The following is a 72,089-nucleotide window of genomic DNA, read 5'->3' on the forward strand; positions in this document are numbered from 1 at the left end:
TTGGACGTCTATCGGGTTCACTTTGGGGACCCATAGCTTTTGGGAGTTTAGTAGTAGTAGATCTCTCGCTCTTGACGAGACCTTGTATTTTGTTAGGCCGTGTGGAGCCTTTTCCCTTTTTTATGAATATGTTGGGATACTGTGTACCTCATATCCCAGTTTTCGCACTCTCTGAATATTTTTATATGTGGTGTTCTATTTAAATTGATTTTATCCATTTAATTGGGACGTTACAATGAGTACCACAAACTGCTTCAAGATATCTATTAGAGAACATAATTGTACCCGATGAGTTTGCTTCAAAACTTTTGATTGAGAAATTACCGTCGTCCTAGACCGACTATAAGCAACAATTGAAACACAAACACTTGATCAAAAGAGAAAAAAACATTTTTTGAAATTCCCATCCCACTAGAGGCAATATAGCCCAAGGGGAAGACACCATTGTTGTGGTCGCTTCACAAGTACACCTAATGACCAATGTGAGTAAATGGGTGATAGACTCTAGTGCAACATTTTTCGAAATTCCCATCCCACCAGAGGCAAATATAGCCAAAGGGGAAGACACCATTATTGTGGTCGCTTCACAAGTAAACCTAATAACCAATTTGAGTAAATGGGTGGTAACCTCTAGTGTTACCAGGCATATCTGTGCAAACATAAGTTCTTTTACCTTCTACACTAGTATAGAGGATGGAGAAAAACACGTTTATCTTGGTGATTCCAAGACAACTCCTGTCCTTGAAAAAGGAAAGGTTATTCTAAAACTCATATCTGAGAAGACTTTGACCTTGAGTGATGTGCTATATGTGCCATCGATCAGAGTGGATATAATCTCTCTAGCATTATTGGAAAAAGTGAGGGTTAAAGTGTCATTTGAATCTAAAAAAATTGTTATCGCAAAAAATAATGTTTTTGTGACTAAGAGATATTGTGATCAAGGTCTCTTTGTACTCAATATTTCTAAAATTATCAATGAATCAAATTCTTCTACTTATTTTGTTTGACTCATATATGTGGCATGCTAGACTAGGACATTTGAACTACTCATATATTTATATTATGAAATTATAACTATGATTAATTAATATGCATGATAATCAAAGTAGAAGATGAAATTAATGGATGTTAAGACCACTTTTTTAAATAATGAATTAAGAGAAGAAAAATTTATATGACTCAACATGAAGGGTGTGTTGTACTTGGTCACGAAAATAAAGTTTTCAAACTTTTAAAATTTATTTTATGGATTGAAACAAACACCAAAACAATGCTGTGAAAATTTGATAATATTTTGATTTTTTTTTATGAAAATTTGATAATATTTTAATTTGTGTTTGTTTTTCACCTAATAATACTGATAAATTTGTGTACTCTAAATTTTAAAATAAAGAATATGCCCTTGTATGTTTATACGTGGGTATGATATACTATTAAAATTAATAGATTTATTTATTAGTGAAATGATAAACTGCACTCTAAAACTTAAAATAAAATAAAAGATGTGAATGTTTACAAATGTATTATGTAAATTATTAAAATATCATATTACTCTATACGTTTGTTTATTTTCAATTGAAAATAATGTTGTATTTTTTTTAATTATTTCAGTTAGGGTCTAAATATAATAATAAAATCTTTGTATGACTTTGTAACGCACGGATAAAAGTTTTGGCATCATCTTTAACATTTTTCCATATCTATAAAAATAACAATTAAAAAAATAACTACTACAAAATTAAAATTAACCACGGTATATAATCGAGCCTCAACAAATTATTAAAATTATACGAACTAGGAAAAACACGGATGCTGACATTTTTTAATTTTTTAAATTAAGATTAATAAAAAATTATAATTAATTTTTAAAATAGTTATTAAATATAAAATTAGAAAATAAAATATGTACATAAAAAAGTTTTTAAAATAATTATTAAACACAAAAAAAGGTTTTTTAAAATAATAATTAAAGATAAAATATTTATAAATTAATTTATTTTTAAAATAATAATTAAAAATAAAATTAAAATAATAAAACATGGACACATAAAAAAATGCCTTTTTATATATTATTATATATATTTAGATTAAAAAATAAACAACCAAATTAAACTTGAGTGGACTAACCAATAAACGAAATCATAAAATACATATTCCGTACAAATTTAGATCAAAATCAAACAAAATCTGATGAAACAATTTGGCAATTATTTTTTCAGTTACTTCATATCATTCTCACTTGATATTTATCTTTGAATTAAAATATTGCAGTTTAAAAGAAATATAACTAATTAAAACAATATCCATTCATCATGTAACTTATTCAAAATAAACTCACATACTAAAAAAGTAATATTAAATGGAAATTAATGATCTAAATAAACATTTATCATTTTCAATAAAAAAACATTAAATACTATTTCTTACACATTTAATTTAGATCGAAATCGAACAAAATCTGATGAAACAATTTGGCAATTCTTTTTTCAGTTACTTCATATCATTCTCACTTTATATTTATCTTTGAATTAAAATATAGCAGTTTTAAAAAAATATAACTAATTAAAACAATATCCATTCATCATGTAACTTATTCAAAATAAACTTACATACTAAAAAAATAATATTAAATGGAAATTAATGATCTAAATAAACATTGATCATTTTCAATACAAAAAAAAGTATTAAATACTATTTCTTATACGTTTAACTTGAATTGAAGTATTAAAAATTGAATTTCATCAGTTTAATTATTGATTTCTAAACTAAACTCCTAGTTTTAGGAATTAACCAGAATTGAATAAACACTTTTGACGAAACTGATCTGAGTACACACCTGAGATAAGTTTCTTATCCATTCATCATTTTTGAACTAAACATGTTTTCAATTACACAACCCATTCATAACATAAACGGAGTTTTTTATTTTTTTATTTTCTGAGGGTGACAATTAGACAGTGTTACCCCACCTTACAAGAGCAAAACTCCAACATAGTAATTTCTTAGTATCATTGCACAGTACAAGGAAAAACAAGTAATAAAGAAAGCCGAACCTGGTCAAACACAAAACAGTGAGATTGTTATTACTCATTGGATTTAATTACATTCGAATACACTTATTATACAATTTATTACTTTATTAATGAATAAAAATTGTATGATGAAGACAAGGAGAGAGAGAACGCGTGTGTGCGTTTCCTGAGGAACTGTTTGCAATTAAACAAAAGCAGAACCAAAACAACTGTCGATGGCAGTGGCTTGCGAGTAACACATGATTTTGCCTATGGAAAAAGGTAATGCACAGCACAGCACAACACAGAGGGTAATACTAGTACCCAAAAAGTAAAAGGGTGGGTCATGAGATGAGGTAAATTTCACAGCAAAGAAAGGAAATCAAAACTCATTCCCACCCCATAGAGATCTATTCTGTGCAGCAAAAGTAAAAAGCTTTGCAAGCAACAAAACCACCCCAACTCCTAAATCCAGAAAAAGGCCATTTCTTTACATCTTCCATGACCTGGGTAAGGTTTGTCTCTGGGTGAACCAGACAAACATTTCCTCACTCTGCATACCCTTTAGCACTTCTCCCTTCACATACAAAATCTGACCCATTCTCTGTCTCTCTCCCTCTCTCTCTGATACATCTCTTTCTGCCAGCTCTTTGTACCAGCATGTCATTGCAAGTTAAGTGTTTTTGCTGGTCCCGGAGTGAAATCTTTGGGTTTTCATCCCTTCCCTAGAAATGAACTTGAGGGAAAGTGGTGAAAGAGGGTGAATAGCAGTGCTCTATACTTCTCTTTCTGGTTGGTGCTACCTACATTTGTGTGGCTTTTTGTACTTTGTGTACTTCCGCTTCAGAGTTTGTGTTTGCATTCATACTGAAAGATGAGGAAGAATGGATGGCAGCTACCTTATCATCCTCTCCAGGTAAAGTTTTAATTTTTATTATTTTTTACTGGATTTGTTACTTTTTTCTTTTCAGTGGGGCGGATTCTCATTTTGAAAATATTTTGTTTTTGTGAAGGTGGTGGCTATTGCTGTGTTTTTGGCTCTGGGATTTGCCTTCTATGTATTTTTTGCTCCTTTTGTTGGGAAGAAGATGTATCAGTATGTTGTCATGGGCCTCTACACACCCCTGGTAACCCAATCTTTAACCTTTATCTGCTTTTTCCTCATTTCACTGCATATGAGTGAGTTAGTGGAAGGTGTGATGAGATCTGTGATTGTTGCTTTCTGATTCAAGGTTTTGGTTTCATGTGTCTCTAATCTTAATCTCTAATCTGGTCTCCCTTTTCTTCCTTACTTTATATATGCAATTTTTTGTTAGCATTTCAACCGTGTTCAATTTAGTATAGTATGGAGCTGTCTCTGCATATATTATGAGAGGCTATTTGAACCCTTGTTGTATACCCGTAATTAAATTATCTTCCCAATTAATGAACTGATTCTTGACAATGTTTTGTGAGGTAGCCTTGTGAAGATATGTAATTAAGGAATCAAGGCTTTAAACTGTGCTATTTTTCATATTTGTTGTTGTTATTGATGTCAAACAAGGCACATGTATGTGTGTTAGGAAATTATTCTCCAAATTCAAACGTGTTTGATATTTTTAAATCCAAGATAGCACTGAATTTTTTTTTATCAGATTCCTTTTTTGGTCTTGTTCATAATTCTGGCAATCACCCTCCTCTTTGGAGGGATGTTGATACAAGTAAAGTTACTGAGCACTCCCTTGGTCAAAACTGGGACATATTCATGGAAGCTACCATGAACTTGCTACTTAAAGAGGGTGGCACTGAATTTTGCAATAGCGTCCACATTCTGGTTAAATGTACAAGCAGTCAGTATCTGAACATGGGTGACAATTTGCTAGAGTTGTCTTCCTGTCTCTTCAATGTGGAAATTGGAACTATTATGCATGATTTCTGATGACACATTGATCAATGACTGAGATAGTTCTGTTTGCTAGTCATTATGGCAATTGTTAAATCATTAGCATTGTCTTGACCTTTTCAGTTTAAGATTTTAAGAGAAAAACATGGGAGCAATGCGCAAACATTATGGTGTTAATACTGGTTTTTTTGAAATTTGAGAGCTATTCAAATTGTTAGTCTTCCAAAAGCTGTTGGAACATAGCATCACAATTGCAACTTGCAGGTGATTTCGTTTGGAGATTGCTGCTGATAATGATTTAGGTGCTCTCTTGAGAGTTTGGGATTTGCTATTGAGTAATAGCTGAGTTTGTTTAGAACTTTGATGAAAGCCGTTTCAAGATCATTATAGAACTTCTCAATAAATGAATTGTTGTGGTAAAAAATCCATGAACATAAGCTGCAATAAAATATTTGCATTTAGTTGAGTAATTTGCATCAAACACATAGTTAGCAAAATTGATTGGCAAACTTCTGGTTTCTGTGCGCTATTTGAATAATTATATGTAACATAATATTATATATGATATCATTTGATTTGATCAATGTAGCCTACCTCACCCATGGCCTTTTTAGGACTGCTAACTGCTACAAAGCTTGCATCATTCTATCCGTGGGTCAATATTTCTGGCTTTGAATGTGTTTGCAATATGCTTAACCAATATTGAGTGACAAATTGTTATTTTGATATTAATTATATCGACTTGTAAAAAATGGGAACTATCTATGTATTTATCTTAAACTGCACGCAGGACATTGTCATGTTTAATAACACCTCTCTTCTTGCCAGATTACATGTGTCTTTGCACTGTACATTTGGTGTGCAGCATCTGATCCTGCGGATCCTGGTGTTTTCAAGTCCAAAAAATATCTTAAAATTCCTGATAGCAAACAGCTTGATGGGCTCAAGAATTCTAAACTAGGAGGGGAATCAACTTCATCAATGCATGATGGGAATGCTTCAACTGTTGGTCCAAAATCGGTGGAAAAGGAAGAATTGGGAACTGAAGCTAGTTTTAAAGATGCTGCTATTTCTGCAGAGAAGAAAAGTTCATCATCTTCACCTTCTTCATCGTGTCTCCTGTTGGTTTGCTCTCCTTGTGCTTATATCTGTGGCTACTCAAGTTCAAGTAAGGAATCTTGTGATCAACAAGCTAGTGAAGATGGCATGTTCTATTGCAGTTTGTGTGAAGTTGAGGTGAGCAGAAGCATTTTGACTGAAAACCTTTGTTTGTTCCTCCATGTTTATTGTATTAGTTCTGTCCGAAATATGTTGCCACTAGGGGAGAACATAAAATTTCATGTTAACAATCCTGCAAGCTGAACTCAGATGTACCACACGTGTATTCCTTGATCTAATACTTAAGAATTTCATTTGTCTTACAAATTTGTGCTCATCTTGAAATGTGTATATTTTTAGCATTACATGAATGCTTGGAGGTTTCATTCTGTCAATTTTGGTAATGAAAGAAGCTAAACCATTGCGGAATACTTTTGTTACAGGTCTTCAAGTACAGCAAGCATTGTAGAGTCTGTGACAAGTGTGTTGATCGCTTCGATCATCATTGCAGAGTATGATAATCTAAATTCTATTTTCTTTGCTTATTATTTGATGTCTATCTCTGAAAGGACTGTTGCTTCTTGGATTTTGTAGTGGCTCAACAACTGTATTGGGAAAAGGAACTACAGAAAATTTTTCACCCTTATGGTTGCTGCACTCCTCTTGGTAAGAAAAATTCTGCCTATACCTTTCTTGCCATTCACATGTTTAAATGTTGCATTACATAAACTCTGCAACTATGTATAGAGTATAAACCATACCCTACCCTGGCCATACAAAGTATAATTCTGCACCAGATCACCAGCATTCCAAAATCCTTTATTTGCAAGATACTATCCCTTCATATTACTTTGTGACTGCCTTAGTACCCCTTCTTACTGGAACTGGACAAGGAGATGAGATCTTAGTCAGCAGCAAAACTTGGTATCTTTTGCATCATCTTGAAACCGAGAAACATGCTTATATATTTTGTTTCCCTAGTTTCCGTGTCAAACACCTGATATTCATACTATCAAGTGTCAAAAGTTGAACTGTCCTACTGTCCTAAAGCCCAACTAATTGGAAGCAACATGCCAAAACCTGAAGAAAACCCCAGAGTAAGCATTTTTAATTTCCTAGTCATTTTCATTTTGATTAACTATTGACAGGTATGTGCATGGTTTGTGCACCTTGGGCTTGGGATTGCAGCTTATACTTCAGTGGTTGACTGGGATACTTGTGCTTATCTGCTGTTTTGTTGAGAAGAAGAAATTTTCTGTGGATATCTCCTCCAAGTTAGGGAGCAGTTTCTCTCTTGTTCCCTTTGTCATTGTCGTGGTGAGCATTCTGCTTACATTCGTGGTGCATATTATGTGGTTACTATGCACACTAAATATCTATTCTTTGTTCTGTAGTTGGCTGTTCTTTAACTTCTTTCTCTTCGGTGTTCTTTTATTCTTATCCATGACAAACCCTCTTCTTTTCACAGGCAGTCTGCACCATCTTGGCTATGATTGCTACCTTACCCCTTGTGCAGCTGTTTTTCTTTCACATTCTTCTCATTAAAAAGGTAAGCAATTGTATAAATGGATGCATATTACGAATTCATCTCATTTTGAAACAACAAAGATTTTTAGTACTAAATATTATGATTATTGTCATTTGACTACTCAGGGAATCAGCACATATGATTACATCATAGCTTTGAGGGAGCAGGAGCAGGAGCAGCAAATTGGAGGTCAGCAGAGTCCCCAAATGTCACCTGTTAGCTCACTCACTGGATTGAGCAGTGCAAGTTCCTTTACTACTTTCCATCGCGGTGCATGGTGTACACCGCCACGTCTCTTCCTTGAAGATCAGGTAACATTTTCATTTCACTACTACTATTAGTCAAGGCTTATATTTCTGTATTTTACACTAGGACCTCTGCATGGAATTCCTTATGAGATTTTCCATTTACAGCACTGCTACATAATGCTTCAATTTTGTGTGTACCTGGCACCTATGATGCATGAATGCTATACGTCTATCACATATGATTTTATCTGATATGACCATATGCTTATTTTGAAAACAAGATACTGACGGATATACACTTAAAAACGTATAGAAATTCTTAAAACTGTGGATCCAAATTGTCACATTTCTTAGAGATTGTCAAAATAACAAAGTATAACTTATTGAAATGATAAAAGTATGTGTTTCATAGATTGAAGTATCAATAAAGTATCCTACTGATAGGTGCATCAAAGTCTGACATATCATTTGAATGAATGACTTATTGAAAATTGTTACTGAATAAAACGTAAAAGTTCAGTGATAGCAGAATTCCGTAGATATGATGGTTTGCATTATGCAGTTTGATGTAGTGCCCCCAGAAACGGCATCTGTAAGCTCTTTGGGGAAGAAGACAGCGAGGGATGAACCGGTCAAGAAAAAGAACCCTGGAGCAGTCAAAATCAGTCCATGGACGCTGGCACGGTTGAATGCAGAAGAGGTTTCCAAGGCTGCAGCAGAAGCAAGAAAAAAGTCGAAAATTCTTCAGCCTGTGACAAGACACAACAATGAGCCTTTCAGGCTGGAACCAGACCACAACTCCGGCAGCAGCGGCCGGCGTATGAGCCCTAGGGTTGAGACGAACAGACGACGGGCAGGCAAACGGATTCGTCTTCCGGCCGATCTGCCTATGGAGGCCATACCAAAATTTTCTTCCAGCAACATCATTGCCAAAGGATTCAGTGGACCATCTAGTTTGGCACCTCTGCAGCTGGAAGCACGTGGTGTGTTTCAAGCAAGTCAGGCAGTGTCAAGCTCAGGTGGGATTGTTGCTTCTTCGCCGGAAAGCAGTTTAGACTCGCCGGACATTCACCCGTTTCGAGTTTCTTCGACGGAAGCCGAAGAAGCAAGAAGACTTGCTAGTCTTTCTGCCATTGGTGCTGCAAACCTGAAGGGAATCCCTCTGTCAAGATCAACCAGTGATGGGTATGAGGCCTCTGGTGGGGAAGATAGTGACAGAGTTCCCAGCAGGGTTATTCAGAGGTCCACAAATTGGACTAATCTGCTGTTCAGTGGTGATCAAGAGGAGAGAGGTTTTGATCCAAAACCATCATCTAGCCTGGTTCATAGTAGAAATTTGTGACCAATTTGGGTGTTGATTAATTAGACAAAAGTGTTTTAAGATTATATTGATGGGAATTGTTGATTCTTTGATTTGTGAGCTCAAAGGTACTTCAACTTCAACATCCCTTAACCCTCACCTTCTTGAGGTTGAATTGATGCCCCTCAGAGTTTTGGTGGTAGGCTAAGTGGGAACTAAGTGGAAACCCATGTACAAAGTTTTAGGTCACAGTAACTCATCAGCTTCAGCTTTCCAATATATTGTTTTGTGATCCCTATTTTGATAAACTTTTTATCAACCAAGTCCTCTCATAAATTAAGTTGTCTTCATACATTTTTTTTTTTAACTTACAAGCTCAAATCAACTTATTTACTTGTGTTTTTATGGACCATACCACTAAACTTTTCTGAAAAATATAATTTGAAGACGTGATTAAAACAATTTTAATGCATGAGAATTGTTTTTAAAGTGTTTACTACAGAGTATATTCCTAATTCTCATGATTTATCCAATTTTAATGTTATAGAAAGCGGGCATAGAACATGAATAACTTGATTGTTAGGCTTGTGTTCTTTTGGGAGAAGAGATCGCAGAGATTAAAGTTAGTGTTTTTTTTTTCAAGGGGTTTAAATGTGATTTTAGAATAAATTAGGAAGTAAAGTTTGTGATTAAATTAATTTATGTGACATTAAATTTTTTTTAATAGATAAATAAGTTAGATTTTCAAAATGTCTAATATAATTTATATATAAATGATTTAGAATTTTTTTTATAAATTTTATAGAATGATCGAAAATATAAGAGTCATTTATAAAAAAAATGAATAATATAATATATTTTGTATGAAAATAAATTTAATATATAAGGTAAAAAATAATTTATTTACATAATTTTTTTTAATAATAATTTTAGAAGTAATAAATTTTTATTATAACCATAATAAATTATTTGTATTATTAATTTTTATTATGTTGTTTTTTCATAATAAGGACAATAAGTATAAATAAAAGAGTAATTTGGTAATTTAGTCTTGTCACTCTCTAATCTTATCCTAGGTAGTGAGATTGAATCTTCAATGAATTCTCTTAATCATCTTCTTCCACCATCTTGTATCATTTTAAAAAAAAACTATTCACTGACTAATAATCTCTTCCTCTTTCTTGAAAATATTTCTTGTGAATAGTACATTCATCCAATAAGAAAACAGTGTTTTCTTTTCACAGGTTCTGTTTGGCTAAACCTATGCACAAAAACTTATAATAAAAGGACTTCTCTGAATACTTTTAATGTGAAAAACTTCTTTTAGGTATTTTGTTTACATGATACCTATTTGTACTTATGTACAAGAGCTTATAGAACAAGTAGTGTGCGGATAGTGCTTTTTTATTATTAAAATAACTAAAATTATCATAACAAAATCTGAAAAGTAATTTTGCACTCCAAATTTAAAATCTGTGTTTTTTTAACCTCTTTGATTAATGATTTTTTCTTTTTCATTTTAACGTTTGCATTTAATTTAATTTTTATATTTTTGGAAAAAAAATACATCTACATTATTCTATTATAAAACATAATTTGCTTCCTTTCTATGAAAACTATACATACAAAATAAATAAACATTTTATCACTCACATGCTCATTAGTAATTTGATTGTGTTCTACACAACTATAGTTTGAAACATACACAATACAAACACGTCATCCAATATGAATTGTCCAAACATAATCCTCTCATGAATATCTAACCTTGTCCTCCAACTTTCAAACCCTGTGTTTACCAAAGGAAGCACATTTTAGTGATGGCATGCACACAGACACTCCATCAAAAACTGGTTAAGGTTCAAATTCAACAAAAGAACAAGCCAAGTAATTGCTGCTAGCAAAACTTGAGTAGCCTGGAAGAAATGACCTTCACATGAAATTTTGCAAAACTTTCTATCGCAGTTTATCTATTACAACAAATAAATATTTCACCTCATAGGAGGGAAGAAGAAGAAGTATGCAGTTTTCAGTGGGTGAATGATAAACATTATTGTGAGAGGCAAAGATTGAATGCAGTGTAAGTTTCCCCCATAAAAGTCACCAATCACCACCAGCACGCGCATTGAATCTCTCCATTGCCTCGGCTTTCTGTTGCTTCACAATTTCGAGCATCTTGGGATTGAAGAAACGATCACGAACATATTTCCTCTCCTCAGCTTGTATCTCCTTGATAGCACTAGGATATGGGTTTGGAGGAGGTCTCTTTCCTTGAATACGTGCAATTTCCTTCAAACGGCTATATGCTTTCTTCTTCGCCTTCTTCTCTGTCAGATATTCCATCTACAAAGATAGAATCAAAGAAAAACAATCAACTCATTGTCAGAGAAACAAATTGTAGAGACACCTTGTTCAGGAACCAAACTGGGTTACATACATCAGCTATAGCCATTGCTCGCTCCTCACTAACACCATGCTCTTTCAATTCAAGAACCCTCAAGGCAAAGATACGAGATGGAGGAGGGTCAAAAGCATGAAACCTGTCCAAACATTAATCATGTATCTGAATCAGTTATTAATTCATTTGATGCTTCAGCTGCTTTACCTCCATCAAAAGGTAGACATGGGTTAGAGCCTAATTAAAGTTTTCTTGATGCAAATGGAGGCAACATTGAAAAAAAAATTAATCTACAGCAATACAGAAACAAGAATAGGCTCGAACATAACAAATGGAACAGAAACTAGAGACAAGGAAAAAGGACAATACCTAATGGGGTCATGGCTTTTGGATTCCGGATACTTTTTATAGAACTTCTTCACGTAAGCATCCTCAGGAAGAGTGATGGTCGGAATTTTTTCTGCAACTCGAGGAAATGTTGCAGGTGGCGCCCTGGTAACACAGTCAAAAGCAAAACATTACAAAAATTTCAAACCTTTGGTAAAAATAAAAAGCCATCAAAGGATAATCGACATGCTCAAATAAAGCTTGGAAAGAAAAATTCATTGAATCCCAAAAATGATCAACAGTACAGTGCAGAGCGACAGTGAAGAATTGAGCATTCCGAGCATTATAATTAAGGAAAAAGAAAAACATTAATAAGATTTGGAAAGTAAAAAGGTAGGATTTTGGAGAAAAAGAGGGGTGGATGAGAAAAACCCAGAAGGGGATTCTGAAATGAAAAAGGGAAAATGAAAATGCAAAGGAAAAGATGGAAGAGAATGATGAATCTGAATTAGAAGACAAACTGTTCCATGGCTTTCAGCCATACGGGTTGTGCCTTGGCCAAACCCTTCACGAGCTTCCTTGTTTGAGAAAGTAAATCTCCGCGCATAAACGACATCGTTTGGGTTGGTTCTTGGTGTTGGGTGTTGCAGTGTGGAATATGAGAATAGTCTAAAGAAGAAGGGGTTTTAGCAATGCGTGGTCATGTGTAAGGTGGTCACTGAGTATTTGCTCCAGAAGTTAGACTGGAGTTGAATTATTTATTTATTTAACATTTAAATACTTTTTATTCTCAGAAAAATTATGGAATTTTCATTTAATTTGTAATAACTTTTCTCTTATTTTTTAGTCTTTGAAATATTTACAAATTTGGTATTTGGTCTTTAAAAAATATGTATTCATATTTATTATTATTATTTTTAATTTCGTTAGTAAGTTTTTGAAATATCATGTTAATAAATAAAATATACTTAAAAAATACTAAATAAAAAAATAAATAGAATAAAATTAGAGAAAAATATTTATTAGAGATTAAATCCAAAATTTTACCCAGTTATATTAATAAAGGTCATAAACTTATTTAACATGGTAGAAGTCTAACTTTAACATAATAATTAAACTTTTTGCAATTTCATATATATAACAATCTAACAATTTAGAATGGATATATACACCGTTTCCTTTTTCCTTCTGATGAATAAGTTTTTGATATTTTCTAATTTTATCGACGTAAGTATATCATCTGTATTTTCTTTTTTAAATTAGATCCTTTTATTGTTGAATTGTAATTTTTTTTGTTGCAAAATACTAAATTATCATTACGTTTTTTCCTTTTTAATTTTCCAGTCTTTTATTGTTGAAGTGTAATTTTTTTGTTGCAAAATGCTAAATTCTTTTCTGTTAAAATTCTAATTGTAGAGTAACAAATTCTTATCAACATTTTCTTAATAGTTTTATAGATTTGTATTGTAACATCCTGTTTTCATAGTTTTTAAACTATTAAACAAAATATTTAAATTTTTAATAATTGAGAAGCAGATGATGACGTGGGTCAGTATAAAATATGATACAGTCATCCTCAAAATAACCATACATACAACTTACACTAAACGAAGGGTTACAAAACACCCTAAGCATCTACTAGAGGAACATGTGACTAATACCGCTGAAAACATCCAGGAAACCCAATCAACGCCTGCCAAGAGAGGGTGTATCTTCGCCTGCACTTTTATCTGCTCACGCCATTCAATAAGGACGATCATTGCAAAAGTAAAAGACACACAGAACACAATAGAACTAGAAGGGTAAGCTAACTTGAACCAAGAGCACGTCATGCGATTTTCATACTGAAACAGAAAACAGACTTTCATTTCACAATCCAATAAATCATCCAATTTATCCTGACCATAACACCACACATCATTCTAGATTCGATATCCGGATTATGTAAGTGGCATTGGAGCTCTTGGTGACTTGCACTTGAGATGGTTCCTAAACTCTGCAGAGTTTTAGGCACAAGGGGTATTCACCTAACCACTCCCAAGGTAAATCCCATCACCTCTATGATGGATCGAATCATAGACCAGGACCTCCTGCTATTCCCCCCGACGTAATCCATCATACTCTACTTGAGTCTTAATGGTTACTATGAGCGTTAGGATGTCACCAATCTGAGTCTTCATGCCCTTACATTCACTAAAACCACATTCCTTAGGATTTCCCTTGAGATCCTAACTCCAGCATATTCCCATTCACATCAAATTCGCACTCAAATCCATCACACAGTCTATCATGCATAAAGATCACGTACAAGATCAACTATCATCATTTTAAAGCAATCAACATAGCATCATGTAAGCCAAATAGTGAGAAAAACTAACTTCTGCAGGGGATCTCGCTTAGGCTAGAGAGTCTCGCCTAAGCTAGAGAGTCTATCTCGCTTAGGCGAGTTGATCTCGCCTGGGCGAGACATCATACAGTGGCGAATTACAAATCCTGGGCGAACTCTCGCTCAGGCTAAACTGGCTTGCCTAGACGAGATGCTATCTCGCTCAGGCGACCCCAGCTCGCCTAGGCGAGATTTCGCACAATGACAGGGGTGAGTTTCTGGTATTTTCGCTCAGGCGAGACCAACTCGCCTAGGCGAAACTACCAGGAAATCCCCCCTGTTCTGCACATGCAAGCTCGCTCAAGAACATCCCCCACTCAAATTCACACACCAGCAGTCTCAAACATCAATTGAACAAGTAATCATGCAATTAAAACACTCACGAACACAATTCACATCAAAATGAGTTACAGAGTTAGCTTCTCTTACCTATTCTTGAGCTAAAGTTTGGGTGAAGACAACCTAGGAGAGGGGAGCAAAATTCCTCAGCCGAACCTAGAAGAATTTATCATCAAATCACACAGGAAGGGTGAGCACTGGATTAGACTCTGAATGGAAGCAGAATTTCGAGTTGAGTTTCGAGTTCAGAATTGAAGCTGCAAGGAAAACTTACCTAGGAGATGAGAGGTTATGAGTGGAGGCAGCAGAGGGCTCAGGCGTGGCTTCTTCTTCAGGACCTAATCAAGAAGCAAGGTTGGTGAGATGGAGGCAAGGGTCAGAGAGAGGGAGACAAAGGGGAGAGTTGAGTTTGCAGAGAAGAAGAAAATGAGAGTGGGTTTTATTGTGTTTCTGGAAAAAGATGAGTGTTACATGTATAATAAATATACTTTATTAAAAATTTATAATTTTTTATAAACTTATGTGAACATAAATTAAAAAAAAATATAATTTAGTATCCACAAATTAATTGAAAATAATGAATTTGAAAAGTAATTATAATAAATAAGATAATTTAAATATATTGTAATTATAATAATAGAAAATTTATCATAATAAATTATTATAACTATGTTTTTTCTTTTTTTTTTCAAAATTAATTTTAATAAATGTCTATTTATTTTGTTAAAATAATTTATGTAATAATTATTTTTTGTAGAATAAGTTAGAAAGTTTAAATTAAATAAAAATATGATTGTAGCTGGAAATAAATGCAAAATAGTTAATGGAAAGTTAAAAATTAGTAACATGAATTTAAAACATTTAGGTTTATTTCTAAAAAAACTTATTTAAAGAGAATATTAAAAAAGTATAGAATTTTCTTAAAAAACGTTTTAAAATAGCAAAAAAATAAATAAATTTGAATTTGAATAACTAAGAACTTCAGCAAATAATTTTTATTTAGAAAAAGTATATAAATATTAATTTAGATAATTTTTTTTATAAATAAACCTAAATGTTTTACATTCATATTTTATATCTTTTATCTTTAATTAAATTTCTTTTCAAATATTTCCACCTACAATCATATTATTATTTAATTTTATTTTTCTAACTTATTACACACAACAAAATATCATATAAACTATTTTAACTAAATAAATATATGTATATTTATCAAAATTAATTTTACAAAAAAAAACCATAATAACAAATTTTTCTATTACCATAATTATCTTATTTATTATAATCACTCTTCAAATTTTTTATTCTAAATTAATATATAAATATTAAATTAAACTTATCTTTTTAATTTATATTCACATAAATTAAAAAAATATATAAATTTGTAATAAAGTAATGAATTATAAATAAATATACAAATCTATAATACTAAAGAACAATGTTTTTAAGAATTCGTTCCTAAAAATATAAAATTTCCGCCACAAACAACCTCCAAAGTTAGAAAAAAACATATTGAAAATATAATCTCGTACAAAATTAAATTATATTTAAATAATAAACTGGTTTTGTTTGAGAGAAAAAAATTCTGATGGTCTATGAGGCCAATAAATTTAAAAAATAATATTTGAAATATGATTTTATATGAACAAAATTTAATTTAATAAAAAATTATCATTTAAATAATCATAAATCTATTATAGCAATTGCCATAATTATAAAAGAAAACATGTATAAACTCATAATAATTAGATAAAAAAGCGATTTGACCTTCTGGATAATACTCAATAATATTTCTTGATATAATCATTTAGTAATAATTTTGCTGATTAAAACAATAGTGGGATGTCAGAATAAAAAAAATAAGAACCTTGTATACTATAATATCTTAACCTATTCATAAATATAGATTATTTTAAAATATTTCAATCAACCTATTACAAAATAAAATTATTCTTTAATTATCACACATTTCTATAACTCTTCATATGCAAAATTGAAAAAAAAAAACTTTAATATCATTTGATATTTTTAAGTTGGGATCCTTAATGCGTAAATTATGACATTATAATTATATATTTTAACATATCTTCCTCTGTTATTTCATGGCTAAACCCATCAATAGTCATATAGGTTGTCACAAATGAATAGCATCAAGGATGATACCAATGTGTAACATGAAACGTTCATGTAACGTGATCTTAACATGTTTAATTCTATTATAACCTCATAAACTTTAATGAGATTGAATTACACTAAACTTAAAAGTTCTGATATACAAAAACTTTATTCATATATATATATATATTGTTTTTTTTTTCAATTCAAAATAGTATTTGATTTTTGTGTTTAAATGTTTGTTATGATTTGATCATTTGTATGTGGTTATTGAGGTGTTAAAATATGTCTTTTAAACTAAAATTAAAATTGAATATCTAATGGAACTTGTATCTAGATATAAAACATGTTTCCTTAATAATCTTAAGACTATTGAACTTGATGCATGGTTGCTTGTTTAGGATTCAAGAAATTAGAAATTGACGAGTTCAAAGTTATTAGGAATAAGATTTGAGTATTGGTGCGAGTTGATTTTAGCATGAAATTGGAATTAAGATATTTGTGAATGCATAAGAATGAAGTTGATGAAATCTAATTTTGACAACTGTAAATACTTTAGGTTAAATTTCTGTTGCACACCAATTGTTTGATAAAGTACTAAAAAGAGTTTTTTAGTGTTTTTGTGAACTGTGATGTCTAATTGAATTATAAATTGCGAGAATTGTCATATGTTGCACAAGTCCTTATGAAATGAACGATATTTATTATTTGTTACGTGTGATCGGTGCACTTGCCATCTTCTACTAACATCAAGTTCAGGATAGTGCCTACCCGCTACTCATATTTCTTTCTTGTCACTCATTTTTTATCAGTACAAAATACCATGGGTGGGGATCGATACCCTATATATTTTTATATTTTATTTTTTTAATTTGAGATAAAATTATTTGAAAATATAAACTAAGATAAAAAATTAATTTTTATGTACAATTTAAATCAAATTATTAAATAAAATATTAATGTAAATAAATTTAGTCTGTTTGAAAAGAAAATTTAAATGAATTGTACCAAAATATAATTTTTAAAAAATTATTGTTTTACAAAATCAATTTTATAAGTTTAAATAAATAAAAAGTAAAAATATATGAAGTTAAAGTCTAAAATAAATAAAAAGTAGAAATATTTGAAGTTAAATTTTAAATGATTATTGCATGACTAATATTTGTTTCACTAATAATTTTTTTTTGATGATTTGAATATAGAAAATATTCAAATAAAATTCACTAATAAAGGTATCTACAAGTTGAATACCATAATACTCATATACTCCTCATCTAACAAACGGATAATTACATATCATATTCATTATCTTTTTTAATTCATGCACTACCATTACCGAAAAGAAGTCTTGTATTATCACAGTACCCAGTTTCCCGTATTTGGGTTCCGAGTGTTCTAACGGACTATGGCGGAACAAATTTAAAACTTCTATTAATAATTTAGAAATATTCATGAATTTGATATATACGATAAAGAAAAAGAAAAGAGGTTAACATAATTAAAGAATCTAAGGTGTACTGTAGTGGGACCCCAAAGGGAGAGTGAAGTTGTATGTTGTAGGATCTTAGTAAGGGCATATTCATTTTTCACTCTTTCTGTCCCTTCCCTTCCCATGGGCCTGCATTTCTGAAAACCATCTCTTCCACATGCAAAACTAACACACAAAACAAAACCTCTTTGCTTTTAACCTTCAATTTTTAATTCACATCTTCCATATACTAAGTATCATTATTATTTTGTTTCTAATGATATAATCATAGTTGGAAATTCATTTTCCTAATAGATATGTCTGTCAATTATCTAAGAAAATTGTTACAGAAATATTGACTTTTATAAGGTAAAAATGGAGTGAGACTATGAATCCATGATGGTTGAAAACTGTGAAGTAATTTTTTATGAAAGTAAAATGAAAGAGAAAGTGAATGTTGAATATAATAAGCATATATCACAGAGCTTAAAGGGACAAAGGGGGAACTTCAAAACACTCACTTTACTTCCTTTTCAAACCCCTTCTTTTCTTGGCTTTTGTTTTGTTTCTTCATCTCTCTCTTTCTCTGTCTCTGCATCTCTAATAATGCAATTGGGCTGGCATTTGCCGTGCAGTGTGATTCTGTAACTGAGCTTCTGTACCATTCCCTGTGGGTCCAATAACAGTCTTTTACACCTCTGATTTTTAGTATACCCATAAACTTCATTGTCTTTTCCTTTCAAATTTGGATTCTTTACTCTGCCACATACACTCTCATGGTTGCATTGCATGCCAAAAAAATGCTCCAGTTCTTTCATTTATACCACTTTATGTGTTTTTTTTAACCCCTTTTTAACTACGTGTACAATTTTGTTTAGCAACTTTTTCAGTGTGTATTGTTGAAGAAGTGAAAGAGATGTACAAAGCTATGGTTGCATAAACTGCATGCCAAAACAATGGTCGAGTTCTTTTACTAATGCCACTTGTTGTATCTATATTTACAACCTTTCTTAATCACACCTATTATCTGTTTGTAATAATGTTTAACAGCTTTTTAAATGTATATACTGTGTGGAAGAAGTGAGAGATGAAAACGTTTATGTTCTACTTTTCTTTGACTTGACTTCATTTCTTTACTATTGTACCTAGATGAAGTCATGTTTACAGTTATATAAATAGGTGCTATTAGTCTAGTTTTTGTACCACCAGTAGTTCGCGTTTGTCAGGGTAACATGTTAAAGCTGCATGCACAGATTGGATGCACAACTACCTATACCTGAAAATTGAAGATTATAGATTGTGTGAGGAACCGAAGCATTTTGTCTTTTGGTTGAAGCTATTTTTTTCTCTCTGCCTAATCAGTTGTTTATTCACACCTGAATTTGTTAGCATTCATCTAAAACATGCATAGCATTTAAGTAGTATGTAGAATCCAAGGGCCATTCTAACTGAGCTGAACTTAAAACCTTCAGAAGTAACTAAACTTTTACAGGAATCATAAAATTATACTAATATATTTATGAATGTCTTAGTTTAACTAGAACAGAAAAATACAGTCACAATAGCCTGCATCACTGATATCCTGCACATGCTATATCAACTGATTACATTTCATTTAAATAAATGACATTAGCCAAGAGTTGTCACTAGCAGTAGAACATGAGCTTCTTGATGTTTTCACTAAGTTTTGGTAGAGGTGCTGTCTTGGGAGGAGCAGCTCTGGATAACGTAGATGTATTTCTGAACAAACCTAAGGACTCTGATCTCTGGAGGTAGAGTCTGCCTCTATATGCAGCTAAATGTGCATAATATGCTGGAGGCACCAAAGAAATTGGCTTGGTGCACCTGACAAAAGTGTAGCATAAGTTGTAAACCAGTTTCTGCAGTTCATCAGAAGTAAACTGGTTTTCATCCCATAAGACATGGTAGTGAGTTGGCCTACTTGTTCCTTTCACACCCCAATGGCTACAAAGGTAGAAATCAAATTCATTTGGATGAGTGATCACTGAATCAACCACAGTCCCTGGAGGAATGTTTTCATATAGAAAATGGTTTTGAGTTGAAGAGTGGTCAGTTTCAAGGGGAAACAACCTTGTGTGATGCCTCTTTTGCACAACTACAAAAGTAATGGAAGGTTTGTAACCAGGAAACCTTGTGCATGCACACCTGATTGACTGAAGTTCGTCTTCCAACACTTTGTAAAACTGAGTTTCACTGACTCCATCTCTGAAGAAAATAATTCTGCTGGGGAGTTTCTCTACCTCCTGGTAAAAATCATCGAGAAGTTCCCCCACCATTGCACCAAGATCGTGAATGATTTCTTGTCTGTGTGTTTGAGACCTTATTCTTGAAATGTATTTGTTTGCTGTCGGCCAATTCATGCTACCGACAACAGCAGCAACAGATGGACTAAAATCATCAAGAGGGTGAGGATGTGTCACATCTGCACCCATGAATATCACTGGCTCATCGATATGAAAGAGACGTGGTAACTGTGAAGGCAATGAGTTGTACAAAGCAACCGTGCATCCACCAACTTTGGCGTTGATTTTGAGGGCCAAATTAGCCAAAAATTGTGAACTCAACTTGCTGAGATTGGGGTAAAGGCAGCATTGGCTCACAACACCAACACTGGTCTCGGCAATTCGTTTCAAGTCTGCATACCCTTTGTGTTTTCTCTCCATTATGCAAATAAGAAGCTGGAGATTGTTTGAGGCAGTCCTCTGGATCCTCTTGAGCTTAGATTCTAAAAGGGTGACATTGTTAAGAATCTGGCTTGATTCAAACTGGGGAGTAATAACTGTGTTCTTGTTGAGAAAAATGCCCAATTGTTCACACCTTTGAGATAACTGGTTTATGAATCTGGGGACACTGGACTTCTGCTCAGGCGTGCCCCCAAAACTAATCAGTGCCCACCTTTCAATAGTAGTTCCTTCAGAGACATGGCCATCCAGAAGGTTCCATTGCCGGTCATGGCGCGAAGGAGTCAAGTTTCTCACATGACCTCCATCTCCAAGCTTTAGTTTGGGAGGGAAAAGAATTCTGCCAGTCAACTTTGTCATTTCTCTGGACACTTGGAGATTGAACTCTTTTTCCTGATCACCACTGCCAAAAAGATTACATTTTTATACATTAGAAACTAATTCAAAAAGCATTATGAATATTTCAAAATAAACAACCAAAGGATCCATAGAAAGTACATAAGAACCATAAATAATATCTATTCAACAAGAAAACATGGTACTATAGTAACATGAAATTAAACTACCTGGTAGGCCCAACATTTCCTCTCATGACTCCTTCAATAATGGTTTTTCGTTCTCCCGGTCTTTGGCAGCCCATCTTGAGTATTCGTGCTGTCTGATCATCACTGAGTTTTCCAAGGAACTTCTGGCCTTCACAGATCACACAAAGCTCCATAGGGAGATAACAAGGTTTACTCCTACTAATTTGCAAGCATGGCAATTTTCTGAATTGTATGTCATAGTTATAGTGATCTTTAAAGTAATTAACCAGCCTCAGATTCTTGCCATCTCTGTCAGCAAACCAAAGGTTTTCAGTAGCCTCCTCAGTCAAGCCATAGACACGGTATCTCTGAACAGTTTCCCTATGGCAAACAAAGACCCTGATGTTCTTCAATGACTTCTCAACTTCCTTCCTCTCTTCACCAGTTAATTGAGCTGTCTTCCTTTGAGAAAGGTCTCGAAGGAACTCAAGACGTTTCTGCAGGTATGCAATCACTCCGATGCTCTCATGGAAAGCAGTTACTGAGAAATCCACATTGAGAGCTAATCCTTGTTGTGTTGGCCTGAGACTCTGAAAGAAGCCTCTCAATCCAACAGCTCCTCCACCAATGTCTTTGCTTCTTCCCATTGAACTTGAATAGAATGACCTTCCAACAGGTATGCATTTCTCAGTAGGGCTCTCCCTAAGAACTACATCCAAAGCATGCAGATAATCCTGTGGAAGTGGAATCCAGTCATCACCCTCTTTGCTCAAGTAGTTAGTCAACTCCTTCCCATTGATTTTTGAGACCAACTTGATATTTATCCTGAAAAGTTTAAGCTTTTCATGCTTCTCTCTCAAGTCAGAGATTTCTCCATAAGGTGATGCAAGCTTGGCAGAGGGGATTGGGAGGCTTATGTAGAACTCCAGCTTATCATTTTGGAACTCAACTGGACTGAAAAGATTCTTTCTGCCATCATATGCTGGAGTAGCACCTGAGAGGACAGCAGAATTGTTATTAACCAACTTGTGCTTGATAGCTCTGGCGATATCCTTGGAGGGATGGGGAGTGATTTCAACATTGTAATGATATATGTTCTGTGATGGATCAAATTGTACCAAAAAGTGGTTGGCAAGAAGAGAGATGACAGAGCCTTCTTGGCCACCAGAGTCTGGCCTCTTTGCAACAAGCACTGACTGTGGCTTCCTTGCTGGAATGAGTTTCTTCCCATCATTTCCTTTGAGGGATCCCTTAGATTGCTGCTGAAGTTCCTTTGGAGCTGAGTCAGTGTAAGAAACAACATGGTTCATCATTTTTCCAATTTATTTTGCAGCCAATGGATTGGTTCAAAGGAGGGGAAGAGGTAAAGGAGAATTAAATCCTTCCATTTTTAGACAAAGACAAAAGTGTGGCCTTTTAAACTTTTGAACCAAAAAATATTTTTTTATCAGAATTCCTTCCTGGTGTCCAGTTCCTTTCCAACCACACAGTATGGTAAGCTCGAGTTACTAAGTCTTTAGGCTTGTTGGATATTTCTTTGTTTCCACATTAGAATTCAGTTTTTTTTTTTTTTTTTTTTTTTTTTTTTTTTTTTTTACATAAACACCATATATTTATTTTTCTTAAGTAAATGTTTATTATTTCAAAATATTAAATTGTTTGTTTCTTGTGTACTAAAAATATTTTTATTAAAAATCCTTAATTTGTATAGTATAAAAAGATTTAAAAATAGAAAGATTATCATGCACTCCTTTTAAAAGTAATTAATTAGAAACTAATGAAAACCTGTACAAGTGTTTTTTTTTTCTTATCAAAATTGTGTAATTTTACACTAATTTTTATCATAATCACCATATTTTGAAAGATTTACGACTGAGAAGTTTTAAATATCTAAAAATAATTAGTCACAGTAATAATTAATTTAAATACTAATTTATAAACTTAAAATTATTGATATTTAAAATAATTTCTATTATAAATAAAAAAATATAGTTTAGCAGTGAATTACACTCTAAATTAATTAAAATTTTTGACTACTTACAAATTTAATATCTATGGTCACTAAAATTCACATCCCAACCAAAATTAACTGAAACTGGAACAATCTTGCATTTTTTTTTTATATAGCCATACAGACTCAACAAAGAAAAAATGAAAAGGAAAAGAAGAAAAAAAAAAAAGTAAAAGAAGGGACAACATAGTGAATAGGAAAATCCACCATACCTCAGAATATGCTAATACCGCCTTCCAACAACTTACTGGCACCAAAAAAGGGTAAAAGAAGGAAGGCTTTCAACATCGTTAGCTTGCAGATAAGTCTTAACAAAGAAGATGTTGAGTGAATAAAATTCAATCGTGAAATACTATAGAGAGAAGAGACTTGAACATTTTCTCCCACAACTGTTCAACTGTTTGATAAAACAGAATACACCTGAGTACTACTTTTGACCAAATCAACATTGAAACATAACTCAAAGTCGCACACTGATATGGAGTTTGTTTTTCCCACCAAGACCGTATAACTTTCACATGAAAACCATCAAACGAATGCAAAACATGGACCAAACCCTTCTGATTGAACTCTAGAGATATACCAAAATGTTTCGAAAATATACGCATAACATAGAAAAGGACTAGGCAGAAATGTTTTCTTCATGGTATTGCCATGGTGGTTTTTTTCCTTTGTTAGAAGTTGAAGAAAAATTGTACTTTTTTTCCAAGAGAACAATGTTTTGGGTTGTGAATTAGCAAAACAAGAATGCAAACAAAAGGGTTAGTTTGGAAGGGAGGGAACAATGCTAGTGCTTACCAGGAGCAAGTGGTGGTGGAGCAAGGGAGGGGGAGCTACTGAGTTTGCATGGAGGTTTGTGAAAATGGGTTTTTGATTTGATGATGTGGTTTTGAGGGAAGGGTGGAGTGAAAGGAAGTTGTTGCAGTTGCAGATGATGATGGTGTTGAAAGTGATGATGATGGTGGTGGTGATATCGGTGATGCTCATGAGAGTTCACTCCATTTCTGAAGCTCATTCTTCTGGTGGTGAATTTTTGGTTAGCATTGGTGCACTCCTCTACCTCTTCCATGGTTTGGTTAAGAGAATAAAAGAAAGGAAATGAAGAGAGAAAGCTATCAGAGAGAGTTTATAAGAACATGGGTTTTGTTTTGTCTGGTTTTTGAGTTTTGAGTACAGGTTTGAACATAATAAGATCACAAAGAAGCAAGCAATGTTCTGTTTAGAACATCATGTGTTTAGATTCATTGTACAGCAAAGGAAAGAAGATTTAAGAGGCTGTTTCATTAGAACTATAAAAACTGTGAACAAAGATCATAGACTATTATTATGTCATGCTTATCTCTTCCTAATTTTGTTTAAGTTAATTTTAATCAAATTTAAAATCCTTTGATTTGCCTCATCTTTAGTGTACATGATCAGTGGTGGTGGGACGTAAAAGGGTCATTCATGCACTTCATAAGGTGGGTCTGTTGAGACAAACATAAGTTGAATGTGATGATGGGACAATGTTATGTATGTGGAGCATTAAGTTTATTTTGAATGCATACCACATAACTCCACTACTCTCTATTGGCTTTAATGCTGTTTACAGTATCTTTTTTCCCATAATTTTGTCCATACTTACTGATGTAACTCTCAATTTAATTATACCCTACTTTCATAATCATTCCTTCATTCTTTTATAGCTCCTTAGGCAATATTTGAGTTCAACTACTCACTCTTATTTTGTAAATGATCATATTCACACACACATATATACATATGGTTCTTGCTTATGGCATAAAAAGGTGATTATCCATATAACTATGTTTAATTTATCTCTCAAAATCATGCTAACAATAATTGACCACACACATTTATGGTTAGACTTTTTCCCTAACCCTCAGTTTTCTCATTGGGCAAAATCAACTTTACATTACATGAAACCTTGACATGTACGAAATGATTTCATATTAATATGGAGCTTAATTAGTTGTTATCAAGTGAAAACATTTATATAATATTGCATTAACTGTGTAGGGGACCAACGTGACTAAAACCTACATTCCACAGCCATTTTGTTAACTGGGTCCATTTGATTTTTTTATTCATGAATAACTAAAGGGGTAAAAAAATATAACTTAATGGCTGGGAACTGAGGAGTTGCAGAATGATAGTTACTAAATTGAGTGTGTGAGTTATCACAGACTTTAATCTGTAGCCAACCCTAAATTTGTGATGATTCCTATACCTTCACTTTGCTTTGTGTCCACTCTTCTGTTAGTACAATGTTAATTAATTTTATTACTCTGAATGTTTATAAGCATGTTTATTAATTCAAAAGTGATTTTGTATGGTGACTTTATTTTACAGATTCAACTGTGACAGTTATTACTACCTTCTTCTGTACATTGTATATGGAATATGGATATAAGATATGGTTGTGAAAAGTGGAATCAGACTACACTTGCTTTACCTAACAAATTTCAAAACTTTAATTTATTATTGATGTACTTGAGATATGCCTGCCATGAAAGATACAGCATGAGGAATCACACCCTTTTCATGGTTTTGTGTCTGCCATATTTCTGTGCTTATTATTGCCAATTCCCAGAATCACCACACCACATACAAGATTCCTTTCGTAGTTTGGAACTATGAACATTTTTCAGTAATAGGGATGCAATTTAATAACATTGCTGATAACAAAGGTCTTTCTTTCTATATAATTCTTTAATGCCACTAAGACTAGCTAACCACTGAAATCTGACATAAATTTCTTGATTTATGGTTTGAAATTTGTGGTAGTCTATGCAGACAAGTTTAATGATGTGGTAGAAAGCTAGGTTTTGATTAAGGTTGTCTAGGTATAAGATTCTGTGTGATGTTTTAAGAAGTATCATAGTTTTTTGTGTTTAAATTTCAGTTTCATTAGAAGGGTTAAATTGAAAATTTTATTTTGAAGTGTTTGTTAGAAGCAAAATGTTTAATGTATGAGAACTTGAAGTTGGAAAAAGTATGAAAATGGTTATATTTCTTTGATTAAATTTAACAGAAAAGATTTCTACAGAAGAAGTATAAGTCTGATTAATAACTTTCTCAAACTGATGTGAAAATTTTACAGGAAAAATTATCATTACCATTCTTATATACTAAATCATGTAACTTGATAATGAATACAAGGTTTTTAATAAAAAAAAACAATACTATTTGATTATATATTTTTTCCTACAATATATTTGTATTCACTGTTTTCGTTTGTCTCCTTTCATGTTTCTCTTTAAATAAAATCAATAAAGCAAGTAATTGATGGTAAGGGAGAAAGATAAGAGATATTAAAAATTATATATGATGTTAGTGGATGTCATGTGAGTTATATTATATGAGAAAAAACACTGCTCAATAAAAAATTTCTTCCAAGAAAACAAAAGAAAATGATTTGATCTTACTGTCCTGTTTTCTTTTCCTTAAAATACAACTAAGACGACATAGAAAAGGGTGTCTCCATCAAGGAAAACAAGTTTGATCTAAATACAAAGTAATTAAGATATTGATTTTGAGTTAGTGTTTTGCTGTTTTAGAATGAAGCATTGATAGATGAAGTGATTAATTTATATATCTAAAAAGGAAATATGAAGAGTGTATTTATGCATAGGACATTTGATGAGATTTTAGTGCAATGGAGAGATAAGAACAAATATTTCCAGATTGGCATCAAAGTGATTGAGAGGTCATTTTTGTTTTTACTTGTCACCTCTTGTTCATTGCTTATGACATGTTTGAATTCATTGCGCATAATTTTGCTTTGAAAAGGAGTGTAGGGAATTATAAACTTCTATTGTGTTTTTTGTCGGTAAATGGATTCCAAAGAGGGACAATTGTACAAACATCAATGTCAATAATTCATAGGAACAACTATGAGTTCAGTGTTTCACTGCTCTTCCAAATAACTATTTTATTAATATACTCCTATTTTGTTATCACACTTTTTTATTACTATCATTTAATATCATTCTTCATTATTATTCACTTTTTTTTTAGAAATATAAAAATTTATTTTTGTTAAGACTAATTTATCTTTGTAAAAATTATCAAATAATAGTCAAATTGTGTCACTCTATCTTTTGTTGTGCTTATGCTTTTCACAGGTAATTCATTTATCACATACGTATTTACATACCACACAAGGATCTATATAATAATAGATTTTTGTTAGAGAATATCTATTATTAATGCAATTTTTTTTTTATGATAGTTAAAATATTTTTTTTACATCAGTTTCAATACTAAGATTAGATACGTAGGATATACTGTAACGTCCCATTTAATTATTAATCGAAATTAAAGAAAACGTCACGCGATAATAGTACTGCAGAGTAGTCTTGGGGTCCCTAACACAACCCCTACAAAATTAGGCACACCACGATGCCAACAAAAGCAGGATAGTTGAATATGGATACAACGTAGAATGTAGCGTAGAAATACGGAAAGAAATACATGGGCCATGGCCCTAAATAAACACAAGGAAGACTCCAGCCCAGATGGCTAAGTAGCGGAATCACCATTCGCTTGTTGACTCTGAGAACCTCGCCCAACTGCTCCCATCAACCAAGTTGATGATCATCGCAAGGAAAAACGGCCACATACAACACAAACATACAACAAAACGGGTAAGCTAGAGCCAATCAACATATTCCACATGCAATCAAATATAATTTCACTATCTCATCCACATAGCATTCAAACATGTTATGACTCTTTATTCAATACACTACGACTCGACTCGACTCATCCGGATACGTATAACTTGGTCGGATTCAGCGGATGCTTGCACTTGTGTGGGTACCCCTGCTCGAACCTGAGCTGCTCGATCCTGAGCCATGTATTACCAGTGTTACAATGAAACAAATCTCTCCCACCACAAGGTTAGCCCTTAGTGAGTTTCAGGCCTCCTGCTACTCCCACCACAAGAGTCAGTCCGCTCTAAGTGAGACTAACTGACTCCTCGGAGCGTCAGGATGCAACCTTACCTTGAATCCTTACCTAGTTATACAGATGGGGCACCACCATGAACACCCACTAACAGGGGCCATGGAATTACGTCCCGACCACTGAAGCGCAACCCCGGAGGTCTCACCTAGAGACCCCAAGGAATTACACACTGACACGGACCAATATTTATAAAATAGCAATAAGGGAATAATAAATCATGTTTTTCCAATCCCATATCAACCCTTGAAATTAATTCCTCATCTCGATTACATCTCAAACCCATACCTCTAATCATCACCACCCCAATGAGTCTGGGGCCTAGTCTCATATCAATATCATGTTCCTTTAGTTTCAAACTGCATACTCATTTCACATGCTAAGTCTCATACCAACCCATTCATCCACAATTCATGAATCATGCCAAACATATACTTCATGCTCCATTACATACATGTTCATCATCATACAATCATACTCAACCAACATGGATCACTCGGGAAACATCAAACATCCAAAACACAGCACGGTCTCGCCCAGCATCTCGCTCAGGCTGAGGGGTCTCGCTCAGGCGAGACGTGCTCGCTCAGGCGAGCCTCCCCCTCGCCTAGGCGAGAGTACAAAAAAAACAAGGGCATGGCAACACGGGATCTCGCTTGGGCGAGTTGCTTGCTCGCTCAAAAATTGAGCGAGCCGCCCGGGCGAATTTTCGCGCAAAAAGCTTAGGTGAGCTCCCTGTTTCATCTCGCCTAGGCGAGATGGACTCGCTTGGGCGAGATTAGCAGGTCTCGCCACTGTTCTTCGCTGTACCGCCATGTTTTCTGGCCAAACCACACATGCAAAGCACTCTCACACATCCAAACGACAGATCCAACCGTACAAACAACAAATAACTCATAACAGTTCAAAAGGGACCCGAAACTAGAACCCTAACTTCCCGTACCTGGGATTCAAGCTAGCAAAACACTCCGACAAGCCCTCGCTACCGAACGTACGAGCATCGCAGCTTCAAGGAACGAACGGGAGAACTGGAGAGATGGCGAGACAGGAGCACAGTATGGGTTACTTGGAACCTTAGCTATGAAAGGAACGAAATGTACGATAGAGACAAGTATGGGCTAGCCACAGCACTTACCTGGAGTAGGGGAAACTTCGAACTGGCTCAACAACAGTGGGGCGGAACCCTAGCAGAGGTGTGTGGCGGCTGCAGCTCAAAGCAAGGACCAAGGTTCTGAAAGGTGTAGGGCACCCTAGGGTTTTAGGGCAGACTTAAGGACATATGTACCCTGGGCCAACCCTTAGGCCCACTTAGGGGCAGCCCACTAAACTTTTGGGCTGGAAAAAGAAAATGGGGCCTTACATATATAGTATGTTTTTTTCATTATTTTGTGTGATTGTTAAAATTAGATTGTCTGATTATAAGTTTAAATAGAATGTGATACTTTTTTATGATGGTTAATGATACACTTGTCATAAAAAGTAATATTTGTTTTTGTTACAAATTAATAGCCTTAATTGTCATAAAAGTGTGTTTTTTTTTTCTCTAAATTTCGTGACGTATTTATTTTTGTGCTTGAATAATAAATACTATGGTTAATAAACACAGAGATTTGCAAATAAAATCTTAATGATCCAGTAAATAAACAATTGTAACTTTTTTCCAAAAGTTATAATATGACATCTTATGTACAAAACCGTTAATTATACCTTCCATGCAGACAACTACATAATCAAGTATTTAAGATGAAATTAATATTTCGATATTTATCATATTTGAGTGAATTGTGAATAAACATTATAAGTTCAATACAAATAATATAATATAATTGATATATTAAAACTAAATAGCACTAATGTGGATTTATTTACTTTTTTCTTCTTTTAATATGTTCTTTGAGAAACTTGAAACATGCACAATTTTCTTTTGCTAATGAAAAGAGGGATTCCAAGTATGAAGAACCCTAGCTAGGGACATAATTCATGTACATAGAGAGTATTGACTATCACCATTGCAATGAGAAATATCAAATTTAATGATAAAGTTAATGTGGTAACTTTTTAGCACCATAGGTGATAAAGATTATAAGAATCTTGGGAGGCATATAGTAGATAATATATATATCATAGTGTTGACCCTAAAGACCTGCACTACGAATACCAAACATTTTGGTACTATATTTTATAAGCCTAGGAGACAGCCATTAATTATGGTTTGGACCAAGAAAATGTAAACAATAATTATTCCAATGAATGTGTATGTATGTGTCTCCCATGAGTAAAATAAAAGTGATAGTAGAATTTAATATTTTAGAAGAACCTTACATTGATATTGGTGCCTTAGTATTTGTTTAAGTGTTAATCAAGTTGATGGAATAGAAGCAGTTGGTTGGAATAAAATAAAATTTAATGATCGATGCAATAAACACACTTTAAATTCTAGTTGAATATTAGGTTGTTGATGTTATATCAAAACCATGGTGTACTCACGAGGAGGAAGAAGAAGAAACATATATTATGCAAGAATCAATATTCATTCTTCTTAAAAACACAAGACCTTTTTTTTTTTTTTTAAATATACTGTATTCAATATATTTGTATGTTTATAACTCAAAGCGCAAGTTATAAATTGGTGTAAAAACTAAGGTTTTAATTGTTATTGCAATATGAAAGTTGCAGGAGCATTTTTTTGGATTTGAACATCACTGCCATAACCTTTAATTTGGTCATTTACAATAAATTTGATTGTTGTTGTCATCTTAACTCCTCTCTTTACCTATAAATACTTGTCATATTCTCCCTCCAAAGATACCTTCATGCTCCTAATTATTTTTCTCTCTCCTTTTGTTTTCTCACTCCCTTTTGTTATTTTATGTACTCTTTATCTAAGATCTTAGATTTATTGATACTCTGTAAAGAGTTACCTTGCTAGATTCTAAGATCCTCAGAATATTCGAGATGTTTCTGTAATACCTTGGAAGATTTGACCGGATACAACAGATAAATTCTTAAGGACAATGACTTTTTCATGTCTCAAGAAATTCTTCTAATTTAGATTTTATACAGAATATCCAACATAAATTTCTTATTTAAATATATATATATATATATATATATATATATTATCACAAATAAATTGTTAATTAGCTACTAGTTTTTTGTATGGTGGTGATAGGTGGAGTAAGAAGTTGTCCTTGCAATTTTGCTTGAATATTCCATTTGAGCCTACTTTAATTTCATTTGTTGTCTTGTAGCATAATGACTTAAGTGTAATGTGGTGTTGTTTGTGCATTAATTATTGTCCTTGTGATTTTGAAGATGTTAGAAGAAAGAAGAGTGTATGGTACTACGTAGTGTGTCTTCAAGAAGCTCTACCCTATTCTTATGTTATCATGTTGCCTTTCATCAATGTCTACCCTACACCCTTCACTTTTTTATACTATTTTTTATTTTTATTACAACTTATCATTCCATATTAAATATATTTCGTTTATGAAAGTTTATTTTTACTTTTTATTTTGAAACTTTAGTGATGCAAATAAGATATTGTTACTCCACCATATACGGATATTTAAAAAAAATATTTTATAAACTTTTAAAATAAAACCTAAATAAAATTACAAAAAATAAAATAAAATTAAAATTAAATTAAATTAAAATTTAATTTTAATTAAATATAACCTAATAAAAATAAATTAAATATATATTAAATTTTAATTTTAATTTTTTGTGGATAACAGATACCACATGTACGGATAATATGATAGCTGCACTCGACCTTGTTTATAAACAGGCATTAAAATCCCTGATACATGTTATCCACAGTTAATAGATACTCGCGGATACCAAGTATCTGTTACGGATTTTATCTTTTAATTTCAAAAATATTACTTCATAATATGTCACTTTCAATTTGACCTTTGAATTCAATCTTTTCTTATTAGTTTGTTCCTTAAAATTATTTTGAAACCTAAGTCCTAAATTATTTCAATTTTTATTTTTAATATTTTTTTAACCCTATTTCATTTTCAAATAAGCTTTCATGCTAAGCATTATTATCATAAAAATAAAAAAAAATATCGTTGGCTAAAGCTTGACAAAAATACATTGTATACATGGACAAAAACACTTACTATAAAAAAAACTAAGTAACTACGTAGAGAAAAAATAGTAAATTAATGCAATACGAGTATGAATTTAAAGCTAAATAATCAAAATCCTCAACATATTAAGAGATACAATATGCAAAAGGCATTTAAAAATTAGTGCTTTTTAGAAATCTTTGCTTTGGAAGATTTAACATTAACTTTTTTTTACCTATCTCAACCAGATTTTCTTGTAGTTTGAACTGACTCATTATCCTCTTTAGAATTAAAATCCTCTCTCTACAAAATGAGCTTCCTCTTATCCCATACCTCCAACATGTTTTATTTCAAGATTTTTTAAGTGATAAGATTTGATGAATAATATTTCAATTAAGAAGATATTTAATAACATAATTAAGGTGAATAATATTAAAAAACATAATTAAAAGTGAAAATAATTAATTCCAATTTACAATATTGGAGGAATTTATTGGATCTAAGTAACATTGATTATGTTGATAAAAGAAAATGACAAGATACCATCCTTTCAATTTTTTTTTTTTGGAATGAAATACACCATCTTAAATTTAATAACTAATCTAAATTATTCTTATTTCTTTCAAGAAGAAAGTTCTAGATGTATAAATTGAGGAAGACTCTTCATGTCATGTTAGGGTATGATAAACCTCAAATTATTTGTGCTTAGCCATTTGAAAAGTTCATTGATTTATGTTCCTCTTGTGTGGCATGATGATTATGGGAAGATACATTTTCCTATCCAACCTTTAGCCGCAAACAAACACCCCAATTAGGGTGCAAAGTCAAGCTTCACAATAATTAGGGTTTTTCAATTGATGATGGTTCATCCTAATCATCATGTTCCTCTTCCTCCTTTGACCCCACCAATTCATCCCCTTTGGTATACATCAAATGAAGAAGTCAATGAGCCCACACCACACCCTTTAAACTCTCCTCTTCTTGCCATCATTTGGTCATTGTTACCATACTCATGCTTCAATCACAAATCCTCTTTAACACACTTTTGGCTAAATTCATTGAATTAATATATGGGTGGAGTGGTACAAATCTCATCTTGAGATAATATTAAACAATTATATACTAATTAGTGTAATTAACAATCATTTACTTTAAAGTACATTAGAGAACTATTCTAATGAGTTTTGATAAGACTTCTTAGCTTCACTTTTTATTTAGTAATAACTAACACCTTCACAGCATTTTGTAACTACCCCCATTTACACCATCTTTAGAGTTTTTCTTCAATGTAAAGTTTTTCTATTTGTTGAAATAAATTGGAATCATTTTCTTAGTCCGAAATTCTCATGGTGAAGCATCCAAGACATGAAAATCTATTTGAAAGAGTGACTTCCAATAAGTACTCTTTTTTAGTCTATAAAATTAAAATTTGAAATTTCTATCACACAATTATTTTATAATTATAAAATGTTAAAAATTTCATATCAATTAAAGATAAAATAAATTTATAATATATAAATAAATATAATACTATTTTACGGATTTTATAAGTTTAAATTAGACTTAATAAAATTTAATTAGACAAGACATGAAAGGGTGTACTAAGTTAATAACATAAGCATTAACAATGTACGTAGGTTTGAGAATTAGCACGAGGACTTTAATGTGAATAGTGACAGTGTTAGAAATTCAATGTTGTTTTCTTCTTCCCATGGCTAGTGCCATTAATTCAATGTTCCTCTCACTGTTGTTTTCCACATTTTTTTCACCTTTTCTTCTTTTTTCTTTCTTTGACCATTCCCTCATTCAAAAGGCTCAGTCTTGCTTTAAGGTTGAAGCATTGCAGTTCAGACTGTGATCTTTTGAGGACCCTTCAAATTTGGTACATCTACCTTTCTGTTCTTTGTCTAATTCAACTTTCTTTATTGCTTCAACATTTTTCCTTTTTTCTTTTTTCTTTTTTTTTCTATACAAGGCTTCAAGATAACTTTAATGCCGGCAAACTTTCATTATGCAATGATTCATATATACAGGAAAAAAAAGAGTTTATATTTAAATCAGATTGAACTTGATTTTAACTTTTGTACTTTCAAATTCACTGAAATCAGTTTTTAAACATTTAAAATTGTGTTTTTTTTTTTACAAACTATCTATTATTTTGTCAATAGCTCGAGAGTGGCAAAACATGTGTTTTCAAAAATTAAAGAATTAATTTTATTGATTTTCAACTATGATGTACCGATAATTCAATTTAGGTCACGTATTCGTGTTCAACACATATCCGTATTCGATATTTTAGGATATTTTATCGATTCTTATCAATTAAGTATCTAATTTACAAAGTCTTAGTATACTACAAGAAAATATTTGAATAATGACCAATTTTAGTGACAAAAAATAATTAGTCACTGTAGTGATCAATTTATATACCAATTTATAAACTAAACATTATTTGCAACTAAAATAGTTCAAAAAATAAGAATTGATCTCTAAATTGATAACTAAAATAGTTATATTATAAATTAGTTTCTAAATTGGTCACAAACATTAACTACCAAGTTTTTGACTACTAAAATAATTGATCTCTAATTAGAAATTTGGTCTCTAACATATTTTTTGTTATTAAAATTAGTTATTATTTAAAAGTTTTCTTGTAGTGGTATTTTTATAATAACAATAATTTATATCTTTTTATATTAAAGACTTTAGTACATATGGTTTTAATTTAAATTCACACAATAATAATCATATATTTATTATATTTTTAAGAATTATTATACATTTTTCAATACTCAAATATTACATATATATCATGTATCATATTTTATTATTTTCAAGATAAATGTATCGACATATCAGATACGTGTTGTATCCAATACACGTATCGTATCCATGTATCATAGATTTTCAAATTATAAAACCTATAAATTAAGTTTAAAAAATACAATACATTTTTTCTATTTATGAAATGACTAAATAATCCTTAAAACTCAAATGGTTGTACTTTACATGTTTATAAGCTCAAAATTACATACTCAAAGTTAAATAACTTAAACAAAATATAGTGTGTATTAAGAACTATTGAGGCCAGGCAGGTAGATTTTGTTGTTATTACATTTGAAGAATGAGCTTTGTTAATTGCTTATCTACTACTAGGAAGAATATATACCTGCTTGGAAATGCTGAATTAATTAAAAATACAAATTTGATTTAGAAAATGTCAATGGGAAATCATTTCTTGAAAATCCATGCAATGTATTTCTATAAATTTAAAATAGTATACCATCTATTGCCTAGAAAGTTAATGGGTTAATTAACCCAAAATTGTGTCCAATAAATTCAATCATATATAATCTCAGTAATTTAAATTTAGAAAGCATAAATTTGAAAGAGCACTAAATTCAAAGGGAATTTTGTTGATGTTAAAAGACAATAACATCTGAATGAGAATAAAGCAATTAAAAAAGAAAATTAACTCTTTTATTAATTCAATTCTTCATCATTTACCACATAATTATTATTCATTCACTTTTTAAATTGATTCGAATTATTCAAACAAGAGTCGATCAATTCCTTAAATATCTCATTCATCTTCAAACAAGAAATTAATAGCATTAAGCAAGCTAAAAAGAATTTCAATTAATAAATAAAATTGAATTATCAACAATCGTTTAAAAACAATCCTAATAGCATAAATCAAAACACATGAACATCCAAACAATATGTATGAATTCAAAAGCTTATATATTATCAAAAGTTAGCACTTAAATGGTCCATCAAACTGTCTAGTGGAATTCTATACATTTATAAATCGTCTAAAGTCTTATCAAACTGTTTAAAGCCTATCATACCATCTAGCAAGGTTAAAAAATAATTTTAATAAATAATTTCAATTGAGTCTCAAATAACGGCAATCGGGAAAAATTCAGTTATAACATTGGACTTAGTCTCAATTATAATCAAATAAAGTTAAGATCAAATATTCTAAATATAAGTGAGAAATACAATCATCATGTATACCCTCGTTGAAACAAAGAGAAATGTTTTATGCTTGTCCATTTTCTTAAAATATAAATATCATATCTTATTATAGTTATTAATAAATCAATTAATAAATACTTCAAAAGTAAAAATTTAACAACTTAATTTTATTTAGCTGCAATAATTTATTATTTAATATGATTATATAAGACAAAATCATCAAAGTTTGTACAAGAACAGATGTAAAATATGGAAATTCCCCTAAACTTATTTTCTCAAATGCTAACAATTATCCTTTTTTTTTTAATGCATTGACTTCAACATTATATCACTATTTGTATGTTAACATCAATTTAGGTTTGTGTTTAGTATTTATTGGTGTTGATCCCATTTCTTATTCATATCCATAATTCGACTCAAAGATTGAAGTTTCCATCTATCTAATATAGTTCAAAGAAAGATGCTCATTTTATGTTTTCGTAAGAACTCAAAATATTTCTAACTCATCAGCCACCAAGATGAACCTTTTTTTCAATCATTAATGACCTCAAATATGAAAAGATGTAGAAAGAGCATGGCGACCACATGTGTGAATGATAATAGTGCAATGAGACTTTGCAACCTCATAACAAGATGTTACAACTTAAAAAACATGAATGTCTTAAGAGGATGCAAAGATATGGAATGCCCAAAAATAAACATTAGGTCAATCATGACACATTACAAGTTTAGATCAAGTCACTAGCTAATAAATAATAATGGCGAGCAGAATTACAATCCTAAGCGCTTAGGACGTGAGGCTTAGACCTAATGAGACCAAATCAATCCTCAACCTAAAGCGTAAGCTTGGCTATAAACTCATGGTCTTCCTTCTCAACCCAAACATTATACTAAACTAGTATTAAGCTAAAGATAGCTCGCTTTGCCACTAGGGACAAAAGGTTTGATCAAAGACAACACATTTTTTCTTGTTCACATCAAGCAAACTAGGGATGGAAAAAATGAACTGCACTAATCTGAACTATTAAACACTACAATGAACCAAAAAGTAGTTTACCCGGATTGAAATGAAAATTAGTTTAGACCACTTAATTGAACTACTTTTTATTCTACAAAACTACACTACCCTAAATTTCATTGAATTACACTGAACTATACTATGAAATGAACTAAACTGCTATGGACCTTAACCTATTTTCGAACTGCACTATTTTTGAACCAAATTACACTATTTTTGAGAATTGCAATATTTTGAACCGAACTGTTTGTGAACTATTTTTGAATGTGTTGATTTATTTAAAAAAAACAATCTCGAAAAAAGGAGAAAAATTAAAAATCAATGGTCAAATTTAGTTGAGTCAACCGAATTTGGCCAAATTTTTATCGATTGACTGGGTCAAATTCAGACAAATTTCGACACGGCCGACTCTGTCAAATTGTGTTGAATTTCAGTCGTGGCTGACTAAGCTGAATTCGGCCAGGACCGCCTTAGCAAAATTTGGCTAGGGCCGACTAAGTCAAATTTCAATCAGGGCTAACTGGGTTGAATTTGACCAAATTTTGGTCGTGTCCAATACGGTTGAATTTGGTCAAATTTCAGTTGGGGTTGCCTTGGTCGACTTAGTTAAATTTGACCAAATTTTAGTAATGACTGACTCGACTAAATTCGACTAAATATCGGTCGAGGTCGACTCGATCAAATTCAATTAGGATGACTCAACCAAATTTAATAAAAGTCAACTCGACTAAATTCGACCTAATTGTGACTATTACCAACTCAATCGAATTCGGTAACATTTTGTTTAGGTCAAATTTCGTCAACCAACATCCTTTATTACGATCAACAACACAAAAAATGGCATCATCTCCTCATAGATGACATCATATGTGTACCTTTACATCTAATTTGAAAACCTCAAATCATACAATGACACCACCGATTATATGAGCATGTTAAAGTATATAAAACCCATGTATGATTGGTTTTAAACTTTAACACGGATGTTATAAGTGCACTTAAATGGTTTAATTAATGAAAATATATATACTGCACAACAACCAAAATTATTATATAAAGAATTTTTTTTACACATTTTTTGAACTTTTATTTTTCAAATAATATATTTTTAATCTTAAATAATTAATTTACTATTTTTATTTTTTTAAGTGACTATTTTTAAATTTTTTTACCTTATATTAATTAAATGTATTTTAAATTAAAATAACAATCTACAATATTGTAAAAAGTATTTAATTTAGTTTTTATAAATATAATAATAATAATTGCAATTTTAAAATGGGTATACTATTAATAAAATAACTTCTTTTCGAAGATTATTGATATATTGCTTTCAGAATTTCACTTTCGTCCTCCATAAAGTATTACTCCTTCATTTGAATTGAAAAAAACAGTTAAGGGTTCTCGTTAGCAGATATTTGAAGTGTTTCCATGTAAATTTTTTTCTCCATTCAGAAGTTAAAACCCATTTTAAGGATCTTTTTCCACTACAAGAGTTTCTATTCTTACATATGATGGAGAAACATTCAACATAGAGAATTAATCTCCCTAATCTCACAAACCAACAACTCCCTAATCTCTCAACCTACAAATTTCAGACTTTATTTTTAACCAAGAATTTTCCAACAGTTCCTAAATCTAAGATTTTGAGCATAAAAAAAAGGCATAAAAGATAAACAAAGAAGAGAGGAAAAAAATACAAAACCTAAGAAGTTTGACCAATGAAACATGTATTCGATAGTTATGACCTTTTCTTTACCCAGAGTGCTTTATTTTATTGATCATCATTTTCGTGCTTCAAATGTTTTTTAATTAATGAAATAGTTTTAGTTTAGAAAGTCTGTTGAAGCATAGAAATTTACCTTAATCAAGTTATATTTCAATGCATTGTGAAACGCTCAATACTTAGTTTAGTATCATGTATAGAATCATATTTTGAGCAGCATCGGTAAACCAAAGCTAATTAATTAATTAATTAAGACACAAAATCTTGTCAGTTATACAAGGTCTTGAGCCAAATTTACTTAAATCCTAAAACAGGTCTATTGTAGTCTATTCAGGAAATTATTTTAAGCCGGTTAAAAAAAGATTTTCTATGTTAAGACTTTCTATGTTAGTTCTAGAATTGGCATAGATATACAAGGTTTAGAAAGTTACTACTTTTTATGTTGATTCTAGAACAACCGGCATAAAAATTTTCTACCAAATTCTCAATCAAAACCTAAACAATGACGCAAGATCTCAAACCTTTCATCAACTACTTCTCGCTCCCTAACTACTTCATCATCCAAAACTGTTGAACTTCAATTCAGAGTTAAATGTGGAAAAAATACAAAATAAATTAAGTGAGCAAACACATTTGTTACAACGAAGAGAGCGGTAATATTACCACGAGTAGCGAATGCGAGAGTGCAGCAAAGAAAGACTTCGACAGTGCAGTGAAGAGCACAAAAAAGAAAAGAGCGAGAAAAGCACATACACATGTGGCGATGAGGAAAAAAAAAGTTACAAAGAGAAAATGGAGGAGTGATGGCGAGGGAGGACCAGGAGAGGGAGGACCAAGAAAGGGAGGAACGAATGCGAGAGTAATGCAAATGCGAATGAAGGGACGAGACTTCAACATGAGTGAGGCAAGTGAGAGTACAACGAAAAGGAGAGAAGAAGTACAAAGAAGATCAAATGGAGGAAAATGAAGTGATACGCAAAAAGGAAAATATGAAAATTTAAGATATTATGTCAATTATAGTAATGAAACAACATAGAAAATCTTCTAATTTATTACAAAATTATCAGTGTTTCACTTTTTATGTTGGTTTTAAGTATAATCGGTATAGAAAGTCTTATATTTCATTACAAAATTATTACTTCGTCAACTTTTTATATCATTTTCAATTATAACCGATATAAAAAGTATTGTCATATTTATAAAATTGTTATTTTTTGCATAGAAATTATTAACTGGGTAGAGTATAATTGACATAATACATCATCGTAAAAAATTATTTTTGCAATAATGAATTTTAATTTTTATTACATTATTATTCATAACATATCGTGTAATTAAATGACTTATATGGTTAATATATGTTTTATTAGTGTTGAATTTTCTAAATATACTTTCATAGAAAAAACTAAACAATAATCATATTTTTACTCATTATTGTCTTGAGCAAACATCGAAGTGTCATTTTGATTCGGTGTCGTGTTCTTTCTTCATTCTATTGAGCTCATTCAATATTATCATCTACAATTAACTAAACAAATCATGTTTAAAATACATTATTTTTTCTTGTTCTCTTCCATACTAAAGAAGTGTAAATAAATATATCTTCATTATTTTATCTTAATTCTTGTTAAGTTGCGAGAAAAAATGTTAATTCTTTCGTAGGACATTTTTTAATTCCTATAGTTTTTTTCTTATTAAATATTATGAGAATTTACGTGTGGTATAGATAAATAGTGAGAGGAGAAAATTAAGTTACGAAAAATGGAGGTTAATTTCGAGAATATTTTTTATTAGTGTGTCTAGTCATATTTGAGGACAAGAGAAACTACTATTAATGTTTTCAGGGAACCAAACATTTTATATTTTTCATATAATTTTTTTTTTTTCATTTCTCTACATATTTTGGCACTGGAGAGAAGGTTTTCCATTTCCTAACTTTCTACAACCATAGAACAGACATCTTCAATTTTTCTCATAACATTATTTTGGTTATGATTGGTTTCGCTGTGTAATCATACAATATTTTCAACATGTATGTTATGTTACACTTTTTTCTAACATCTATTTTAACCTTCAATTATTTATATTTATACTTTTCTCTTTCTTATCTCATATTTTTCCTTTTCTATCCATTTTTTCAACGGTTATAAAAAGAATGTAAAAATATCGTTTTTCCTACTTTTTCAACTATCTTTCAAAGTAGATTTAGTTTAGCTTTCGGCAACCTTCTGTCACCATCACTAATCCTTTTGAATTTACTCATCATCACTAATAATATATATATATATATATATATATATATATATATATATATATATATATATATATATATATATATATATATATATATTTTGCAACATCTAACTCCGAAGAACAAGGGCCTTATAATTCGGGTTTGGTAGGTATATACGTTAAACTGTTATGGGTTGAGTCAAACATGGATTTGGTGCATATGGTCCACCTATAATTTGGTTTATTTACTATGTAGAAGTTGAGTTATTTATATTATTAGAGTTTTTTTTAAATAATTTATATAACTAATATGTATAAGGAAATTTAAAATAACCAGTATTGAAATATCAAACTTAAAATAAATAATTTCTTGTTTAAAATTAAATTTAAGTAAGAAACTTCATAAGTATGTATAGTTATTAATTGTGATTAGAATTTGTGAGTTTGGAATGAGAAATAAATATGTGCTTGTGGCTATTGTCAAACTATTCTAATGTCAACATGAAATACTCAATTTGATAAAGTAAGTGTAAATAATATTTAGCGTTTTTTTAGATGGGTGCTGCAAATATATATATATATATATATATATATATATATATATATATATATATATATATATATATATATATATATATATATAATATCCCAATTTTAGCATCTTAAAACTAATAAAAATAGGAAATTTCATCATGGTTCCAAAACAGATAATCTAGTGTACACAATATATTAATACAGTCTTACAAAAATATGACTATAAAAATATATCACTTATACACTTAAACTAAACTAATAAACTCTATACTTAAACTGACCACTTAAACCGCCCACTGGAAACCTCCTCCTCAACACTTAAACGATGGTTCTTCATCCTCCAGAAGTGTCTTTGACACTGCAACCACATCTACTCCCACCGAATAGGTGATCATCGCAAAAGGAAACATACAACACGAGACAGACACACAGAAGCAAGGGTAAGCTAATCTGATTAAAGGCATCATACAGTTCAATTATAAACAGAAATCATGCAATCTTTCTCATTTTCACCAGAATCACATAGGCCACCACAAAGACAATGCATATATATTACTCTAGACTCGATATCCGGATTATGTAAGCGACATTGGATCTCTGGGTGGCTTGCACCTGTGAAGGTTCCCAAACTCTGTAGAGTTTGGACACAAGGGGTTATCACCCAACCACTCACAGAGTAAGTCCCCTTCGCGTCTAAGACTTATCAAGTCCAAAGACTAGGACCTCCTGCTACTCCTCACGACATAATCCATTCTGCTCTATCTAAGCGTGAATGATTATTGGAGTTTCAGGATACCAACCCATACGGAGTCCTCGTGTCCTTACACACACTAACATACTCTTTTGAATTTCCCTTGAAATTCTAATTCAACCACTTCTTCTCATATTCCAACTTCATGAAATTTCACCACACATATTACCAGTTATAACAATTCATGCATATCATAACTAAGTTCACATTTTAATATTTAAACATAGCTTCATCCATTAGAACAAGAAAGCAACACTCAACTGCAGAGGTTCTCGCCCAAGCTGGAAGGTCTCGCCTAGGCGAAAGGGGCTCTCTCGCTTAGGCGAGTCATTCTTGCCTGAACGAGGCTCGAAACAGAGAAAAACCCAAACGCTGGGCGAATTCTCTCTTAGGCTAAGTTGTCACGCTTAGACGAGAATGACTCTCGCTCAAGCGAGACTGGTTCGCCTAGGCGAGATCTCGCGCAGAGACAGGGGATGAGTTTTTGGTGTTTTTGCTCAAGCGAGAGCTACTCGCTTAGGCGAAAATACCAGATTCCCAATCTGTTCTCACATGCAACAGTCCAGAAATCTATCACAATCCAATCATACACTCAATTACACAGTTAAATCACTCATACAACACTCAATCATGCAATTCAAAGTCATCAAAATGATTTCTATACGAAATTCAAGCAAAATAGTTAGCTTCTCTTACCTGTTATCCTATTTAGACACGTCAACGCCTTAAAAACGTCAACACCTCTAACTCCACAAGATGCTCTATCTACACATAAAAACATCACAAGAACGATCAGGACATACCGTTATGGTCACTGATCAACAGAGACTCATACTGATGATTAAAACGTCGCATGCAAGCGGAAAAGAGCTTGCATGCAACAGAAAAAGACTAAAAAAGAGAGCGGAAAATCAACTTACACGAACGGAGAAACTGATCGGTCTAATTTGAAGAACTCGTCGAGAGGATCAATCCTATGGTCTTGATTCTTCAATCAGACGACCAGAGAGACAACATCTCTAGAGAGAAGTCAGAGAACTCTAAAAAAGTGGTTTATAGAGAGATGATGTGTTTTAAAATAATGAAACTCGTTTATAACAATTCTATTTATACTAAAACCTTTTAATATTAAAATAATCGAGTCTCACTATTTTTAAACCATTATCACTTTTAAAACGTCATTTCCTAGGGTCTTACAATATATATATATATATATATATATATATATATATATATATATATAATTTTTTATTTGTTTTAAATTATTAAAAATCTTTAATTTAGATTTTACTCTATTTTTATTTTTATATGATTATAATTTTTTGTCATTATCATTTAGAATTAAACAGAAAAAAAAAAACAGTTTTCATTGAATCTCTAATAATAATATTTTCTTTTCTTATAAAAATTTATTCAATAAATATTTGTATAAGTATAAAGATAAATACATTTATTACTTAAAAAAATAATGAAATTCTTTTAATATTTGTTGAATATACAAAATAAATAAGATTTCAATTTGATCAGCCAAACTAACTTATTTGTTAAGTCTTATCTCTTCATGATTTTACAAATCATATTAGAATGTCAGTTTCATTAATTGGAACAAGATATAGATTAGGTAAAGTCACTAATCCAAACAGCTCAGAAAAATTATGACTGATTAAAAAAGTTGATTTTAATTGATTTTTCTATTTTAATTTTTGAATAAATAAAAACTAATGAGATTACCGTTATGTTATCACCTGGCCGATAACAAAAAAAATGGTAAATATCATTATATAACTATTTATTTTGAATTCTTTCATTGTCTAACATGACCTGTTAATGTTAATTTAAGTTTTTCCTAACTTAAACTTAATTTCTTCCAATTTTATATTCATTTATGTTTGAACATATTTAAACCCTAAACTACAAATGAATGAATGGACTGGAATCCATTACTTTCTGTGATTAAGCGACCAGTTAGATTTTAAAGAATTAGTTATAATTTATTTTAAGAGTAAATTGTCAAATATATTATTTATTAAGGTATTCTTTAATCAAATATAAATTTATGTTTTAGGTAGAATATCCAACATAAATTTTATATATATATATATATATATATATATATATATATATATATATATATATATATATATATATATATATATATATATATATATATATATACTTTACTTATATATGAGTTTGAGATGAAAAATGTTTATAAATGACCTAATAAATAGTTGCGGACTTGACTATTAATTTTTGAATAACTAAAATAATATATTTAAAATTTATATATTTTATTATTATAACTAATATAACAAAAAAGAGTATGTAATTTAATGTAATGATAGCTATAAAAGAAATTATATATATATATCAAATAGATGGTTGTTTAGTTTTTTAAATTATTGAACCTATCAACAATTAAATTAAATCTAAAATTTTCATCATCTATCTTTTAATGTAAATAATTATATTGTGTGCAAAAAATTTATCTCCTATTTTATTCTTCAATTTTGTTTTCATAAATCATTACAAAAAAAATCTTCTATTAAAGTAAAATGTACATTGTATTCTTAACAAATATTGACATAATTCAAATATGATCGATAAATTTTTTAAATTTGGATGGTTAAGAGTATCTATAATAAAGTATATATATATATATATATATATATATATATATATATATATAGAATGTGCGTCGTTACAACATTGTTCAAAAAAAATCATTTGTAAAGATAAATAAAGAGTTAAGGAAAAAAGACTACATTCTTTTTATCCATGATTCAATTGTAGTATATATTATCATAAGACTTATGGTTTAGGAGTAGTTTTACCTAGGTTCCACGGGGCCAAATGTTCTTACTAGATTTTGTTGAGGAGTCTCTCAAACAGAGTAGAAACTCTTGAATGATGGGTTGATGTTTCTTGATGAGAAAGCTCTAAGTTTTGAGGAGAAACGGATGAAGATCCAATCTAAAATAATTTAGGATATGCACATTGAAATTAGACATTTTTCTCACTTTATGTCATTTGGTCATTTGCAAACAAAACGAAGAGATAAAAATTTGTGTTTGTGAGGCAAATTTGGTCCATGTGAAGGTGAATATTGATGTTGTGGAAAAATGGTTTTCTTTGTTTAGTTCGAATTATGTGTTTTGAGACAATGGTTTTAAATATGTAGATGGTTCAATTTATAGTTGATGAATAATGAAGTGAGAGATAAGTATAATCTATGTGCATTACTAAAGCAACAATATAAATAAGTACTATAACGGACACACAAAAGTGTAAGTAGAGAAAATAATGCATTGTAGTAAAAATATTGGTACGTATTATTGATCAGTGTACCTTGAAAGAAACTAAAGTATGGATAATTGTGACTATATTTTATTGATCATTGTATCTTGAAGAAAAATAAATTATATGGGTGAATGTGCACTAGTTAATATTATTGATTAGTGTGTCTTGAATAAAACAACAATGTATGAACGACTCCACAACTATACACTTTTTTGAACAATTTATGTATTATTATTAAAACTTATGTTAAATATAAATTAAAAAGGTGAAACTATAAATTAAAAATCTAAACCAAGGTTTATATGTAAAATTAATTACCAACTTTGTAATTGAAAATGCAATCTTTCATTTTTTTTTCTTGGGTTAAATATTAATATGTTATTAGTCCCTACAATTTGATGCAAAATTGGAATTCGTTCTTTCTCAGAACTTTGATATATTTTGATCCTCAAACTTTAAAAATGAATGAATATAGTTCTTTTAACCCAATTACATTATTTTTTTCTTGACATGTGAAATATGTTTCATGACAACATTTAAGTTGTTTACACCGTTCGACAACATTTAAGTTGTTTAGCTACTCCTATACATTTAGAGCACATATGGAGTTGAAATGGTGGAATGGAAGGAGAGAGATGAATCCTTTGAGCCCCAGAAGTGCCTCGGCCTCTCTCTTGAGTTTCAGCCGATTCAAGTCTCACACTTTTAATGTTTATGCAAAAAGTGATATTCACTGGGCCAGAAGACATTCTCGGTGGGCAAATAAGCCTTCCTCGCTGGGCTAGCAAGTCTTGGTAGCTGGGCGAGCACGTCTACGTTGCTGGGCGAGTGACTCTAGGCAGCTACTAGAGATTCTTCTTCAATCTTCCATTTTCTCTACAAAAGTTCACAAACAACAAAGTAACATGTTTTTGAAATTTAAATACAAATTCCTAAATTTCTTCATGGGTTTAACACAAAACACATGAATAAAAGACAATTAAGAGGTTGTAATAAGTATAAATAATAGGTAATTATCACACTTATCAAAACTATCCATGAAAAGGATGGGTTATGTGGGGTTGTACTTCAGTGTACATAAACTGGTGATCCTAGTTTAGGAACATCTAAGAATGACTTTTCTCAATTAGTCATATTTGAATTGGTTAGTATCATTATACATAGTTGTCCACTCCACATTGAATTGTCTTCAACCACATAAGTATCATTACACATGTGCATATATTTAATCTTCATATATGTGTATATTTACAACAATCCTTGGGGATTATTACAATAAAGAATCACGAGAAAGAGAGAGAGAGAGAGAGAGAGAGAGAGAGAGAAATGAGAAATAAAAAATGTAGAGTGTGTTTGGTTTCACGTCTCATTGACGTGTAATTGTTGTTTCAATATAAAGTCATGTTTTGTTTGGTTTTAAAATTAATTTTGAACTACAAAATTCTCATACAAAGAGAAGTTAATATTATAAGCTTCTGCGTCCAATAATCGATTCTTCACAAATCAATTTTTCAATGCACTCTCAAACACATTAGTAATCATTAAACATAAATAGTTATAAAAAAAGTAGTGAAAAAGATTTGATAGGTGATTGAAAATGAAATAGTTATGAGATAGAAGTGAGAGGAATTAAAAAGAAAAAAAAAACATAAATATAATTTATATAACTTTAGAAGTAAAAGGTAAAAAAAGGTTAAAACCCATCATATTGTGTATAGATTATAATAAATAGCGTAGCAAAAAGTATAATAATAAATATAAGGAGAAGAAAGTAAAATAGCAAATAGTTATTCTACTAGCTAAAAAAAATATTTTTTCATTTATAATATTTAAATATGATAAAGATATTATATATCTCCTGCTTTTATTTATATTAATAGAGATATCATATATTTGATTTTCTTTTATTATTATCAAATATTCTATTTTATTTTGTTTTTACTTTTCCCTCTATATGATGGGACATTGTACTCTATATATTGAATAGAGGTTCTAATAAATAAAATAGAAAACTCTCTTGAGTTGGTTTTTACCTAAACTTTTCTTGTGCCTTTTTTGTACGCATCATTTCTTCTTTCTCTCGTAGCTTATACATTTCTAACATGGTATCAGATTTAACCACATTTTTTTTCCTTTGTTGTTGATTTCCTGCCATGGCCAATACTCATGGTAAAAATTTTCGCGGTGGCTTCTCTAGCAATCATGGACGAGACCGCTTTCCTCGGTCTGGTGGCCGCAATCCTAGATATTGTGACCATTGTCACCGAACCAATCATACCTCTGATTCTTGTTGGATTAAGCATGGTGTGCCTCAAGGCTCTAACCTCCACACTAAAGTCCAACCTCCTCCTTCGAAGCCCTCTGCTCATGCTAGTATGGTTGATATTGTCTCATCTACTGCCAATCTTCGTGTCAGGAAGGATGACAAAGCTGAAGCTCAGTTTGGTTTCTCTAGATAGCAGTATGAAGCTCTTCTCGCCTTGATTCAGCAGTCTCCCAATGATTCTTCTTCCACAACTACTGTTGTTCATCAATGTACTACCAAACCCACAGGTTTTGTTTTTCCCTTTTCTTCTTAGATTTTAGATAGTAGTGCTATTGACCATATTTGTCCTTTTAAATCTTTATTTCAAAATCTCAAACCTATTTCTCCTATTTCTATACAATTACCCAACCAAAATTCTGTCATTGCTAAATTCTCGGGTACCATTGTCTTGGGCAATCTTATCCTTCACAACACTCTTTTTGTCCCTGAATTTTCTGTTCAACTCATCTCTATTCCAAAATTGCTTAATTCTACTAATTGTCTTATGTTTTTCTCCTAAAATACTTGTCTTATTGTGGAGACAGATACCTTCCAAACAATTGGAGCAGCTATGAAACATCAAGGCCTGTTTTATCTCTTAGATAGTTCTCAAGACAGACGTAACTTGAGTATATCTAACACAAATATTTCTTTACCACATTCTACTTTCATTAATAATGTTAGTCCTTGTAACTTGTGGCATATGAAACTTGGTCATCCATCTGATAAAATTTTACAGCTTCTTCTTTCTGATCATTCTGATATTTTTTCTCCTTCTATTATTCCTTGTGATGCCTGTGCTTTTGCGAAACAAAAACGTCTGAAATATTCTTCCAGCACGAGTAAATCTCTTCAATTTTTTGAACTTATCCATGTTGATATTTGGGGCCCGATTTCTGTCTCTTCCATTGATGGATACAAGTTTTTTTTACTATAGTTGATGATTATAGCATATTTACTTGGATTCTTTTTCTTAAAAATAAAATAGAAGTCAGATCTCTTCTTCAAGACTTTATTATTTTGACAGAAAATCAGTTTTCTTGCAAGCTTAAGAAAATACATTCCGATAATGGCAAAGAGTTTCTTCTTAATGATTTTTATAATAGCAAGGGTATTTTTCATGAAACTTCTTGTGTTGCAACTCCTCAACAAAACAGGATTGTTGAGAGGAAGCATCAACATCTTTTTAATGTGTGTCGTGCTCTTCTTTTTCAAGCAAAAATACCCAACATTTTTTGGTCCTATTCCCTTAAATTGGTTGTTCATCTAATTAATAGGTTACCCACTCCTTTTCTCAGTAATCAATCTCCTTATGAATTGGTCTATTCTACTAAATCCAATTTTTCTAATCTAAAAGTTTTTGGTTGTTTGGGTTACGCTAGTTCTGTCAATACTGGAAGAACTAAATTGGATTCTTGAAGCTTAAAATGTGTTTTCCTTGGTTATAAATATGGAACAAAGAGATATGTTTTGTATGATCTTCACTCCAAGTCTATTTTTGTGACTAGAAATGTTATCTTTCATGAAAATATTTTTCCTTACTCATTCTCTTTGTCTTCTGATAACTCTATTTCTTCAATTGATGATTCTCATAATTATGATATTAGCATGTATGATTTTCCAGCTTCACCTGTTTCACATGCCACTGACCTTACTACGGACCCTGTTACTAGTATTGTTTCTGATACTGCTGAAGTTATTGATCTTGATCTTAGAACATCTCATAGAGTGAAAAACAGGCCTCGATACTTAGATCAATATTATTGTGGTGTTGCTTCCACTTCATGCTCTACTTTTTCTACACCTTATCCAATGCATTCTTTTGTTTCTTATGATAATTGTTCTTCTGACCATACTGCTTTTTGTCATAATATTTCTGCCCAAGCTGAACCTTTCTCCTTTAAAGAAGCTGCTCAACACAATTGTTGAAAATAGGCTATGGATGCCGAGTTACATGCTCTTGACTGAAACCAGACTTGGACTTTAGTTCCTCCTTCTTTTGGCATCAAGCCAATTGGTTGTCGTTGGGTTTACAAACTCAAACATAAACCAGATGGCACAGTCGATAGGTTTAAAGAACGATTGGTGGCTAAGGGTTTTACTTAAACCGAGGGAATTGATTATTTTAAAACTTTCTCTCCTGTTGTTGAACTTACTACTGTCTGCATCCGTTTAGCCTTGGCCTCTACTAGTGATTAGTTTATTCATCAATTGGATGTTGACAATGCTTTCCTCCATGGAGACTTACATGAAGAGATCTATATGAAGCCTCCACCTGGTCTTTCACTTCCCCGGCCAAATCTTGTTTGTAAGCTTAACAAGTCTCTATATGGTTTGAAACAAGCCAGTCGTAATTGGAATCAAAAATTAACTTCAGAGATACTTCTTCTTGGTTACACACAAAGCTCTACTGATCACTCTCTCTTTGTGAAGAAATATGCCTCTGATATTACTGCTTTATTAGTTTATGTCGGTGATGTGGTTCTCACTAGCAATAGCATTGCTGAAATTAATACTGTAAAAGCTCATCTTCATTCTAAATTTCATATTAAAGATCTTGGCCCTATCAAGTATTTTTTGGGCCTTGAAGTTTCTCGTTCTCTTAATGGATTAGTTTTGAATCAAAGGAAATATTGTTTGGACCTCATTTCAGAGACATGATGCTTGGATGTAAACCTGCACCAACACCATCTGATCCTTCTATCAAACTTCATGCCGACGAGGGAGCTCTTCTACCAGATCCTTCTTCCTTTCGGCGTCTGATTGGACGATTACTTTACTTGACTAACACCAGGATATTAGTTTTGCTATCCAAAAACTCAGCCAGCTTGTTTCTTCTCCGCGTGAACCACATATGCAGCAGGCTTTACAGATCATTCGGTACTTGAAAAATGCTCCTGGATATGGCCTTTTGTATAAATCCAACACCTCTTTTAAAATTCATGTGTTTTCTGATTCTAATTGGGCAACATGTGCCACTACCCGACGCTCTGTTTCTGGATATTGTGTTTTCTTAGGCACCTCTTTGGTTACTTGGAAGTCTAAGAAACAAACCACTGTTTCATGGTCTTCTTCTAAGGCTGAGTATCGCGCCTTGGCATCCCTGGCATGTGAACTACAATGGATTTAATACCTTTTTCAGGATTTACATTTTTCTGTACTCACTCCCTACACTGCCTTTTGTGACAACAATTATGCTATTCACATTGCCAAAAATCTCACTTTTCATGAGAGAACCAAGCACATAGAACTTGATTGCCACATTATTCGACAAAAGCTTGTTGATGGTCTTATTCACCTTCTCCATGTTTCCTTCTAGAAGTCAACTTGCTAATATGTGTACTAAGTCCTTACATCCTTATACTTTTCGGGTTGCTACTTCCAAGTTGGGTCTTTACAATCTTCATGCCCACCTTGAGAATGGGTGATAAAGATATTATATATCTCATGCTTTTATTTATATTAATAGAGATATCATATATTTGATTCTCTTTTATTATTATCAAATATTCTATTTTATTTTGTTTTTACTTTTCCCTCTATATAATGGGACATTGTACTCTATATATTGAACAGAGGTTCTAATAAATAAAATAGAAAACTCTCTTGAGTTAGTTTTTACCCAAACATTTCTTGTACGTTTTTTGTACGCATCCTTTCTTCTTTCTCTCATGACTTATACATTTCTAACAAAATAGTTTATCATATTTCTTGATTTATTGATATTTGTAAACTTTTGAAGTACATAAGATAATGAGTGATTAAGAAGATGAAAAGGTTAGCAAGAGGATACGAGAAATCTTTCCAAGAGAAATTGAGAGAAAATTTTCAGCATTGGTTTGCTTTTAGGATAACTTTAATTCATATAATTAAATTAAGTTGTATATTTATAAATTTTAATAGTTGTAATTGAATTTTTATTGAAATTTTTTATCTACTAAATAATCAATTTTTTTATATTTATAATTAACTTTTTGGGATTTAATTTTTCGTTAACTAGAAATCGTGATGTTATATTATTTTTTTTATTTTTATTACTTGTTTTCACGTTTTGAAAATATGATATTTTATAACTAATATAAATGATATTACAATTAATATAAAATGATAAAAGGTATTTATTATTTTTATTAAAGAGTTAGAAAAGAAAATTATAAATGATATTAGAGATGTCAAAGTGAGCTCGAACCCGTGAGCCAACCCGACTCACCACAGGTTCGAGCCGGGCCGGGTTGAAAAAACAAAAATTTTTGTGATTATGGATCAAAACGGATTAAGCTCACTTAACCCACGGACTATGCGGGTTCGAGCCGAGTTTGAGTGAGCTAACCCACCAACCCACCTAACTTAATAAAATTAATTATTTTAATATTAGGTTACAGAACTGGAATCCCTAAATTGAATTGGAATTCAAAATCCCTAATTGCAATCCTCTTCTTCGATACACTTCCACGACAGACGAATCAAAATCACTGAGCTCCTTTCCCTTCCCTCTGAATCACGATCACGGTAATGGTGGTGCCTCCATTTGGTGGTGGTCGTCTGGTCTGAGGCGTGGTGGTCGTTCGTCGTGTGTCTACGGCGTGGTGGTCGTTCATCGTGTGTCTACGACGTGGTGGTCGTTCGTCGTCTGCGGCAAAACGGTGTATTCACACCCCATAGGTTTGAGCGATCTGCACCTGTATTCACACGTCCTCTGCAGATTCTGAGTTTCCAACCCTAAGGTGCATTTCTATCTCTTGTCGCTTGTCGCTCATCTATGAGGTTCTTATTCTCATGCTATCTTCAAACGTTTGTTTGACTGTCGTCTGGTCTGTGCGTGCTCATTGGTGGTCTGAGTGGTCTACGACGATGCTAGAGTCGACGTTGGTGGCCATTTGTTAGTGTTGTGCACTGGTCTGCGACGACGTTTGGCCTCTCTGCGTTAATTGGAGTTTCTGTGGTGAGAATTTTGGTGTTTCTCAATTTCCTTTTTCTTGTTAAATGTTTGAGTCGATTGTAAATTAGTTTTAGCAAGGTGCAATACAGCGTCTGGTATTTGTTCTTCAATGGTGGAAATTGTTGTTAAGGTCCTTGAATATACAGTTATTCGAAACTCTAATCAGTCCTTGAGTGTGTTTTCCATTTGTTAAATTAGTTATCGAGATTTGTGAGGCGAGTACTAATTTGACTTGAGCAATGCATATTCAGGGAATCTAAGTGCAATTTTCATCATTGAATCACTAGCATGACCAGCTGTAACGGTCTTTTCGGATTTTTTTTCTCATAGGCACTTGTAAGAAAAAAATGAAATAAACTTTTGCAGAAAAAATTTAAAAAAAATAAAAAATTTAATTTTGTATGCGGGTTGGTGAGCCAACCCACTTAACCCACCAACCCGTGGTGGGTTGAGCCGGGTTGTAAAAAATCTGGCTCACCTTAAAGTGAGCCGGATTGGACTCACTCGTTTTCTAACCCGGCCCGTGCCGGGTTGGCTCACTTTGACATGTCTAAATGATATAATATAAACAGTCTCTTATTATCCGATGTGATAAGATAGAAAAAAAATTAGAAGAAAAACAAAGATTTATTATTATTATTATTATTATTATTATTATTATTAAATGAGAACAATGAGTAATTCTTTATAAAGTTTTTATTTTCTAGAATATCCTTTTAGGAATTCTCCTATTTTTCTGTTAAATTCTAATTTGGTTTCTATTTTTTTAAGATTCGATTTGTGATTTTAGCAGCAAAGACAATCATTCGAACCAATTAATTTTAATTATAGAATAAGTTCAAATTTTAATCTTATTTTTTGAGTCAATTTGTGTTTAACATGCATGTGATCCTAGGAGTGTTGCATGTGGTTGTAATGAATTCTTAAGAATTTCTTGATCTTCTATGATTTCAATGATATGTTTGGATCATTAAACCAATAATCTCTGCGTTTTTTGAGTTGTTGGAAGAACGTAAAAGGTAAAGGTTGAGTTTTTTGTTGAGAGTGAAGTTAGTTTTGAGTTAGTATAGTTCATTTATTTGAATTTTGAATTTTTTTTTTGTTTTATTTGGTTCTGTCTCTATATTTAATTTTACAATTTTGATGAAGTCAAATGTGAATTGATCGCTTGGAATTTTAGAATTTTGATGTAATTGTTTTTATAATATATATATGATGAATTGAAGTTTTCGATATATTTTATTCGCTGAGAATTGTGTTTAATTTATTAGCAGTGGATTTATACGAATAATAGATTATTGTATCAATAGATTGTGAAGTTAGTTATTCTTAAGGAACTTTTAAGAAACACGATACTATTACGTTTGGTTTGTATGAGATGTTAAACGATAGAAACTGAAATAAAATTATTCTGATTCTACTAATATTAAAGAAAAAGAAAAAAAAGTTTAGAAGTAAGAGTCGATGGAAGTTTTACTTTTTATTTCAGTTAATTTATTTTTAAAATACTATTGTAATTTTTATACATCACCTTATAAACTTTGTTTCCATACATTTCGTGATATAATTAGGTAATCTGATTATCAATATTTGGTAAAAAAATGTTATATTGGAATTGTTCCATCCAATATATATTTAATAAAAATAACAAAATTTATTTGTAATTTTATAATAACCAAATTAAAAAAACAACAACAAATTTTTAATCCATGCAATAAATAAAATAATTTGATAGAAATTTAATAAAGTACTCAAATTTAGAAAAATAATTAAAATTTATTTAAACTTTAAAATAATTAGTATTTAAAAAAAAGAATAGAAGAATAACATAATGATATTAAAACTGATATTAATAATAATGTCAGGAGGGACAGTAAATTAAATATCATTTATTAGAAAATAATAAGGTATAAATACATATTTGGTACTCAAACTTTTTCGAAAAGTTCAATTTGATACCAAAATTTTTGGTTTGTTCAATTTAGTACTCCAATTTTCTAAAGAGATTCAATTTGATCCTCTCCGTTAAGTTGGAGTTAATACCGTGTCCTACGGACACGTGTCAAGCCATGAAATTTTTTATTTTTTTTATTTTTCTTTTCAAAAAAAATTAATTTTTTTTCAAAAAAAATTATTTTTTTTCAAAAAATTTTATAAACTGTCACGTGTCAGTTTATCATCGTGCCACGTGTCAGCTTACAATCATGACACGTGGCAGTGTAATAGTTGTTTTCAATTTAGTACCCCAATTTAAATTTTTGGTTCAATTTAGTACCCAATTTTTTAAAATCATCCAATTTCGTTATCTTCCATTTGAGACCAAATTAGTAAATAAGCTTAATTACAACCAATATATACATGTTACAATAACTTTTTCTAATATATACATCAAATCATTCCACCTAAATACTTAAATTATTTTATTTTTTACATTTTAACCTTTGTAATTTTTTATACATGAAATTTTTTACACTTGTAAAATATAAAATAATTTGAATATTTAGGTGTAGTGATTTGATGTATAAATTCAAAACAATTATTTTAACATGTTTATATAAGTTATAATTAAGCTTATTTACTAATTTGGTCTCAAATAGGAAAGGACGAGATTGGATCATTTTAAAAAATTTGGGTACTAAATTGAACCAAAAATTTAAATTAGGGTACGAAATTGAAAACAACTATTACACTGTCACATGTCATGATTGTAAGCTGTCACGTGGCACGATGATAAACTGACACGTGGCAGTTTATAAAATTATTTGAAAAAAAATATTTTTTTTTGAAAAAAAATTAATTTTTTTTGAAAAGAAAAATAAAAAAAATAAAAAATTTCATGGCTTGACACGTGTCCGTAGGACACGGTATTAACTCTAACTTAACAAAGATGAACAAATTGAATCTCTTTAAAAAATTGAGATACTAAATTAAACATTTCTAAAATTTAGATAACAAATTGAGCTTTCCAAAAAAATTTGGATACTACCAAATAAGAATAAGTGTAACACTCATTACATGAACTAAAGTTTCTGAAAAAGTTGTAGAAGCCCCAAAATCTATACAATACTTGGATAAGACGTAAGAATCATAAATATGCATGTATCTATTTGGATTGTATTAATCAATTTGTTGAGAAAAAGAAAATAAGCAGAAGCTTTTCTCATAGAAAGTTCATGTCAAAGATCGATTCATTGATTCTCTTCGATGCACACATTAATTATATACAGTGGCACTGTGCAGCAATCATCACAGCTATAGTAGGAAACAAGGTGACCACAAATCTTAGATGCATGTGATTTACCAGTATTTGAAAATCACCATCATGCTACTTTTATTTATAATTTAAAACATTAACAAATACTTTTTTCAAATTAAAATTAAAATTTGATTTAAACTTACATACAGTTTATTTCAACTTAATTTTTAGTAATCACATTTATTTTAATTTTATTTTATCAAATAAAACCTCTTTATTTTAAGTAACAACTCACAATTTCTTTTGACATAATTAAACTCATTATATTTCATTTTAAATGTAAAAGTAAAATTGTAATTTTATTAATGAAAATATTTTTCTTTTACTCTACCACACTCTCATGACATCACTTTTTTCTCCCATTTTCTACATTTTTCATCATCTTATTTGTAATACAAATCCTCTCGTAAAAAAAAAGAAGAAAAACTCAAATAAAATTTGAAAACTTAATTTAAATTTCTAGCATTTAGTAAAAATTATGCATGAGTTTTATATATGATGAATAAAAATGTAAGTTGCAGTATAGGTGGGACCCTAAAGAAAGAGTGAAGGTACCATGTGGTAGGATCTTAGTAAGGACAGGTCCCTATCAGTGGCAGAAGCCATATTCATTTATCACTCCTTCTGTCCCTTCCCTTGGCATGGACGTGCAGTTCTGAAAAGCATCTCACCCACATCAAAAAGTAAGAGAGAATATCTCATCTTTTTTCTTCTCTCACTCTTCTTATAATTTATTCATATCAAACATTTTACCTAAATTTTCCATTCATTTAGAGAATACTTATGTAATTTATTTAGAGTCAACAGCAATCTTCTGCCTTCATTCTTATAGTTTAAATTTTTTATCAAAGTCAAAGTATATCAATAAACATAGTTTTACATTTGTTACATGTGCTTATTGGTTGTTATTTATTTTTTTATATTTATGAAGAAGTGGAAACACTTGAAAGATGGATAAACACTTGTTATAAAAGAGGACCATTAAATGTACAACATTTAATGTTCTTCACCAATATTCAAGTAAGCATTCAATGCTTGCAATCAAATGCCTCTGATATTGATTTTGTGACAAACGAAGAGTTAAACAAAAAACAAAAAAACAAGGAAAGAAAACCTCAAATTACTAAAACCAATTTTGTAAGCTACAATGTGTCTCCAAATCTTGATGAACAAATGTTTGGCTTCTTTTTTCTTTTACAACTCTACTATTGTATTGTATATATATAGAGAGTATATAGATTTTTTATGTCTATCTATGTATAATCTAGTGTGAGATGATTAGATTATAGCTATTAAGGCGACAAGTGGATAATTTTCATCCACGAAATGTATTTTCTAACAATGAAACTTGAAAGTTGGTGAAGTTGATTGAAGGCAAGAATGCTTTTAGTTGCAAGAAAATTATCAAGGAAAAATATCACTTCTATAACATATGATGAAACTACTATGTAATAATCTTTAAGATTTAACTAGTAATGAAAGGCTATATCTTGAAAGAAGAGGTGAACTACAATTTTATGATTTTGGATTATTACTATTTCAAACTATAGGTATAAAAAAAATCCCAATAAAATCACCAACCTACAAAATGGATGACATTTCAAATTATAGTGAATGGTATTTTCTCAAAGAACAATACCTTTGATAACAAGACATGCAATTGAATTTTTGTTTTGATAAATTAAAAATCTTGGCCCTGTACATATTAAGTAAATGTTGACTGAAATTCTCAATCCACGATGGTTTCATGGCTATGTAATATTTTTCTATGAATGTACAATGAAAGAGAAAGTAAACGTGGAAATAATAATAAGCATAAATTATACAGTTTAAAGGGACAAAAGGGAAACTTTAAGCACCCACTTTACTTCTTTTTGAAAGCCATTTTTTCTTTTCTTGGCTTTTGTTTTGTTTCTTCACATATCTCTCTCTGCATCTCTGATAATACAATTGGCTGGCATTTGCCGTGCAATGTGGTTCTGTAACTGAGCTTCTGTACCATTGTGGGTCCAACAACAGTCTTTTACACCTTTGATTTTTAGTATACCCATAAACTTGTCTTTTGCTTTCAGATTTCGATTCTTTACCCTGCCACATACACCCTCATGGTTGCATTGCATTGCATGCAAAAACAAAATGCTCCAGTTCTTTCTTTTACGCCACTTTCTGTGTTTTTTTTTCCTCTTGATAACTACGTGTACAAATGAGGTTTAGCAACATTTATTTTCAGTATATATTGTTGAAGAAATGAGAGGTGTAATAGATAAAGAGAGATATATACAAATCTATGGTTGCATAAATTGCATGCCAAAACAATGGTCCAGTTGTTTTATTAATGACACTTATTGTGATTGTCTTCTAGTTTCCTTGGACTTGGCTTCATTTCTTTAGTATTGTGCTTGAATGAAGTCATGTTTATAGTTATATAAAATAGGTGCTGTTAGTCTGGCTTTTGTACCACAAGTAGTTCACGTTTGCTAGGGTAACAAGCTAGTTGCACATACTGGATGCACAACTACCTAAACCTGAAAATTGAAGATTATGATTACACGAGGAACTGACAACTATTTTGTCCTTCGGTTGAAGCTATATACTTTTTGTCTCTGCCAAATCAGATGTTTATTATCATATGAATTTGTTAGCATTCATCTAAAGAATACATAAAATTTTAACATTGAAATGAGATATTAAACGGAAAGAGTGAATTAAAGTAAGAGGAAAGGTGGGAGAAATGGATTGTGGATTTGGGTCTCTGGTTACAAATACTACAGTATTAACATCTAACATTTGTCTGTAAAAATAATATTACATGTGATGCTCCGACACGCCTCATAAATGGTGTATCCCGTGTCCGACACGTATCGGACACCGACACTCGTACGATACTTGTAGGACACACTATGTTCAATCTAAAAAATATTTTTTTATCTTTGACATGATTTTGATGATTAAAATAAGGAACAAATCTTATTTTATCACTACTTTTCGCATATTGAATATTAGATAGATTGATTGAATTCATTTTTGTGTTAATTGACAATGTGTTAGTTGACAGTTTTAAATTTAACATGTATATACACAACGTGTCTCATGTCTTATGATTTTTCAATTTAACCGTATCTTCGCATCCGTGTCGGTGTCATATCCGAGCAACATAACATGGAATGGAACCAATACATTGAAATAAGCATGCTGGTGTCACAATCATTTGCTCACAAGTGAATAAAATGGTTTTACTTGTCAGTAGTTTAATAGCAAACGTCCTTAAAACCTTCAGAAGTAACTCAGTTTGTATAAGAATCATGAAATCATACTAAAATTCTCATGAATGTCTAAGCTAAACTAGAAAAACACAGTTCGAACAGCCTTCTAATCAGCCTACACTTTTTGCCTTATAATAAAATGCAAATCCTACAGGTCTTCAATTTTTTTCTGCAGCAATGATATTTATGCTGCACATGCTATATCAACCGATTACATGTCATTTAAATAAAACTATCTAGAAATCGAATGGCATTCCCGAAGAGTTATCATTAGCAGTAGAACATGAGCTTCTTGATGTTTTCACTAAGTTTAGGTAGAGGTGCTGTCTTTGGAGGAGCAGCTCTGGATAGTGTAGATGTGTTTCTGAACAAACCTAAGGACTCTGATCTCTGGAGGTAGAGTCTGCCTCTGTATGCAGCTAAATGGGCATAATATGCTGGAGGCACCAAAGAAATTGGCTTGGTGCACCTGACAAAAGTGTAGCATAAGTTGTAAACCAGTTTCTGCAGTTCATCAGAAGTAAACTGGTTTTCATCCCACAAGACATGGTAGTGAGTTGGCCTACTTGTTCCTTTCACACCCCAATGGCTACAAAGGTAGAAATCAAATTCATTTGGATGAGTGATCACTGAATCAACCACAGTCCCTGGAGGAATGTTTTCATATAGAAAATGGTTTTGGGTTGAAGAGTGGTCAGTTTCAAGGGGAAACAACCTTGTGTGATGCCTCTTTTGCACAACTACAAAAGTAATGGAAGGTTTGTAACCAGGAAACCTTGTGCATGCACACCTGATTGACTGAAGTTCGTCTTCCAACACTTTGTAAAACTGAGTTTCACTGACTCCATCTCTGAAGAAAATAATTCTGCTGGGGAGTTTCTCTACCTCCTGGTAAAAATCATCGAGAAGTTCCCCCACCATTGCACCAAGATCCTGAATGATTTCTTGTCTGTGTGTTTGAGACCTTATTCTTGAAATGTATTTGTTTGCTGTCGGCCAATTCATGCTACCGACAACAGCAGCAACGGATGGACTGAAATCATCAAGAGGGTGAGGATGTGTCACATCTGCACCCATGAATATCACTGGCTCATCGATATGAAAGAGACGTGGTAACTGTGAAGGCAATGAGTTGTACAAAGCAACCGTGCATCCACCAACTTTGGCATTGATTTTGAGGGCCAAATTAGCCAAAAATTGTGAGCTCAACTTGCTGAGATTGGGGTACAGGCAGCATTGGCTCACAACACCAACACTGGTCTCGGCAATTCGTTTCAAGTCTGCATACCCTTTGTGTTTTCTCTCCATTATGCAAATAAGAAGCTGGAGTTTGTTTGAGGCAGTCCTCTGGATCCTCTTGAGCTTAGATTCCAAAAGGGTGACATTGTTAAGAATCTGGTTTGATTCAAACTGGGGAGCAATAACTGTGTTCTTGTTGAGAAAAATGCCCAATTGTTCACACCTTTGAGATAACTGGTTTACGAATCTGGGGACATTGGACTTCTGCTCAGGCGTGCCCCCAAAACTAATCAGTGCCCACCTTTCAATAGTAGTTCCTTCAGAGACATGGCCATCAAGAAGGTTCCATTGCCGGTCATGACGCGAAGGAGTCAAGTTTCTCACATGACCTCCATCTCCAAGCTTAAGTTTGGGAGGGAAAAGAATTCTGCCAGTCAACTTTGTCATTTCTCTCGAGACATGGAGCTTGAATTCTTTTTCCTGATCACCACTGCCAAAAAGATTAAATTTGTAGACATTAGAAACTAATACATAAAGCAATATGAATATTTCGAAATAAACAACCAAAGGATCCATAGAAAGTGCATAAGAACCATTAATAATATCTATTCAACAAGAAAACTGTTAGGTAAACTTGTTGTCAACAAAAACATGGTACTATAGTAACATAACATGTAATTAAACTACCTGGTAGGCCCAACATTTCCTCTCATGACTCCTTCAATAATGGTTTTTCGTTCTCCCGGTCTTTGGCAGCCCATCTTGAGTATTCGTGCTGTCTGATCATCACTGAGTTTTCCAAGGAACTTCTGGCCTTCACAGATCACACAAAGCTCCATAGGGAGATAACAAGGTTTACTCCTACTAATTTGCAAGCATGGCAATTTTCTGAATTGTATGTCATAGTTATAGTGATCTTTAAAGTAATTAACCAGCCTCAGATTCTTGCCATCTCTGTCAGCAAACCAAAGGTTTTCAGTAGCCTCCTCAGTCAAGCCATAGACACGGTATCTCTGAACAGTTTCCCTATGGCAAACAAAGACCCTGATGTTCTTCAATGACTTCTCAACTTCCTTCCTCTCTTCACCAGTTAATTGAGCTGTCTTCCTTTGAGAAAGGTCTCGAAGGAACTCAAGACGTTTCTGCAGGTATGCAATCACTCCGATGCTCTCATGGAAAGCAGTTACTGAGAAATCCACATTGAGAGCTAATCCTTGTTGTGTTGGCCTGAGACTCTGAAAGAAGCCTCTCAATCCAACAGCTCCTCCACCAATGTCTTTGCTTCTTCCCATTGAACTTGAATAGAATGACCTTCCAACAGGTATGCATTTCTCAGTAGGGCTCTCCCTAAGAACTACATCCAAAGCATGCAGATAATCCTGTGGAAGTGGAATCCAGTCATCACCCTCTTTGCTCAAGTAGTTAGTCAACTCCTTCCCATTGATTTTTGAGACCAACTTGATATTTATCCTGAAAAGTTTAAGCTTTTCATGCTTCTCTCTCAAGTCAGAGATTTCTCCATAAGGTGATGCAAGCTTGGCAGAGGGGATTGGGAGGCTTATGTAGAACTCCAGCTTATCATTTTGGAACTCAACTGGACTGAAAAGATTCTTTCTGCCATCATATGCTGGAGTAGCACCTGAGAGGACAGCAGAATTGTTATTAACCAACTTGTGCTTGATAGCTCTGGCGATATCCTTGGAGGGATGGGGTGTGATTTCAACATTGTAATGATATATGTTCTGTGATGGATCAAATTGTACCAAAAAGTGGTTGGCAAGAAGAGAGATGACAGAGCCTTCTTGGCCACCAGAGTCTGGTCTCTTTGCAACAATCACTGACTGTGGCTTCCTCGCCGGAATGAGTTTCTTCCCATCATTTCCTTTGAGGGATGCCTTAGATTGCTGCTGGAGTTCCTTCGGAGCGGAGTCGGTGTAAGAAACAACATGGTTCATCATATTTTTTTTCCAATTTATGCAGTGAATGAGTGTGGAAAATTACACAGCAGAGTGTGAACATGGAAGCAACTGGAAAAACGTGTGGATTGAAAAATGTGAAGATTTACATAAAGAGGCGAAAGTAGAGGAGAAAAGTGAAAGGTGCAGAGGGATGAAAATGGTGGAAGTGAGTAAAGGAAGTGACAGAGATAGTGGAAAGAATGGAAAATTATATGAGATTTGGATTGAAGAAGAAGAAGAAGAAGAGAGGTATGAAAGAGAAGAAGAAGAAGGGGAAAGAAAGAGGGAGGGAAAAAGGTTTTAATGAGTGGTCAAGTCAAGAAGGTTGTACAGGTGTATCTTACGTGAGTGATTCAGAGAGGAGTGCAGTTACTTTTGGACCCAACAAAAAAGCAAGTAAATCATCTCCCCACTTCATTATGCTCTTGCTTCCTGCAATCTCATCCAAATATTTTCTATATTTAATTCAAAAACCTCAAATGTAAAATTTTAGAAACCAAAACCCTAAAATGTAAACTTTTTTATTTTAAAATATGTTTTTTTTTATTTGGCTTAAATACCTTTTTGTCTTCATTTTCGTAGTGTTTGTTGCGGATGGTTCTCATTTTGACAGAATGTTTAAAATGGTCCCCAATCTTACCGAATGTTTAAAATAGTCCTCATTTTCGCAATTCGTGTTTCATTTGGTCCTTTACTGTAATGTTGTTTAAATCATTAACGGAGCATTGTACAAGTAGCACGGTTTGTATGTACAGTACACATAACACACCCTAATACAAATCGTGTCACATGTACAATGCTTCGTTAATGATTTAAACGACATTATAGAAAAAGATCAAATAAAACACGAATTCCGAAAATGATGATCATTTTAAACATTCTGCCAAAATGAGGATCATCCGCAACCAACACTACGAAAATGAAAACCAAAAAGGTATTTAAACCTTTTTATTTTTACATAATTAAGAAGGTCTTAACAAAGTTGGTGATGGAAATAATTTAAAATTTGAGATGGAGAAAAAATTTAATTTGTATGAGAATTAAAAAATTCAAAATATATTTAATCTTTTTAAGAGAATTATAAACATTTTATTTTTAATATATGTGTAAGAAATAACATACATTTTTTTAAATAATTATTAACTTAATTTTAAATAATAGTTAAAAATATATATATTCGAACTTAAATTTTGAAATTATTAGATGGATTGATTGTATAAAGAGTTTTGTATAAATCATATCTTGTTAATTCTTAAAATTAAAACAGTCACAAATTATAAGATAATTTTATAAATATTTATTTGATATATATATATATATATATATTAAAAAATTTAATATTCAATCAAACAAACTTTATAATTATATATTTTCATTTATAAGAAGTATAAGTATGTAATTATACATTATAATGTTATTTAAAAATAATCAACTTTTTAAAACAAATTAACCGTATGAAATACATAAGTAATACATTTTATTAATATTTTATACGAATTTTATTATTACTTTACTAAGACTTAAATTTTAATTTATTAAAAATATTATTTGATATATTTAATTAAAATTGGTAATTTTTGTATTTAATATTTGATATCTTACAAATTAAAATAAACATTTGTCAGCTTGCGTTCATTTCGAGTTATTTAATGGTGGTATAGATGAAAAAGCAAATGATTTTTACGATCACGTCATTAAGGGCGTGTTTTCTTTGAGAGATTTATTGTAATAAAAGAACGAAGAGCAATGATTTACTACAAAAGATGTTGTTCGTTTTGAGCGAAAGAAAGCATTAATGCGCTCATATTTGCGAGATTACAACATATTTTCTATCTCATTGTTTTAAAGAGATTTCCGAGATAATTGTACCACTTTACCACTCTACCTATCTTATTATATTATAAAAAACCAGAATTTATGTATCTGGTTCTGTGTTTTTTGTACTCAATTCTAGTTTGCTTGTATCCGATTTTAGTTTGCTTATATCCTATCCTAGCAGTTATTCTTTTACATTTTTTGATTGTGTTGATGGAAAATTATTCAATTTTTTTAATGAAAAAATTAAAATATTTTATTTTTCGGTTTAAATATATTAAAATATTTTGTTTCAATTAATATTTATCTATAATATTTAAATTTATGTAGAAAAAATTTCAAAATTATTTACAATTTATCTAATTATCATTTTATACTATATTTAATAGCAAGGATAAATTGATAATATAACTTTTTCATACATTAATTTTTATTTTTTATTAGTCACATCACTCAAATTTTACGTAAACTTTCATAAAATTTATTCTTAAATATATTTCTGTATTACCTCCAAATCTCTTAAAATAAATAACACAAACCCCATCCTCAAATCTACTTAAATTAATCATCTCCTTTTCTCTCAAATCAATCATCTCCCTTTCTTTTAAATCAATCCTTTTATAAAAACACATTCTTAGAGATTTGGGGTGCAGCAGGATGACATCTTCTCGTATGTGAGGAGATGTGAAGGAATTCTCTCTACTTCTATTTTACGAAAATGTTTTTAAGTTTTTCTTTTTATAACAAGTTTGTATCGATAATGATTGGTTGCTACTTTTTCATTGATCGTTTCTCTTTCATGACTAATAATAATATTTTCTTCTAATTTTAATTTAATTTGATTCCAAGTTTTCTTTTTTATTTTAAATTTATTTTAACATTTTATAAATTAATATATTGTAGGGTTTTTTAAATATCAAGATTAGACATATTTTTTAAATTATTTTATTTTATTTTAATGTGACGAATATTTCAAGAATACAAAGAAAATAAATATGAATTATTCTATTAATAATAAACATAAATTAAGAACTAATGAACTATACATCTTAACTAGTCAATTTCCAATGATTTTAATTGGCCAGTAATACTAAAAACAAAATCATCATATAAGTATGATATGTCAGGGAAATTTACAGGTAAAGTGAGTTAAGAAGATAAAGATATTGGCTTAATTTCATTCATATCTAATGCGTCAGGTAATGAATAACATAATTCAACTCACTATTAATGAAAATCTAATTGTGATTATAAAAGTTATCAATGACGACGTCAATAAAAAAATCATGATGAAATTATTTATTTAATAAAGGAAGAAAAAAAACAATGTTATTGGTGAAGAAGATAACCATGGAATTAAATATTATTTTATGTCATTTTATAATATAAACTTTTTATTAATTATGATTATTAATTTTAATAATTTATATTTAAAGAAATTTTATGTATTTATTTAAATATTTACTTATAATATATATATATATATATATATATATATATAAAAGAGAAATAATTTAGAAACTTTAAATTTTATATGATTTTATATGTTATAAATTAATATCATAATAAAAAGTATAAAGATATAAACTTATATATAATTCAGCATAACAAACTAATTATAAAGTAACATAATGGAAGTAAAAATTTTTATCAAGACTTAAGTTCAACTATACTGGTAGCGATGGATCTTTAAATGGATAGAGGAGTATAGCTCTCAAAATTTTTTTTATCTATATAATTTTAAATATTTCTTTTAAAAAATTAATATATTTTATATATTTAATATTTTTGAAATCTTTTAAATGTCTATATTTATATATAAAGAAAATTTTTCTCTGTATTTGTTTATATTTATTTTTCTATTTTATTTTGTAAATAATTTTTTTTAAAATTAAAATAAGTATTTTTTAATTGTTTATTTAACTATTTTTTTTCAATTTGACTGTTATTTTACACACGATCATAATAAATAAAAATTAATTATAGTAAAATTATAAAATTATTTATATTTAATTTTATAATTATAAGAATGACAATAATAATAATTTTATTGTTTTTTATTATCATAAAAATATTAAATGCATTATTTTTACTTGTTTATATAAAAAATATTTTGTTTAATTATTATTTTTTGTTTATATTTTCATTTAAAAATATCAAGTTGATTATTTATTTTTTTTAGTTTTAATTTAATTTCGATTTTTGAAAATTTGATGTAATTTGTTTTTGTTAAATTTATTGAAATGAATCAAGATTTTCTAAACAAAGTTGAAGTTGTAAATAAGAATGATTTGCTTTGTTGATATAATTAACAAAATCATAATGTCAATTTTAATGATAATTTTTTGATTCACTTCAAAAAATTTAATGAAAAATATCAAATTACATTGATTTTTAAAAAATTAAGATCAAATTAAGATTAAAAAATTGTAGAACTAATTTGACATTTTTAAATGAAAACAAAAAAATAATAATTCAACTAAAATTTTGTCACTTGTTGAAGATCTCTGACTGTATAAGGATACTACCTTTTATTAATATTATTTCTCATTCTTATTTTATAAAATTCAATAAATTTCTTATTAATAACATTTCTTTTCAAAAGACTTTATTCATAATTTTATCACATAAAACTTTATATTATTTAACAATTATTTATAATATGTATATTTTGAATGTTTGAAAGAACTTGTGACAAATCAAAGTGGCAGAATGGAAGCACAATATTTTCATTAAGGGTTAATTACTATTTTAATTCCCTAATTTGTTGGTTTGGTTCATTTTGGTCTTCTTATTATTTTTTGATTCAATTTAGTCCTCTAATTCTTTAAAAAGGTTCAATTTGGTTATTGCCGTTAAGTTGACGTTAACACCGTCTCCGTACATGCCACATGTCATTTTGTGGAATTTTCGATTTTTTTAATTTTTTTTTAATTTTTTTTGAACTTTAAAAAAAATAAACTTCCACGTGTCACTTTATGGTTGTGACACATGTCAGTTTAAGAATTTTTTATTTTTATTTATGTTTTATTTATAAAAAAATACTACCACGTGGCGGATTACGATTGTGTCACATGTCAAGCTAACATTGGTTGTTTTCAATTTAGTCTCTCTATTTACAATTTTGATTCAATTTAGTCCCCATTTTTTTAAAATGATTCAATTTTGTCCTCTTCAATGTGAGACCAAATTAATAATTAAGCTTAATTACAACTTATATATTCATGTTAAAATAATTTTTAATATATTTATAAATCAAATTACTCCACCTAACTATTCAAATTATTTTTTTGTACATGTGTATAAAATTTCAAGTGTGAAAAATTACAAGTGAAAAAAATGTAATAAATAAAATAACATGAGTATTTAGGGAGTAATTTGATATATAAATGATAAAATATTATTTTAACATGAATATATAAGTTGTAATTAAGCTTAATTATTAATTTGGTCTCACATAGGAGAGAACAAAATTAAATCATTTTAAAAAATTGGGGAACTAAATTGAATCAAATTTTCAAACAAAGGGACTAAATTGAAAACAACCAATGTTAACTTGACATGTGGCACAATCGTGACCTACCGCGTGACAATATTTTTTTAAAATAAAAAATTCTTAATTTGACACGTGTCACAACCATAAAGTGACACGTGGCAGTTTATTTTTTTTAAATTTCAAAAAGATTAAAAAAAATCAAAATTCCACAAAATGACACGTGGCATGTACGGAGACGGTGTTAACATCAACTTAACGACAGGGATCAAATTGAACCTTTTTAAATAATTAGAGGACCAAATTAAACCAAACAATAATAAGGGGACCAAAATGAACCAAACCAATAGGAGACCAAAACATTAATTAAGCCTTTTCATTAATGAAAAGACTCGAGGTCAACGTGAAACAAATTTATTACCTTTTTATTAATATTATTTATCGTTCTTAATTTATAAACATTCAATAAATTTTTATTAAACATATTCTTTCCAAAAGAAAAATATTTTTATCATATGATATTTATATTTATAATTCCATCGTATAATATTTATGTTATTGAGTGATTATTCGTCACATATGTTTTGAAGGTTTAAAGAAATTCTTATGACAAATTAAAATTAGTCACAAATAATATTAACAAATTTCTATTTATCACTACAAATAATATATAAATAGTGAAAAATTTATATTTATCACTATTAATTTTATTTTCACAAAATAAAAATAATGGTAACTAATGAAAAAAAAATCTTAAATTTAAATCTAAAATAGTATAAATTTAATATTTATTTCCTAGAGTATAGATACATATATATGTATAAATTTTCAATTAAATATAATAATGAATTTATGACACATTGACACAAATATTTTAATTTTGTAATAATTCATAATTTAATAGTAAATAAATATTAATTTATAAATATTTAACATATTTTATATTAATTATATTGAAAAATAATTTTATTTATACATTTCTATTAAACTTTTATGACATATATTATAATATTTTCATATAATTAATGCGATAATTTTTTAGTTTTGTTAATGTAACATCTTATTTTATTTTAAGAGCATGATACTGTTAAAATAAAATATTTCATTATAATATTAAGAAAACATATAATTTAAGGATATGATATATTAATACAATCATTCAACATACAAGACTATAATAGTATAACATGTATACATCACAATATCATTTAACAATTAAGACAACTTACTCCTCACATCAACAACATCCACAAGAGGTGTCTTTTATTGTTAGAGAAGTATAAGTTATGAGGAAAAAAAATACCTACAAGAGGTGTTTGATGAAGAACAACTTAATTAGAGCTTTTATATTGATCTATTAGAAACTTGTCCAATATATATAGTGTTGGGTCTGTTGAAAGGGGGAGCTACTTCAACTCATATGAAGATGGTTTTGATGATGTCCAAGGCTACACTTCATGTGCATTACCAGTTTAGAATTAGTCCTGTTTTAGTTAGGCTGTGCATTAGGCTGTTAGTATGAAATTATCATATGTAAATTAAGCCTGCATCAAGTTGTAATTAAGCCTGCATTAAGTTGTAATTAACCATCACAATCTTGCTTGTGCAAAAATGAATGACTAGTTGTTTAACTAATGGATTAACTGTGAGTACTGCACTAAGGCAGTGAAAACACACTCACAGTAATCGATTAGGTAAACTCCTAATCCATTAATGACAGAGAACTCAATATAAAAGCTGTTTTCTGAATCTGTTTCAGTTAGAGAGAAAATTTACATATCACTAAAATTCATTCTGAGAAACAGCCTTCTGAGAGACACAGAGTTCTTGAGCATTCTGGAAGATCATTCAAGTGAAGATTCAAGGAGATTGATGGTTGATTCTACCTTGATGGGTCTAGCTTGAATCAAGGAGCAAATTGACAAATCTGCACAACTATAGGTGTATTCGTTTCTTGTTTATTTTGATTGTATCTCTGATTACAGTTGCTTCATTGTGTGAAGTGTAGGCCTAGGTGCAATTGCGTGGATGCATTGCTCCTATGGGGAGTTCTTGATTGGTAGATCAAGTTCTTGGGTTTTAGGTTCTAGAATTATATAGGTGTTCTTGTAATTCTTGGATCCTAATTGTATTAGTGGAATCCTCCTAAGTGAGTTTACTTAGGAGAAGACTGGACGTAGATTCTTTTTGAATCGAACCAGTATAAACTGTTGTGTCTTGATCTATCTCTTCTCTTACAATCTTTCTTAATTGCCTTAAACAGTCCATTAACACAGAACTGCAAAATTGATTAATTGGGTTATAAGACTTAAAGATTCTTTCAAGATTCAACTCAACCAAGTGAAAGACTCATTAACCAATTCAGATTCCCTTCTTGGTTACCGAGTACCCCTTTTTCTGTACCGCCTTTCTTCTTAACGAGACTCACTTACCTGACCCACTATCAGGAAGACTTTCGATACGAACTTGGCTCTGATACCATTATTGGGTTTTTTGAGAGAGGATCACCAGGGAGATTTAACACTAATGAGCATGAGCTCAACCCACATAAGAGATTGACACCACTCTTAACCAAAAACCTTAAGGCGGTGAGTTTATGAGCTTTGATCCTTATATGGTGCTCAACTTTCTCATTTTTACTCAATGTGGGACTTAGACTCACACTTAGATTCCCAACATATAATACAATATCCCATAATATAAAGGGAAAATAAAACATAATATATCAACATACAAAATATTTGACAGTAACATATGGGGGAATAAAATATATGATATCTCTATATTAATAGAGTTAAAGCCAGAAGATATATGATATATTTATCATTTACACTTGCATCTTCATATGTTCACATCAATAAAGTGATAATTGTAAAAAGAAGAAAATAACACACCACAACACCAATCAACACACAAGAGTAAGATAATTTGCAAAAAAAAAAAAAAATCATATATCAGTTGAACATGATGTATAACATACAAAGTAATCCAAACAATTATAAAGACAAAACCACACAATTAAAGACTATTCTAAAGTCCATTTATCTGAATACATGCAATGATATCGGACTCTGGCAATTTTTGCACTTGTGGTAGTCTCTACTAGGGATATAAAAAATACCCGTCCCGTGGGTATCCACGACGGATAATTGGTATCCGTGGGTATTTATTACATGCAGGTAGCAGGTATTTTACTACCCGTTTATAAACGGGTCAGGTGCGGATATCATATTATTCGTACCTGCAGATATCTGTTACATGTAAAAAATTAAAATTAAAATTAATTTATATCTTATTAAGTTAAAGTTAATTAAAATCAAAATTTAATTTATATTTTATTATATTAAAATTTATTAAAATTAAAATTTAATTTAATTTATATTTTATTTCACATGTTTTTTGTAATTTTATTTGAAAAATTTATAATTTTTTTAAAATATTCGTAGATATCCACGGATACTCATGAATATTTTAAAACTCGCAGGTATTTTTTAAATAGAGACCCGCACGAATAGCTGGACAAGTTGAGGGTGGATTTTTTTGTTGTGGGTTAGGTTACGGGTAAGCACTATCCGTGTCCGACCCGACCCATTGTCATCCCTAGTTTCTACTCACTTACACAAAAAGGACTTTTAACGTCACTAATTCCACGTCAAGTGTACCAAAATCCAACATTAAAAATGTGCTATGACATTTTTTAAAATATTTTGCTTAGATTAATGTTGGACTTGTTCCTAAGAGCCATTAATTTTAAATTTAACATCTGGTATGAGGTGGTCCCACATCAATTGGCCTTTTAAAATTTCATAGAACAACACCAACCCCTACCTTTCTTTTTATCATTTGTACGAAACCTTCTACAATGTGCACGACGATGTCAAACTCGTTGAAC

At 30.9% G+C, this 72,089-nt stretch overlaps 4 protein-coding genes and 1 long non-coding RNA gene across 6 annotated transcripts; 1 reads left to right on the forward strand and 4 right to left on the reverse strand.

Moving 5' to 3' along the window:
* The first annotated feature begins 3,222 nt into the window (after positions 1–3,222).
* Positions 3,223–9,375, forward strand: LOC114173537 (probable protein S-acyltransferase 22). Of its 2 annotated transcripts, XM_028058004.1 has the most exons (10): positions 3,223–3,521; positions 3,658–3,927; positions 4,025–4,138; positions 5,722–6,129; positions 6,435–6,503; positions 6,586–6,657; positions 7,180–7,308; positions 7,460–7,540; positions 7,645–7,830; positions 8,330–9,375. In XM_028058004.1, the coding sequence occupies exons 2-10, from the start codon at positions 3,886–3,888 to the stop codon at positions 9,107–9,109; spliced, it is 1,881 nt and encodes a 626-aa protein (XP_027913805.1). In that variant the 5' UTR covers positions 3,223–3,521; positions 3,658–3,885; the 3' UTR covers positions 9,110–9,375. The 2 variants fall into 2 exon arrangements, with proteins under 2 accessions (XP_027913805.1, XP_027913806.1); XM_028058005.1 differs by lacking the exon at positions 3,223–3,521 and having other exon boundaries at positions 3,869–3,927; positions 7,140–7,308.
* Positions 9,376–10,724: 1,349 nt separating this feature from the next.
* LOC114169966 lies at positions 10,725–12,528 on the reverse strand. Its single transcript, XM_028055386.1, has 4 exons — positions 12,314–12,528; positions 11,835–11,957; positions 11,505–11,607; positions 10,725–11,410 (listed from the first exon to the last, which is right to left on the reverse strand). Exons 1-4 carry the CDS (start codon positions 12,406–12,408, stop codon positions 11,168–11,170), a joined length of 564 nt encoding a protein of 187 aa, XP_027911187.1. The 5' UTR covers positions 12,409–12,528; the 3' UTR covers positions 10,725–11,167.
* Positions 12,529–19,538: 7,010 nt separating this feature from the next.
* LOC114173827 (protein argonaute 7-like) lies at positions 19,539–24,629 on the reverse strand. The gene is made up of 3 exons (XM_028058455.1): positions 24,139–24,629; positions 21,372–22,608; positions 19,539–21,208 (listed from the first exon to the last, which is right to left on the reverse strand). Exons 1-3 carry the CDS (start codon positions 24,407–24,409, stop codon positions 19,750–19,752), a joined length of 2,967 nt encoding a protein of 988 aa, XP_027914256.1. The 5' UTR covers positions 24,410–24,629; the 3' UTR covers positions 19,539–19,749.
* Positions 24,630–27,681: 3,052 nt separating this feature from the next.
* Positions 27,682–29,546, reverse strand: LOC114171177. Its single transcript, XR_003601372.1, has 3 exons — positions 29,444–29,546; positions 29,252–29,336; positions 27,682–27,914 (listed from the first exon to the last, which is right to left on the reverse strand). It is a non-coding gene; the product is annotated as an uncharacterized LOC114171177 (long non-coding RNA).
* A 30,175-nt stretch (positions 29,547–59,721) lies between these two features.
* Positions 59,722–63,258, reverse strand: LOC114171058 (protein argonaute 7-like). The gene is made up of 2 exons (XM_028056329.1): positions 61,619–63,258; positions 59,722–61,421 (listed from the first exon to the last, which is right to left on the reverse strand). The coding sequence occupies exons 1-2, from the start codon at positions 62,887–62,889 to the stop codon at positions 59,963–59,965; spliced, it is 2,730 nt and encodes a 909-aa protein (XP_027912130.1). The 5' UTR covers positions 62,890–63,258; the 3' UTR covers positions 59,722–59,962.
* Positions 63,259–72,089: the final 8,831 nt, after the last annotated feature.

The sequence above is a fragment of the Vigna unguiculata genome, chromosome 2 (genome assembly GCF_004118075.2).
Source record: "Vigna unguiculata cultivar IT97K-499-35 chromosome 2, ASM411807v1, whole genome shotgun sequence".
NCBI classification, from domain to species: Eukaryota; Viridiplantae; Streptophyta; class Magnoliopsida; order Fabales; family Fabaceae; genus Vigna; species Vigna unguiculata.

Excerpts from the sequence above, each read along its gene's own strand:
- LOC114173537 (XM_028058004.1), top strand. The coding sequence starts at position 3,886 with ATGAGGAAGAATGGATGGCAGCTACCTTATCATCCTCTCCAG. Across the intron at positions 6,504-6,585 it reads GCTTCGATCATCATTGCAGA|TGGCTCAACAACTGTATTGG; the intron begins GTATGATAATCT and ends TGGATTTTGTAG. Across the intron at positions 7,541-7,644 it reads ACATTCTTCTCATTAAAAAG|GGAATCAGCACATATGATTA; the intron begins GTAAGCAATTGT and ends TTGACTACTCAG.
- LOC114169966 (XM_028055386.1), bottom strand. The coding sequence starts at position 12,408 with ATGTCGTTTATGCGCGGAGATTTACTTTCTCAAACAAGGAAGCTCGTG. Across the intron at positions 11,608-11,834 it reads AAAAGCCATGACCCCATTAG|GTTTCATGCTTTTGACCCTC; the intron begins GTATTGTCCTTT and ends ATGTTTGGACAG. Across the intron at positions 11,411-11,504 it reads GAGCAATGGCTATAGCTGAT|ATGGAATATCTGACAGAGAA; the intron begins GTATGTAACCCA and ends CTATCTTTGTAG.
- LOC114173827 (XM_028058455.1), bottom strand. The coding sequence starts at position 24,409 with ATGGAAGAGGTAGAGGAGTGCACCAATGCTAACCAAAAATTCACCACC. Across the intron at positions 22,609-24,138 it reads TCCACCACCACTTGCTCCTG|CTCCAAAGGAACTTCAGCAG; the intron begins GTAAGCACTAGC and ends ACACTGACTCAG. Across the intron at positions 21,209-21,371 it reads GGAAATGTTGGGCCTACCAG|TGGTGATCAGGAAAAAGAGT; the intron begins GTAGTTTAATTT and ends TCTTTTTGGCAG.
- LOC114171058 (XM_028056329.1), bottom strand. The coding sequence starts at position 62,889 with ATGATGAACCATGTTGTTTCTTACACCGACTCCGCTCCGAAGGAACTC. Across the intron at positions 61,422-61,618 it reads GGAAATGTTGGGCCTACCAG|TGGTGATCAGGAAAAAGAAT; the intron begins GTAGTTTAATTA and ends TCTTTTTGGCAG.